Source organism: Elephas maximus, chromosome 12 (genome assembly GCF_024166365.1).
Source record: "Elephas maximus indicus isolate mEleMax1 chromosome 12, mEleMax1 primary haplotype, whole genome shotgun sequence".
Classification (NCBI taxonomy): Eukaryota; Metazoa; Chordata; class Mammalia; order Proboscidea; family Elephantidae; genus Elephas; species Elephas maximus.
The window spans coordinates 41,646,686-41,699,664 of record NC_064830.1 but is presented as its reverse complement, the minus strand read 5'-3'; the positions used below and the strand labels follow the sequence as shown (position 1 = coordinate 41,699,664).

The 52,979-nt window shown below is 38.8% G+C and overlaps 2 protein-coding genes across 11 annotated transcripts; one reads left to right on the top strand and one right to left on the bottom strand.

The window, feature by feature from the left end:
* Window positions 1-8,740: 8,740 nt before the first annotated feature.
* Window positions 8,741-41,849, bottom strand: FAM228B (family with sequence similarity 228 member B). Of its 4 annotated transcripts, none has more exons than XM_049902752.1 (9): window positions 41,371-41,849; window positions 33,381-33,449; window positions 31,644-31,835; window positions 30,360-30,440; window positions 23,693-23,780; window positions 23,442-23,598; window positions 16,988-17,095; window positions 14,241-14,384; window positions 8,741-8,927 (listed from the first exon to the last, which is right to left on the bottom strand). In XM_049902752.1, the coding sequence occupies exons 1-8, from the start codon at window positions 41,464-41,466 to the stop codon at window positions 14,282-14,284; spliced, it is 894 nt and encodes a 297-aa protein (XP_049758709.1). In that variant the 5' UTR covers window positions 41,467-41,849; the 3' UTR covers window positions 8,741-8,927; window positions 14,241-14,281. The 4 variants fall into 4 exon arrangements, with proteins under 4 accessions (XP_049758709.1, XP_049758710.1, XP_049758712.1 ...); XM_049902753.1 differs by having other exon boundaries at window positions 23,702-23,780; XM_049902755.1 differs by lacking the exon at window positions 30,360-30,440.
* A 767-nt stretch (window positions 41,850-42,616) lies between these two features.
* PFN4 (profilin family member 4) lies at window positions 42,617-50,843 on the top strand. Of its 7 annotated transcripts, XM_049902768.1 has the most exons (5): window positions 43,195-43,241; window positions 44,036-44,164; window positions 44,512-44,649; window positions 45,446-45,551; window positions 48,477-50,843. In XM_049902768.1, exons 2-5 carry the CDS (start codon window positions 44,048-44,050, stop codon window positions 48,503-48,505), a joined length of 390 nt encoding a protein of 129 aa, XP_049758725.1. In that variant the 5' UTR covers window positions 43,195-43,241; window positions 44,036-44,047; the 3' UTR covers window positions 48,506-50,843. The 7 variants fall into 7 exon arrangements, with proteins under 7 accessions (XP_049758720.1, XP_049758721.1, XP_049758719.1 ...); XM_049902763.1 differs by lacking the exons at window positions 43,195-43,241; window positions 48,477-50,843 and adding an exon at window positions 42,617-42,704 and having other exon boundaries at window positions 45,446-46,760; XM_049902764.1 differs by lacking the exons at window positions 43,195-43,241; window positions 48,477-50,843 and adding an exon at window positions 42,784-42,880 and having other exon boundaries at window positions 45,446-46,760.
* The last annotated feature ends 2,136 nt before the right edge of the window (window positions 50,844-52,979 follow it).

The window sequence follows — 52,979 nt, the reverse complement described above, 5'->3', positions numbered from 1 at the left end:
GAAGTTGGGGACTACCTGTAATTCTTTTAGTTCTGAATTTTTAAAAATTCTATCTTAATATATGTGTTCTCTTTCCTTATTGTAATTTTCCTCCTAGGAACTCCAGTTATACTTAAATTGGATCACCTTTGCCTGTCTTTTAATTCTTTTTATTTCATTTTGCTCACTTTTCTTATTCCAATCCTCTGTATTGCTGTTTTTTCCAGCAGCATCTATTCTATCACTTCACTTTCGTGGTTTTAATTTTTCCTTTAACCTCATTACTGAGGTCTTCCAGCTCATTCTTCGTGTCCTTTTTTCTTCATTTATTCCTTAAGTTATTTTTCTCTGGTTTATATGGTATTTTATTTTTTAGTAGCTTCTTTTTTAAAAAATAGCTTTATTGATACATAATCCACATACTACACAATTCACCATCTAAAGTGTATGATTCAATGGTTTTTAGTGTATTCACAGAGTTGTGCAACCCTCACCACAATCAGTTTTGCAGCATTTTCATCACCCCAAAAATAAACCGTGTACCCATTAGCAGTCACTTCCCTCTCCCCACTTCCCCAGTCCTAGGCAACAACTAATCTGCTTTCTGTTTCTATGAATTTGCCTGTTCTGGACATTTCATATAAATGGGTTCACACAACATGTAATATTTTGTGACTGGTTTCTTTCATTTAACATAATGTTTTCAGGGTTTATATATGTTGTAGTATATATCAGGTCTTTATTCTTTTTATTGCCAAATAATATTCCATTATATGGATATATTACATTGTATTTATCCATCCATCAGTTAATGGACATTTGGGTTGTTTCCACTTTTTGGCAATTATGAATAATACTGCTATGGCTCTCTCTTATTTTAAAGAAGGCCACTGGGTTTTTTTCTTTTTTTTTTAAAAAATAGTCGATCACAAATTTTATCTATGGCAGCATTTTTTTGGTGGATGGTCATATTTGCTTCCCCCTCCCCCCCATTTATGTCCTCATTTTTTCCTTATATTTTTTTGTATAATAAAGGAATCTGTGCTAGTTTCTTTTCTGACTACTCAACTTTGAATAAGGTGAGTTTTCCCTAAACCAGCTATTTGTACGAAGTTTCTATTAGGAAGATGATTAGGGCAAATTGGTGGGAATTTCCCCTCTAGCCTAGGATTTTGTGAGTTTCTTTAGCCTTTACTCCTCTCTAGTCGTCAGGCAGCTAATGATCTGTTCACAGTGTAGCCTTTTTTCTACAATCATCATATGAACAGACTGCTTTTAGTAAATATGACTGTCTATATGTTCCTTGTTCAATCCCACAAATACATCCAGTGATATAGCTGTGAGCTCCGCACCTTGTTTCTGCTTTTGCAAAGAGGGATTTGGGTTTTACTGCAGAGGGTTCCTCACCTTGGGGATTGCATTTTGCCAGTTCATTCCAATATCTACAGTCATCGGCATTATCTGTCTTTCCCTCCCACGTTCTGCTTTTTCTCCTCCTATTTTGTGACTTGGACTTCAATTGTCATCTAGTTTTCTCATAGAAGAGTTTTCTATTGCTACTTCTTTTTCTGTTCTCTTTACTGCCTTTGGATATTTACAGGAAAAACAGTAATTGCTGATTTGACAGTACCATCTTCAAGTTAGTGTAATTTATCTTTAAAAAATGAAATTCTAGCAGTTTCAGGTAAAACCAGCAAATAGTATGCTGTAACATCCAAATCAGAGAATTTTAAAGTCCGTCATTTTTTCCAAATCAGGGCCCTTTGGCAACATCACACAGCTCCTGTGGAGTCTAGTATACTGCCTTCTGTTGCCCTGGTATGCTCACCCTTCTTCACCCCTTAGGACTCCCTGGATGGTGCAAACAGTGAAGCATTCGGCTACTAACCAAAAGCTTGGCAGTTCATTTTCCTTACTACTTACTAGCAATGTGACCTTAGACAAGTTGCTTAATTTTTCCATGCCTCAATTTACTCATCAGTAAAATAGGCATAATAATAGTACTGCCTTGAAGAGTTGCTGAGAGGATTAAATTGGCTAATACATGTATATTGCCTGGAATACTCTTACACCTAAGTGATACACATATAAGTTAATTATGCTGAAATGGTCTCCCTTGAGCACTCATTGCTGAGGGGGTTGTTTTTTTCTTCTCCTAGTTATTCAGGGCATCCACCTTTCTCTGGTTACTAAAGAGAGGAGTTATTATCTCCCACCCTCACACCCAGCCTCTGTTCAGGGATTTTACGTCTTCCAGCAAAGTGCTGTTGTACTACTAATACAACCCACACTGGGCTTATCCCTCACAAGGCTGGTTCTGTCTGCTTACAGTTCCGCTCGCTAACCCAGCTTTATTTCTAATTAGAGCCTAGAGCAATGTTTTGGTTTTTTCCGTTGCATCCTTATATTTATTTTTCCCTTAAAAATAAGAAATTCTACTGTTCACATATTACAGGGATTGCAACTAATGTCATAAAACAATTTTTGTATAAAATTTTTGAATGAAAAACTAATTTGTGCTGTAAACTTTCACCTAAATCACAATAAAATTTTTTAAAATGAGAAATTCTACTAATATATGACATATGGAATTATAGAACAAGTATATAAATTTTTTATATAATTTATAAATAAATACATATTGGAGGGATACATTCAAATTTTTTTTACATAAGGATATACAATCAAAAAAACTTGAAAACCACTGGTCCAGATAAAGGACATTCTGCAAACAGAGTGATGGAACACTTTTCAAAACTGTACCCTCCTACCATTCCCCAAAGAAGTGCTATTATTTCACTTGATTTTCAAAACCTTGTAAGACTGGTCATGGTGGGATTTAGGTTTTGTTGGTCCTGAAGCTTTTATAATTTTGGTAGCCCTGTGTATGAAAAAGAATACAAAACTATAAATAAATATTTAAAATGAAAACAGGAATCACAACGAATTGCAAATTTTAAAAAGCTGAAAATATGAAAAATATTACAAAATCCAGAAAAATAACCTGATACATTTTGTTACTTATCTATTGCTGCTATAACAGAAATACTACAAGTGGATGGCTTCAACCAGCAGAAATTTATTTTCTCATGGTTTAGGAGGCTAAAAAAAAAAACAAAATCAGAGCTCCAGCTCTAGGGGAAGGCTTTCGCTCTCTGTGGGCTTTGGAGGAGTTTCTGCTTCCTGGCTCCTTGGAGGTCTCCATGTGTCACTGCATCTATCTTACCCCATCTCTCTTCTGCTTGCTTGTTTAATCTCTTTTATACACTACTCCTTTCTCGTTAATATAACAAAGACAACCACAAGCATACAGGTTAGGATTTACAACACATTTTGAGGGGACATAATCCAATACATAACACACTTGTATAAAATTTTTTCATACACATTTTAATACATACTCTTTTTATCATCTCTGTGTGGCAATAACTATATCACTGTCAGTTGTTTTTCTAGCATAGTGGATCAAAATCTTTTTTTTATTATTTATACTTTCGAAAAGTTCTTTTCAGTTTTATAATGTGCTATTGATAATGTCATGTAAATTTTTAGGATTGTTGCCAAATTTGGGAAAACTTATTTTAAATTTCACTTGTATATGAACTGTAAGATCCCAGGGCATTTCAAGTGTTCTTATGCAATGTCTACTCTTAAATATTCTTTGAATTGATGACATCATTAACCAGTTTGTAATTGGCATCCTCACTACACTATAGTAGCTTACTAAAAAAAACCGTTGCCATCTGGTTGATTTCAACTCATAGCAACTGTCTTAGTCTTCTAGTGCTGCTACAACAGAAATACCACAAGTAGATGGCTTTACCAAAGAGAAATTTATTTTCTCACACTCTAGTAGGCTAGAAGTCCAAATCCAAAGCATCAGCTCCAGGGGAAGGCTTTCTCTCTCTGTCAGCCTTCTCATCAATCTTCCCCCAGACCAGGAGCTTCTCCACACAGGAATCCTGGCTCCAAAGGACAAGCTCTGCTCCCGGCACTGCTTTCTTAGTGGTAAGAGGTCCCTGACTCTCTGCTTGCTTTCTTTTCCTTTTATCTCTTGTAAGATAAAAGGTGGTACAGGCCACACCCCAGGAAAACTCCCTGTACATTGAATCAGGGATGTGACCTCAGTAGGGGTGTTATAACCCCACCCTAATCCTCTTTAACATAAAATTACAATCACAAAATGGAGGACAACCACACAATACTGGGAATCATGGCCTAACCAAGTTGACACATATTTTGGGGGACACAATTCAATCCCTGACAGCGATCCTATAGGACAGAGAAGAACTGCCCTATAGGGTTTCCAAGGAGCAGCTGATGGATTCGAATTGCCGACCTTTTGGTTAGCAACCAAGCTCTTAACCACTACTCCACCAGGGCTCCGTAGTAGCTTACTATGAGTTTTATATTATGAAAAAGCTAATTTTATTAAATTATTGCTCATTGTAATGGGCCATAAAGGAATATGTTACTAATAATAAATTTATCACAATGAAGCTGCTGCACTCTCTATTGACCATACAAACAGTGTTTCATTATTATTTTTATTTTCCTTCTACATTTTGGGGTCCTATTTGAAAATGTCTGATTGTCATGATTTTCTTCATCTCTTGTCTTCATTAGCCATATTTTCTTGGCTACTTGCCATTCTTTCCTTAGCATCATGATTTTAACTATTAATTTTTTTATTTTCTGTTATGACATAATAGGCCAGTTTTTGACATTTTGACACTTCTGTCAGTTTTTTTTAGTTTATAGTTTTGGCTTCTGCTAGGACTTCCTGTCATATTTGAATTTTGATATAATAATTCTCTTAAAATATAAAAATTTAATCATAAATTTAAGTACACACAAGAGCAAATGCGTTTTTAAACTTTTTATTTTGAGAGAATTGCAGAGTCACATGTAGTTGTAAGGAATAATACAGAGAGGCTCTGTGTACCCTTTACTCAACTTCTCTAATGGTAACATCTTGTGAAACTATAGTACAATATCACAATGAGGATATTAACATTAATACAGTCAAGATACAGAATATTTCCATCGCCACAAGCATCCCTCATGTTGCCCTTTTCTGGCCCACTTCCTTCCCACCTCCAACACCACCTTAAACCCTGGCAACCATTAATTTGTTCTCCATTTCTATAATTTTGTCATTTCAAGAATGTGATTTAAATAAAATTATACAGTATATAACCTCTCGGGATTGGTTTTTTTCACTCAGCGTAATTCTCTGGAGGTTCATCCAGGTTATTGTGTGTATCAATAGTTTCTTCATTTTTACTGCTGAGTAGTATTGTATATCATGGATGTACCACAGTTTAACCATTCATCTGTTGAAGGACATCTGGGTTGTTTCTAGAGTTTGGCTATTACATATAAAGCTGCTATAAACATTCATGTACAGGTCTTTGTGTGAACATAAGTCATCGTTTCTCTGGGAATAACTGCTGGGTCATATAGTAGTTGTCTAGGATTTCATTTTACCTGGATCCACAATCAACACCCGTGGAAACGGCAGTCAAGAAATAATAATAATAAAAAAAAAAGATGCATCACATTGAGCAAATCTGAGGCAAAAGACCTCTTTCAAGTGTTAAAGAGCAAACATGTCACTTTAAGGACTAAGGTGCACCTGACCCAAGCCATGGTGTTGTCAATTGCCTTATTTCCATATAAAAGCTGGACAATGAATAAGGAAGACCAAAGAATTGATGTCTTTGAATTGTGGCATTGCCAAAGAATATTGACTATACCATGGACTACCAAAAGAACAAACATATCTGTATTGGGAATAGGTATATGCACACCCATGTTCATTCCAGCACTGTTTACAATAGCAAAAAGATGGAAACAACCTAGATGCCCATCAACGGATGAACAGATAAACAAATTATGGTATATTCACACAATGGGATACTATGCAACAATAAAGAAGAACGTGAATCTGTGAAACACCTCATAACATGGATGAATCTAGAAGGTATTACGCTGAGTGAAATTAGTCAGTTGCAAAAGGACAAATATTGTTTGAGACCACTATTACAAGAACTCAAGAAAAGGTTTAAACGCCGAAGAAAACATTCTTTGATGGTTATGAGGGTGGGAAGGGAGGGAGAGGGGTATTCACTAACTAGATAGTAGACAAGAATTATTTTAGGTGAGGGGAAGGGCAACACACAATACAGGGGAAGTTACCACCACTGGACTAAACCAAAAGCTAAGAAGTTTCCTGAATACAGCCAAACACTTCAAGGGACAGAGTAGCAGGGGCGGGGGTTTGGGGACCATGGTTTCACGGGACATCTAGGTCAATTGGCATAATAAGGTTTATTAAGAAAACGTTCTGCATCCCACTTTGGTGAGTGGCGTCTGGGGTATTAAAAGCAAACAAGAGGCCATCTAAGATGCATCAATTAGTCCCAACCCACCTGGAGCAAAGGGGAATGAAGAACATCAAAGACACAAGGAAAATATGAGTCCAAGAGACAGAAAGAACCACATAAACAAGAGACTACATCAGCCTGAGACCAGAAGAAGTAGATGGTGCTCAGCTACCACCAAGGAGTACCCTGACAGGGAATACAACAGAGAGTCCTGATGGAGCAGGAGACAAGTGGGGTGCAGAACTCAAATTCTAGTAAAAAGCCGAGACTTAATGGTCTGAGACTGGAGGGACCCCAGAAGACATGACCCTGGACTCTCTGTTAGCCCAAAACTAAAACCATTTCTGAAGCCAACTCTTCAGACAAAAGATTAGACTGGACTATAAGACATAAAATGATACTGGTGAGGAGTATGCATCTTAGCTCAAGTAAATACATGAGACTAAAGAGGGCAGCTCCTGTATGGCGGCAAGGTGAGAAGGCAGAGGGGGACAGGAGCTGGTTGAAGGGACATTGGAAATCAGGGTGGAGAGGAGTGTGTTGTCACATTATAGGGAGAGCAACTAGGGTCACATAACGTGTGTATAAATTTTTGTTTGAGAAACTGACTTGAATTGTAAACTTTCATTTAACGCACAATTTTTAAAAAATTTGTCTTGGAAGAAGTACAGTCAGAATGCTCCTTAGAAGGGAAGATGGCAAGACTTTGTGTCACATACTTTGGACATATTATCAGGAGGCACCAGTCCCTGAAGAAGGACATCATGCTTGGTAGAGGGTCAGTGAAGAAGAAGACCACCCTCAATGAGATGGATTGACACAGTGGCTGCAAAAATGGGCTAAAGCTTAACGATTACGAGGATGGCGCAGGGCCAGGCAGTGTTTCATTCTGTTGTCCATAGGGTTGCTGTGAGTTGGAACCAACTTGACAGTGCTAGTAGTTGCATGTTTAATTTTTTAAGAAGCTGTTGAATAGTTTTCCAGAGTAGCTGCACCGTTTTACCTTCCCACCAGAAATGTATCTTCATTACCATTTGGTGTTGTCACTATTATTTAGTTCGGTCATTCTGATAGATGTGTAGTGATATCTCATTGTGGTCTTAAGTTTCATTCCTCTAATAGCTAACCATGTTGAAAATGTTTTCATGTGCTTATTTGCAATCTGTATATCCTCTTCAGTTAAATCTCTCTTCATTTCTTTTGCCCAAGTTCTAACTGGATTGCTTTCTTTTTCACTGTTGAATTTTGAGAATATTTTTATATATTATATATACCAGTCTTCTGTTGGATATGTGGTTTGCAAGTATTTTCTTCCATTCTGTAGCTTGTCTTTTCATCCTCTTAACACAGTCTTTTGCAGGGCAAAGTTTTAAATTTTAACAAATGTTTATTAATGTTTCCTTCATGGATCAGGCTGTTGGTGTCAAGTCTAAGAATAACAAGCTCAGATGCCAGAAAGCTGGAGTCAAGGCATAAAAATAAACATAGGGCCACCATTCTGAATAAATTCCATGCTGTTAAAGCTAGGCCCCTGACTGGGAAAGATAGGGCTCTTGGCAATTACATATACGTGGGGAACAGATGAAAACTGGGCAACTCAGACTCCCACGTCCTTTGAAACGGTTCCTACAGTGTCCTCTTTAACTAAGGAAAATAAAATTGTGCCCTCCTATGCTCTGTGCTCTACAATGTCATCCTGTGACTAGGATTCAAATGCAATAGGAGCCAGAGGCAGGTACGCAGTGTTAGATTCAGCAAGAGTGTAATCCAAAATGAATTTTAAATTTTTTTCTAAAGAGTATTAGAAAAACCTGTGGAGAATACGTGTGTATGGATTTTAAGGGTGCCTAGCCAAAGAAAGAAACCCTGGTTCCATAGTGTTTAAGTGCTACAGCTGCTAACCAAAAGGCTGGCAGTTCAAATCTACCTGATACTACTTGGAAACCCTATGGGGCAGTTCTACTCTGTCCTTTAGAGTCGCTATGAGTCGGAATCGACTCTAATGGCAATGGGTTAACCAAAGAGACTAACCTTGGTGGAGCAGTGGTGAAGCGTTCAGCTGCTAACCAGAAGGTCAGCAGCTCAATTCCACCAGCAGCTCCTTGTAAACCCTATGGGGCAGTTCTACTCTGCCCTCTTGGGTCTCTATGCGTCGGAATCAACTCAGTGGCAACGGGTACCACTACCAGTAACCAAAGAAAGCAGATCTGAATGTGAGGACAGATCAAATTAATTGAGACAGACACTCAGTTTGGTAACTATTATTATTATTATTTGGATCTTTCAGGCAAATTTCTTAACTACCAGGGAAAAAACATTTGCAGTAACTGTCAATACGTGCTACTGTCATTTCTTAATTATCACACAGACACTGAACCACAAGAATTAAATGAAGTTTATTGCAGATGATTTTCTTAGAGGTTGAACAAATCCTGAGTGCCTTCCTTGGCCTCACTCTGAATGATTCCTGTTAGCAGCTGGCTTCCTCGGAAGCAACCTTCTTTTATGTCCTCCTTCATCAGTCAAGGATCAGGGTGTGTGCTCCTTAGTTGCTAAAACCTTTTGAAGATGACGGAAGAGAAGAGTTGAGTGTGATATAGAGATGAGGGGCTTGTGAGAACAAAAAGAATCCTCAGCTAAACTGAGCTGATCCGCCCCTGAAGCCCGGTCCTCCTGCCAAAGCTGAGTGGTTCATCTCACCAGCAGGGTCCCCACCTAAACTTTCTGCCTCAGCCTCTCCTCACTGTCTGGATTCAGAAACATGCAGAGATTCAGGTACAGGGCCAGCCTTATTCTAGGCGGGGTAGATCACTGATATGTGATATGGTTTGAGGCACTCCCTATGGTCCTACTTTCAGATGTTAATATATCCAGAGTGTTAATTTACACATGGTGTCCCTGGGTGGTGCAAATGGTTAACACGCTTGGCTGCTAACTGAAAGGTTGGAGGTTTGAATATACCCAGAGGCTCCTCGGAAGAAAGGCCTGGCAATCTACTTCCCAAAAATCAGCCACTGAAAACCCTATGGAGCACAGTTCTCCTCTGACACACATGAGGTCACCATGAGTTGGAACTGATTCCATAGCACCTGGTTTCTGTTAATAATTTACACTAGGATTTTTGTGATCTAGAAAATATCAGATTCCTTTCTTCCTTTCTCTCCTAACACCTCCAAATCTCTATCTTCCACCTTCATTATCAGCTGATGACACTCTCATTTCATTGAAAAAACAGATGTAAAAAGAAGTGAACAATCTTCCCTTCATAAAATTCACCAAGCTAGCTTCATCTATATCCATGTACTCTGCCTCTCTCCTCTTACAATGGCTGAATTGCCCATGCTCCTCTCTGAGGCCAGCTCCTCTATTTGCACCCCAGATCCCACCTCCTTGCCTACTGAAGGGCTCTGCTCTTGCAATTATGCACCCCTCCCCGCATCATCAGTTTTTTCCTCTTTTGTGGAGCATTTACATTAGCAAACATACATGGTATAGTACCTAGCATCTTATAAAAACTTCCCCTTGTGCCCATCTTCTCCAGCCGCCATCCCATCTCTCTGCTCCCTTTACAGCAAAATTCTTCAAAAGAGTGGCTTACTCTGTTTCCACCTCCTCACCACTCCCTCTTGAACACACTATAATCAAGTTTCATTCTAACTGCTCCCCAGTAACCTCTCAATGAAAATCACCAATCATCTCGAAATCTCTTTAAATCCAAGTGATAATTCCCAGTCCTTGTTTTACTTGACCTCTCAACAGCATGTGAAATGCCTGATCATGCCGTTTTCTATGACAAAAAAAAAAAAACCTCAGTTACTGTTGAGTCAATTCCGACACAGGGCAACCCCGTGGGTGTCAGTAGAACTGTGTTCATAGGGTTTTCAATGGTTGATTTTTTTAACATTTATTTTGTTGTTGTTGAGAATACACACAGCAGGAAATAGACCAATTCAATAGTTTCTACGTGTACAGTTTGTGCAACCATTCCCACCCGCCTTTCCTGAGCTGTTCCTCCCCCATTAACATAAACTCACTGGCCCCTAAGGTTCCTATCTAATCTTTGGAGTTGCAGTTGTCAATTGATCCCATATAGATAGTTCTTAAAAACTATCCCATATAGATAGTTCTTAAAAACTATCTTTTAGACAGTTATTAAAGACATGCCCTCTTTTTTGAAACACTTCATGGGGCTTCTGCAATACCACTATCTGGTTTTCTTCCAAACCTAGTAGTCACTCACTCCTTTCACTTCTCTTGGCAGGCTCTGCCTCCTTGTCCCAGCCTCTAAATACTGGAGTTCCCCAGGACTAGTCCTCAGCCCTCTTCTCCTTGTACTTTCACTTCCAAGTGATCTCATTCAGGCTCATGGCATCTATATTAAGATGACTCTCAAATGTATGATCTCCAATCCCAATCTCTCCCCTGAATTACAAACTGGCACATCCACCTGCCAAAGAGGCATATAACAAGATATGAAAATGGATCTGATTCTAGTTGCAAAGTCAGCTCAAGATGATAGATGCTATGTTCCAAAATGAGGCACAAGACCACTATTCAAGACTTGCAAAGAAGAGGCCAGAGCTGTTTTTTGTGACTCTTATTCACTCATACACATTAGGAATATAAAAGGTCAGGCACTGAAGCGGAAGAAGAGGGTTTTTTGCAAAAAGTTATTGGTGTTTTGTAAGCCCCTTCCTCCACAACCACCAAGTAGAGAGAAGTTGGGAAGGGGGATAGGAATCTAAAACTCCCTCTCCTTGGGGTTGAAGTGGATTCAACAGGATCACTGAGTTACACAGTGGTGTGATATCAGACTCATGCCTTTGAAAACTAAGGGTGAGAGGCTGCCACAAGTGACTTGTACAACACACCAGAGGTTGCTGTTGAAGAAGTCACTGCACTCCTGACAAGAGGTCAAAGGTGTCACAGGTGCATGCTTGCAGTGGACCAGAGATGGGCAGACCCCACATGAGAAAATGAATTGGGTACTGTTGCCTTGAATCCTGCCTGACAGAGCCACCCAGAGGGGCAAGGGTATCTCAGCAGAATGAAGTAGTAGGAGTTACAGCAGGTGCTTAAAAGCCAAAGACAGTCATAAGCAACCCGCTAGAAAATAATCATTGGGTGAGAAATCCCCAGCAATACGTTTCTGTGAAGATCACCTGCAAGCATTAGCTTTAAACATCTGCCAAGACTAGAGAATGGTCTACACTAAAACAGCAACAACAAGATGATCATAAAATTAACAATTAGGAATTCTCCTCCATTCCCTCTCCTTACTCCTTCCCACTCTGGCTCTGAAGATGGCAGAAATCGCAGTGGCAAGATGTGGGGATGAGGAATAAAAGAGTAAAATGGGAAAGAGAAAAGACGTTATCCCTATCCTCCATTCTCACTGTAGGAGTCAGCCTGCAGCAGTGGAGAGGAGACCATAAACGAAGAGTAAAGTTTTGATCATTATACCAGATTGGACATAGTAATTACTGAGCTGAGACTGTCCTCATAACCAGGAGACTTTTAATTAATTTATTTATTTTGTTTGTTTTCATTTGATTTCTTTTTCTTTTTTTTGCTTTAGATGAAGGTTTACAGAGCAAATTAGTTTTTTATTAAACAATTAATACACATATTGTTTTGTGACATTGGTTGCCAGTCTTGCGACACATCAACACTCTCCCCTTCTCGACCTTGGGTTTCCCATTTCCATTCGTCCAGCTTTCCTGTCTCCTCATGCCTTCTTGTCCTTGCCCCTGGGCTGGTGTGTCCATTTAATCCCATCATCTCATATACATGGTTGAACTACATGTATTATTGCTTGTTTTATAGGGCTGTCTAATCTGGCTGAAGGGTGGAGATTTTTTGTTATCTGAGAATGTCCAGGGCAAAGGAAAAACTACACCCACAGAACAGGTTTAAATGGACAGTGAGGGGAAAAAAATTAAGTGGCTTTATAATCTACCCTACAAATCCTCCTTATGTAATGTAATGGCTACAGGTATCTGAATTTAACCTCCCCAAACAGAATTATTACTTACTTTTATAATTCTGCCCCTTCTCCCTGCCATGCCGCTTTGCCCCTCAAGCTTCTCCTATTTCAGTGAATTGGACCATATCTGCATAATTGAGGACCTATCTTTGATTCTTGCTTTCACTCACTTCACCTGTCTAATACATACCAAGCTTGGTCAGCTTGTTCACTTCTCAGCAGCTCACTGCTACCACTCAGGCTTAAGCCACTGTGACCTTACCTGGCCTACAGCGCTAGCCTCCTAACGGGTCTCCCTACTCCCACATTCATCACTATATAATCAGTTCTCCACGCAGCAGACATATTCTTCTTTTTAAAATATTAACAAGATCATACTTCACCCCTACTCAAAACTCTTGAATGGCTTTCCTTCACACTTTGGGTTTTATTCTACCTCCTTATCATGGCCTCAAACCCCTGTACAACTGGACACCTCCTCCTCATCACCTGCCTTTCTCTCCTCACACTCTGTGCTCCAGCCTCACCGGCTTTTTCTTGCTGTTTTCTGAAGACACCAACCTCACTCCTGTCTCAGGGTTTTGGTTGTGGTAATCCATCTGCCTGGAACATTCTTCCCCCAGATCTCTCCATGTCTCACCCCTCATTTAATTCAGATATCTCTTCAGAAAACCCCTTCCTGACTTCTCTACTTAAAACAGTTCCCCTCTATCCACTCCTCCATCTTCCCTACCCCCTTTTCCTGCTTTCTTTTCCTTGTTGCACTTATTACTAATTCACATGATATTGCATATTTATCTGTTTATTTACTCTCTTTCCCCCATCAAAATGTAATTTCCGTGAGATCAGGGATTCATCTGTTTTGTCTCCAAACACTGCTGGCTCAGAGTAGGCACTTGTTAAAATTTTGTGGAAGAAAGAAAAAAAGCACCCAGGATGACACTAAAACATGACAGCAGAAGCAATTAAAACACAATTAAATTTTTTAAAAAAAGGAGTTAAAACACAAAGTAAAGTTTTAATAAACTTTCCATGAGTGAAGGAAAAAAATAATAATTCCATTATCCTTTAGGCGTGGGGAAATGGAGAAATAGTCAGAAAAGAACAAAAATGAGAAGATTAACTGTATACTCAGAAAACATGCCATCTATGTATTGATTTCTAGCTAGAAGGTAAGAAGAGTGAGGGAGGGCTGGGATTTCTCCTCTAACTCCACTCCTAAAAGAGGCTAAACTCCAGAGTGTTGCGACACAGCATGTTGAAAGATACCTAAAAGGGACAAACGACCTAGACCTGTCTGCAGTATGCTGAACCAGTCAAATGGCCACCAAGTTTGATTGTAGTTACCTTGGGATTAGAAACTCGTGCTCTATAAACACCTCTATTTCTATACATTTTATATTTTTAATTTGGGGGCTTTTATTTCACTTCTTAAATTTTCCTACTTTAATTTAGAATATGGTCCTTCTGAAAAATTTCTACCTGTCTTGATTGAATCAAAGAGAACAAAATGTGGGCCTCACCTGAATGTGATAAGTGATAATTGGTAAAGACAGAAGAAGGGCAAAAGCTCAGGAGAGAGCAAGCTAATGAAATCCTAAAGGGTACAGTCCATCCACCAAAGGGCACCTCCATCTGCGTAGCCCCAACAAGCTCAGGGACACCTCTTTCCCTTCCCTCTGAATAAAGGGAACCTGCCTCTCAGCTCCTTTCTCTCTCTCTCATTCCCTCTCTCCCTGTCTTCATCTCTCTCTCTTTTTTCCCTCCCACAGGCTCCTCTCTTCTCAAAGCCTGTCATACAGAGAATTTCCCAGTTGCTCAGATTTTGGTATCAGCAACTGCTGTCTTGTGTATTATAAAATGGGGTAACCCCAATCCTTACTCACCATATCCTGGTCCTCATCCCCTTCTACCTTCTGGCTGGGGTTCAAGGAAGAAAAGGGACTTCAGAATCACCCTCTTTGGGGCTTGAATTCTTTTCCTCCTTATAACATAGAGGTTTCTTTCCCAGAAAGAATTCCTCTTTGTTTCTGTAGAAAAGAACCAGAAAAGAAAGAGTTATCTTAACTATTTATTAACTCAACTATAAAATCTGGCAATTTTATTTAAATTTGAAGTTGATGAATTCTATATGAATTTATACATTTTTTATGAAAAGAAAACCCAAATAAATAGCATCACCTTGCTCAAGTAATATTTTTATCTGAAGTCTCTTTCCTGCTTAATTTAATCAAGCTGTTGAGTGAGGGTCCCTCCAAGTACATGACCCCCTCACAGAGTTGTCCATTATGCCTTCCACAGGAAGGTCTCACTCTGCCAAAGACATGCATGCCTTCCCCATCCCCGCTGCCGTAACTGGCATGCTTCTCTAGTTCACAGAAGAGCATCTAGTCTTCCTCCTCTTTCCAGAGGGAGCTCACAGTCTAAACTATAAGCCTCCACGTACTTCAACAGTGTAATACTCTTTCATAACTGGGTCTCACTTTGCTAGAAGAAGTATTTGAGGCCAAAATCCCTCCTTCTACAGCCACTTGTAGAAATTAAATGGGGTTAAAGTGTTGATTATCCTAAAACCTTCTCCCAAATAGGCCTGTCAGGGATTGCAGAGAAACTTAATCCTTTGAGACGGAATATACAAGAGTAATTCTGAATCATTCCCTCTCTTAACGTCTTCAGCTACCAAGTGAACGGGGCTGTGTTTCAATACCTTCTACATCTCCCTCAATTTCAGCTCTGTTCAAGAGACAAAGCAGCAAATTGTTAAACCACACCTCAAAGACACTGAGAACTCTAGGCTGGCCAGCTCCATCTCTAACAGTCATCTGTTTCTACTTTAAAACACTAAGATCCTCACCAGGCAATTGGTTGTTTTCTCCGCTGGTCATGCCAGCATCAAGCATCTCTAAAAGCCCTCCAGCTTCTGCCACACTATATTTATCATCAAATTCTGAGCCTATGCAGGAAAAGGAAAGGAAAACTACTGCAGCTTATTTTGTTTGTTTGTTTGTTTTTTCAGGAGCAGAGAATTATAGGCTAACCACCCAAACAAAAATGGACAATCTTGTTTTGTTTTTTTTTTTCTATTTGCTAGGCTCTTTTTTTTTACCATTATTATTACTGTCAACAGTTTTACTGAGGTCTAATTTATATAAAACTCACCCATTTTAAGCATCCAAGTCAAAGGTTTTTAGTATATGTACAGAGTTGTGCAGCCATCACCACAACCTAATTTTAGAACATTTCTATCACCCCAAAAACCTCACACCCACTCACAGTCACGCTCTATTCCACCACCAGCTGTAAGCAGTTGCTAATCTACTTTCTGTCTCCATGCATTTGCCTTTTCTGGATATTTCATACAAATAAAACTCCAAACCAAACTCGTCACCATCGAGTCGATTCTGACTCATAGCGACCCTACAGAACAGAGTAGAGCTGCCTCATAGGGTTTCCAAGGAGCACCTGGTAGATTTGAACTGCCGGCCTTTTGGTTAGCAGCCATAGCATTTAACCACTATACCACTTAGGTTTCCTTCATATAAATAGAATCATACAGTGTGTGGTCTTTCATGGTTGGCTTCTTTCATGAGTATAATGATTTTGGAGTTCATCCATTTTGTAGCATTCATCTGTTTTTTGTTCCCTTTTATCGCTGTATAATTTTCCATATGAATATATCACATTTTGTTTATCTATTCACTAGTTCAGCAATTATACTAAGCATGTATTTGGGTTGTTTTTACTTCTATTATAAATAATGCTGCTATGAACATTCATGTACAAGTTTATGTGTAGATGTGTACTTTCGTTTCTGTCGGGAGAAACCTAGGAGTGGAATTGTTGGGTTATATGGCAACTCTAGAAACCCTGCTGGCAAAATGGCTAAGAGCTATATCTGTGAACCTAAAGGTCGGCAGTTCGAATCCACCAGGTGCTCCTTGGAAACCCTGTGTGGCAGTTTCTACTCCGTCCTATAGGGTCTCTGTGAGTCGGAATCGACTTGACGGCAACGGGCTTTTTATGGCAACTCTATATTTAACAATTTGAGAAACTGCCAAACTGTTTTGCAAAGTGGCTACACCGTTTTACATTCCCACCAACAGTGTGTAAGGGACTTCATTATTTTTTATCCAATAGTTAACAAGATACTTAACTATATAAAGGAATCTCTTACTTTTAACTTCTCGACTGGTTACTTGAGATGATTTCCTACGTTATAGGCATAGTAGTATGTACCACTCCTGTGCTTATAACATCTCTTCACTCTGGATACAATACTGTAATAGCTACTACCCACCAGAACTTGCCAAAAACTCCATTTTTACTCCTCCAATTCAATGTAAAATTTCCTATCTTTTAACTTTAATACAAGTTGCTAATAGTTTTTTTCCATTTCTGCATTTGTTATTTCTAAATGTGTAGCTGCTTGTTCTGTCAAACCAGAAAAAGCTGAGGAAAGTTGCCACATCACCCAGACACAGTAGTGGGGGCTGCCTGATGTCACGTCACAATAGAGCCTGTGGTACATATGCCTGGGCACTGACTCCTGCCACTTGGAAAGATGGCAGGGGGTGGCAACACAACCAAATGTAGTAAATGAAAGGAGAGCAAAGGTATGAAATAACAGACTTACTTGTAAGTAATTGTTTTTCCTTCTTCCTGGGGTTCCTGAAGATGAGGTGCTCTTCCTGAGGGTTTCAAATCAAAACTGCTACTGTTAGCATTCACTTTCACTTTTAACCTTTAACAAGACAACATGTGTGAGGATGTTTGGAAAATAATACTAGTTTACATTTCTACAAAAATTGCTATTATACATTGACAGCTATGCACATTAACCAAAATACAATTACTTCAAACTGGTGTGCCTTCTTGGGTGAGATTCATTGTTTAAGAATTGCTGAAATCATGATGGAGATTGATTTGCTATGTACTGAGAACTAAGAAACTTAAAACTGGCTAGAAAAAGTTTTAAGCACTCTCTATCCACTAGGACCTTCCACGCTAATCTAAAAATAAACTATAGAGCTTTTGTGATTTACAATCAACGGTAGCGGATGTTTGTCCCTTGTGGCTGTCCAAACTTGTGTGAACACCCTTTGCCATTCTGGTACTTCCTCAAACTATGCTTTCCCCAGAAAGAATCGAAACACTCTATTTTCCTGCCTCCCTTGCCATAAGGTGCCTTAGAGTCTACAAATCTTGCATCCATACAAGACTTGACTGAAGGGGCAATACTGGCCCTGTCTAGAACATCCATTTTGCTCTGTGGTTCTGAGGCCAGCGGCTAAAGCAGCAACTTCCTGATTCTGTATCACAAAAGGAACAACACTTCCCTCAGGTGGCCAACTGGACACTGATTTTGCAAGCCTTTCCTGCAAGCTCAGCCTTTTCTTAAAACCTCGCAATGATGCTGTAAGCAATCTAAATCCTTAATAAATGAATCCTTTTCTATGGTGAATTAAATTAGTTGAAACTAAGAACCATGAACATTATCCTAACATATTCAGTATACCCAGCATGCAAATGGCCAAAGAACTGATGTGGAAAAAAAAAAAAAAAAAAAGTCTGATCCTGGTTAAATTCCTGGAAAATGTGGATTTTGAAATATGTTTTGAGTAAGATAAATGAAATGAGTATGTTAGACAACTAGGTTAGTATGTAAAGCATTATTGGTATAATTAATGATAGGACAAGAGGGTTTCCTGTGTTAATATATCTGAAAAGGGCTAATCTAGTGGCTCATTGGTCTGTAGGAATTTACTTTAGGCAGGGCTCCCCTGGGGCAGAATCTTGAGAAAGAGGGTAAATAGTAAGGCTATCCCAAGGATAATGAAAAGTCTGGGGAGAAGGGTATTATCTAATAAAAATCTAATAAGACCTTCTCAAATACCTCAGGTCCTTTTGCTCATAGTAAACAAAAGTATGGACAGTAATGACCTTAGTCAACAAATCTAATGGTTCCTTCTCAGTTCTCTGTATTCCAAAGCATTAGGCATAGCACCAAATTCTTCTTGTTACTCTTTCCTCCCCTAACGTCTGTGGCAAACCTATTTTTCTTCCTACTTCACTGATGGCTTCTTCTGTCTCTTTTTCACCCTCTCACTTCCTAAATTTTATAGTACAACCTTTGGTTTCATTCTCTATTTTTCTTTTTGCCAGTATTCTCTCCTCACTCTATCTAATTAATTCTTATACTTCCAAAGTGAGTAACTCTTAAATTTATTTCTCCAGCCCCGAATCTTCTTTTCCTGTGAGCTGTAGTCTCAGTTTCCCAACTTCCTATGACATAGCCTTACCTGAAAGGATTGCCAATTCATTATGAACAAAACTGTACTCGTCAACTGCCTTTCTGAACTTGCTTCTCCTGTGTTCCTCTTCTGCTAATTTAGACATCAGGGTCTCCTTTGACTCCCTCTCTCTCTGTTTACTATATCCAATCATTACTTCAATAGTTCATGAAACAAACACTGGCTTTGTGTCACCAAACCACTAGCCTCAAGGAGTTTATAGTACATATAAAGAGATATATATCAACAAAAAATATAATAAATGTCATTGTCATGTGCTGTCAAGTCGATTCTGACTCATAATGACCCTATAGGACAGAGCAGAACTGCCCCATAGTGTTTCCTAGTCTGTAATATTTATGAGAGCAGATTGCCAGGTCTTTTCTCCCATGGAGCGCTGGTGGGTTTAAACTGCTGATCTTTCAGTTACTTAACCACTGCACCACAAGGGCTCCTTATAGTAAATACAGTAATAGCCAACTAGAAGCTCTGAGGCAGTAATCTTCAAATAGATTTGCTTATACACTCCTTAAAAGAATTTTGAAAATCCACACACCTTCTTGTACATTTTAAAGTTGACACCTAAAATTTTTCATCATAATTTTAAATAAACTTGTTTCTTGTTAACGGGAGATTTCAAAAAATGTCAAATATTCATCCGGATTTAAAAAATGAATATTGGCTTTACTAGGAATGAAAATTTTATGGTACTATTTGATAAAATAGACTCTAGCTACCATATTGAATAAAGCACATCAAATCTAAAAGCAATAACATAAAATTTTTATCTGACGGTTATAGCCAATGTATTTTGAAAATTTTGGCTATTCCGCAAAACATCCCAGTTATATTTAAAAGAAGCATCACTAAACTATACGGATTCAACTATTCCAAATTCAAAGCAACTCAACACAGGACAAGTACCCTGATTCTAAATCTAAGCCCTTAAAAAAATGATAATAAAATTAAAATATATATAAACAACAACAATATATATATATATATTATATAAAAGGAGTGATGGCATAGTGTTTAAGAGTGTGGTTGCTAACCTAAAGGCCAGCAGTTCAAATCCACCAGCTGCTCCTTAGAAACCCTATGGGGTAGTTCTACTCTGTCCTATAATGAATCAGAATTGACTCAGTGGCAATGGGTTTTTTTTATTATTATACAAAAATATATATAAAAATGTGTATATATGACAGGGAAATACAGGAAGACTTGTGGGTTAAGTTTCCTTGCTTAATCACTAAAGAAATCCTCTCTGAGGTCAGTATTTTTATTTATCCCATCGTATGACATCCTAGAGTTTTTATATACGCAGGTAAAGATGTATGCCTTCCTTTTAAAAAGTGGACTAAGAAATAATGTGAATGTAGGCTTATTTTCAAGCAGATAAATTTTTGGAAAGAGTGCATATGGACTTCAGAATATGGAAATTGAGTCCCTTAAAACTATCCATGCCTGTGTATGCCTAGACCCTGGATAGAACATACTCTTTGAGGCATCACTAGTCTCACAAGAGTTAGGGGAAGTTTCCAAGAAACTCACCAGAAAAAAAAAAAAAAAGTAGCTCAGTAAGAGGTGAGAGAGTCATAGTGGTGGGCAGCAAGGACAGGTGGAATAGCCCTAAGGGCAAATGCCAATAGCAGAGTTAAGAGCAGAGATGTAGCTGCTCCAAGGACTACAGAAATTGGAATGATTAGATACAGAATGTAGAATAGCAATGTATAAAAAGATAAAAAAATATATATATATATTTAAATGTTTAAATAAAGAAAGAATCCAGTCACTAAGATGATAAAACAGTAAGAGCTTAAAGAAATGAAAAAGCAGATTGGAAAGAATTTTTTTAAGAAATTAAAATCTTAATACCCAACACAGTGAAGAAATAATTGTTAAACTGGAAAACATATCCAAATAGATTGCCTAAGAAGATGGAAAATATGATAGACACTGTTATGGATTAAATTGTATCCCCCGCCAAAATGTGTGTCAACTTAGCTAAGCCATGATTCCCAGTATTGTGTGACTGTCCACCATTTTGTCATCTGATGTGATTTTCCTACGTGTTATAAATCCTACCTCTATGATGTTAATGAGGCACGATTAGAGACAGTTATGTTAATGAGGCAGGACTCAATCTATAAGATTAGACTGTGTCTTTAGTCAATCTCTTTTGAGATACAAAAGGGAGAAGTGGGCAGAGAGATGGGGGACTTCATAGCACCAAGGAAGTAGTTCCAGGAGCAAAGCATGTCCTTTGGACCCTGGGTGTCTGCGCTGAGAAGCTCCTTGATTAGGGGAAGACTGATGACAAGGACCTTCCTCCAGAGGTGACAGAGAAAGAAAGACTTCCCCTGGAGCTGGTGCCCTGAATTTGGACTTCTAGCCTACTAGTCTGTGAGAGAATAAACTCCTGTATGTTAATGCCATCTACTGGTGGTATTTTTGTTATAGCAGCACTAGATAGCTAAGACAGACATATTAAGAGATATTAAGAGATAAGAAAGTCTAATATATATATCTAATCTGAGCCCAGAAGCAGAGAATAGAAAGAACAGGGAAAAAAAAGCATTATTTAAAGAGATCATTGCTATGAATTCTCCTGAAATGATGTCAAACATGAATACAGATATCTGGAAAGCACAACATATACCAGTAGGTTAAATGATAAGAAATTCATACCTAGACACACGTAATGAAACTGCAGAACACTAAAGACAAAGAGAAAATCTTAAAAGCCACAGAGAAAGAACAAAAAAATCAGAATGGAAAAAGGCAAAACTATAGAGACGGTAAAAATATCACAGGTTGCTAGAGGTTTAAAACTGGAGGAAGGGTTCAATAGGAGGAGCACTGGGAATTTTTAGTGCAGTGAAACTATTCTACATGATACTACAATGGTGGATACATGATATTACACATTTGACAAAACTCATAGAATTGTACAACACAATAAGCAAACCTTAATATTAACTATGCACTTTAGTTGATAATAATATATCAGTAACAGTTCAGTTATAACAAATGTACCACATTAACACAAGATGTTAATGATAGGGGAAACTGCGTGTGTGGGTGGACAGTATATGAGGACTCTCTGCAGTTTATGCTCAGTTTTTCTGTAAACCTAAAACTGCTCTAAAAAATAAAGCCTATTAATTTAAAAAGAAATCAGTTAAAAGTTTAATGAGTTTTAAATACTAACTGTGGGCTAGCATGTCAGTTTGGAATAGCTGGGGGCCCCACCTACAAGAAGTGTTTGTACTCACTTGCAAGCTCTTCTCCATGGACCTGCACTAGGTGCTAATGAGAAATATTGGGCACTGAGCAGAAGAACAAAGACAGCCCCCATCAGTGGCAAAATTGCCACCACGATAGGCCTAGTAACAATCAACAGCAGTCTACTTCTATAGGAAAGACAAGACTGTGGAGAACACTCCATCCACCTCTGTGATGCCAGCATGCGGAAACAGCTGAAAACAGGAGAAGCAGGAACAGTTGGTATTCCAGTCCTCACTCTAAGCATAAGGTAACAGTGGTCTACCACTAGGCAAATTTGAAGACCATGGTGTCCACCACTACCCATTGCCATCGAGTCGATTCCAACTCATAGTGACCCTATAGGACAGAGTAGAACTGCCCCATAGAGTTTCCAAGGACCACCTGGTGGATTTGAACTGCCAACGTTTTGGTTAGCAGCCATAGCTCTTAACTACCATACCACCGGGGTTTCCAAAATCAGCAACTGTTTTAGCCAGAAATCAAACCCGGGCCTCCTGAGAGGCAGATGAGTAATGGTAACAATAATGATACCCAAACTCAGCTTAACTCTTGACTATATCAGCTCAATCCTCCACACTAGTGTTTGATAGAAGAAGTGGTATGTCCATTTCTAGATATAAACACTATTTAGTTCAATACTGTTCTTCTACACTTAATATCTGGCATCCAATCAAAAATTACAAGACACACAAAAAGGTAAGACAAAATAACCCACTGTCAAGAGATAAAGTAATCAACAGAAACAGATGGAGCAATAACCTTGATGTTGGAACTATGAGATAGAAAATTTAAAATAACTGTAACTAATAAGTTAAAGAATCTAATGGAAAAAGTAGACTACATGCATGAACAGTTGGAAATTTTCAGGAAAAATGAAAACTCTAAGAAAAAATCAAATGGAAATGCTAGAAATAAAAATCATGATATCAGAGATTAAGAATTCCCTTGATGGGCTGATCAGTATATGGACACAGCTGAAGAAAGACTCTATGATCTTAAAGATAGGTCAGTAGAAAGTATCCAATGAGATACAAATAGAAAAAAAAAAAAAAGAGTATGAAAAAAAGCAGAACAGAGTATTCAAGAGCTGAGGGACAATATCAAACAGTCTAACTTACATGTAATTGAAGTCTGGAAAAAAAGAGAAAATGGAGCTTAAGAAATACTTGAAGTGTTAATGGTATAGAATTTCCCAAAAATAATTAAAGACATCATCACAGATACAAGAATCTCAAAGAACCCTAAGTAGAAAAAATGGGAGAAGAAGGGGGAAAAAAAAAAATTCTACACACATCATAGTTTAACTAATGAAAACCATAGAGAAAAGCTTGAAAGTACCCAAGAAAAAAAAATCACATACAGAGGAACAAAGATATAAATTACGGTAGATTTCTCACTGAAAAGTGATTTTAAAAAAATCACAACTATTACACAGAATTTATATCACCACCTCAAGAAGAAATTTTAAAACTCTGAGGGTTCTATAATTTCTATTATATTTACCATTACCTGCTCCTTTTACAAAATTCACTTTCTATGTATCTTGTAGGCAGTTTAAGCCACTCAACTGGAGTCATAAAGTGCCTTGAGTTAGAAATTCTGGGGAATCTGGAATGCAGTTTGGCCTCCTCAGCCTCTTTAAATTCTTTCATTGTGTACATTTTGCCTGCAAGAAGATGAGTAATCTAAATTAGCACCCTTAAATGCAAACACAGTTGTTCGGGGGCTATGAAATCACACAATTATCAGGAACTAAGTACCAGTCTCACATTGAAGAAGAGTTCTTTTTTCTTCATCCTTGTCATATTGTGCCTTTTTCAAAGGGTCACGTAATGGTGGGATGATAACCTACAAGAGAAGCACCTCTTTGAGGGCTGGGCTGCAGGTCTGAGCATTAAACTTTTTCAGTCTGCCCTAAGCATCCACATGTGGCTCTTATGCCAGAAGTGTCAAAAATACAGTATCTACAAACTGATAGCAAACTAAACATTGTATCTATTTAACAGACCACAGAGAGAGGGGCGTTCTTCAATGCCGCTCTTAAGAAGGTCCTCCAGCCAAAGAGGCAAGGTTAGCTCTTGTTTCAAAGTGTGTATTCAGTCTATAATAAATAATTTTCTTGTCACCATAAATTTAAAAATTCCTTCAGCATGCACAAAAGAAAAAGATAACCATATATTCATGTTAATCCCTAATGTCCGTAATCAACATTATTAACAACTATGCAAAACTGAACCAAAATCCGTTCAAAACGCTGACCATCTGTACATTTTTACATGTACAATTCAGTGACATTAATTGCATTCATCACATTATTCAGCTATCACCACTATTTCCAAATTTTTGCCTCATCCATAATAGAAGCTCAGTGTCCCCTACACAATGAGTCCCTGTCCTGACATCTGTTTTAATCACCAATGATATCAACATCAAAATAACATTTCTACATAAGAGTATTCAGCAACAGCCCCCTTTCATGGTCTAGCCTAGTCAATGAAATTTCACAAGTTAAATAGGTCACCCACATATATTTCTAATAATAATCAGGCTTGGTTTTCTGGGATAAATATAATACAAAACATGACGATTTATAGGCAAAATAAACAGGGACCAGACTGCCATCTAGAATTTTGATTTTATAGAAGTCATAAATAATGATAATTATAAGATATTAAAAAAATATTAACTCACTATAAAAAGAAAAAAACAGTACTATCACTTTCAGGTATTTGTATGTGATCTATTTATATACAAATAACAAATCAAATTTTAAATTGAAGAGAGAAGCAAAGAACATTTCAAAGACTTATCAACAATTATAAGTCCTTCTGAGACTTCTATCTCTACAGACAAGGACTTGAGACCATAAAGATTTGAACGAAGGTATTATAACCTTGCTGTTTTTAGGTGCTGTCAAGTCAGTTCCGACTCACAGTGACCGTATGTACAACAGAATGAAACACTACCTGGTTCTGGGCCATCCTCACAATCATTGTTAAGCTTGAGCCCATTGTTGCAGCCACTGTGTCGATCCCTCTTGTTGAAGGTCTTCCTCTTTTTCACCGATCCTCTCTTTTACCAAGCATGATTGTCCTCCAGGGACTGGTCCTTCCTGATAACATGTCCAAACTATGTGAGACATAGTCTTGCCATCTTTGCTTCTAAGGAGCATTCTGGCTGTATTTCTTCCAAGACAGATTTGTTCATTCTTTTGGCAGTCCATGGAGTATTCAAATATTCTTCCCCAACACCGAAATTCAAAGGCATTAATTCTTCTGCAGTCTTCCCTAATTCTTGCCCAGCTTTCACATGCATATGAGATGACTGAAAACACCATGGCTTGAGTCAGGCGCACCTTAGTCTTCGAGGTAACATCTTTGCTTTTCAACTCTTGAAAGAGGTCGTTTGCAGCAGATTTTCCCAATGCAGTGTGTTGTTTGATTCCTTGACTGCTGCTTCCATGGGCATTGACTGTGGATTCAAGTAAAATGAAATCCTTGACAACTTCAATCTTTTCTCCTTTTATCATGATGTTGCTTATTGGTTTAGTTGTGAGAATTTTTGTTTTCTTTATGTTAAGGCGTAATCCATACTTAAGACTGTAGTCTTCAATTTTCATCAGTGTTTCAAGTCCTCTTCACTTTCAGCAAGCAAGGTTGTGTCATCTGCATGACACAGGTTGCTGATAAATCTTCCTCCAATCCTGATGTCCCATTCTTCTTCACGTAGTCTGGCTTCTCAGATTATTTGCTAGGCATACAAATTGAATAAGTATGGTGAAAAGATACAACCCTGATGCACACCTTTCCTGACTTTAAACCATGAAGTATCCCCTTGTTCTGTTCAAATGAATACCTCTTGATCTATGTGCAGGCTCCTCATGAGCACAATTAAGTGTTCTGGAATTCCCATTCTTTGCAATGTTACCCATAATTTGTTATTATCCACAGAGTCAAATGCGTTTGCACAGTCAATAAAACACAGGTAAACATCTTTCTGGTATTCTCTGCTTTCAGCCAGGATCCGACGTCAGCAATAATATCCCTTGTTCCACGTCCTCTTCTGAATCCAGCCTGAATTTCTGGCAGTTCCCTGTCGAAGTACTGCTGCCGCAGCTTCTGAATGATCTTCAGCAAAATTTTCCTCGCGTGTGATATTAATGATATAGTTCAATAATTTCTGCATTCAGTTGGATCACCTTTCTTTGGAATATGCATAAATATGAATCTCTTCCAGTCAGCCAGGTAGCTGTCTTCCAAATTTCTTGGCATAAAAGAGTGAGCATGTCCAGCACTGCATCCCTTTGTCGAAACATTTCAGTTGGTATTATGTCAATTCCTGGAGCCTTGTTTTTCGCCAGTGCCTTCAGTGCAGCTTGGACCTCTTCCTTCAGTACCATCAGTTCCTGATCATATGCTACCTCCTAAAAAGGCTGAACGTCAACCAATTCTTTTTGGTATAAGCCAAAAACCAAATCAAACCCATTGCTGTCGAGTCAATTCCGACTCATAGCAACCCTATAGGACAGAGTAGAACTGCCCTATAGAGTTTCCAAGGAGCACCTGGTGGATCTAAACTGCTGACCTTTTGGTTAGCAGACATAGCTCTTAACCACTATGCCACCAGGGTTGCCAGTATAGTGACTCCGTATATTCCTTCCATCTTATTTTGATGCTTCCTGTGTTGTTTAACCTTTTCCCATAGAATCCTTCAATATTGCAACTCGAGGCTTGCAGTTTTTCTTCAGTTCTTTCAGTTTGAGAAATGCTGAGCATGTTCTTCCCTTTTGGTATTCTATCTCCAGGTCTTTGCACATGTCTTTATAATACTTAACTTTGTCTTCTTGAGCCACCCTTTGAAATCCTCTGTTCAGCTCATTTCATAATTTCTTCCACTTGCTTTAGCTACTTGACGTTCAAGAGCAAGTTTCAGAGTCTCTTCTGACATCCACTTTGTTCTTTTTCTTTCCTGTCTTTTTAATGACCTCTTGCTTTCTTCACATCTGATATCCTTGATGCCATTCCACAACTTGTCTGGTCTTTGATCATTAGCATTCAATGCACCAAATCTATTCTTGAGATGGTCTCTAAATTCAGGTGGAATATACTCAAGGTCTTTGGCTCTTATGGACATGTTCTCATTTTCTTCAGCTTCAACTTGAACTTGCATGTGAGCAATTGATGGTCTGTTCCACAGTCAGCCCTTGGCCTTGTTCTGACCGATGATGACGAGCTTTTCTGTCGTCTCTTTCCACAAACTTAGTGGATTTGATTTCTGTGTATTCCACCTGGTGAAGTCCACATGTATAGTCGCCGTTTATGTTGTTGAAAAATGGTATTTGCAATAAAGAAGTCATTGGTCTTAACAAAATTCTATCGTGCAATATCCAGCATCATTTCCATCACCAAGGCTATATTTTCCAATTAGTGATGCTTCTTCGTTTCCAACTTTTGCATTCCAATCACCAGTAATTATCAGTGCATCCTGATTGCATGTTTGATCAATTTCAGACTGCAGAAATTGGTAAAAATCTTCAGTTTCTTCATCTTTGGCCTTAGTGGTTGGTTCTCAAATTTTTTTTATTTCCGGGCCACTATGATGACAATTGTTGTTGTTACTGAGTATAAAAAGCTTTTGTATATGTGAGTTAGATCAATCACTATTTACTTAATTGGAACTTGAAACTAAGAATGTATCAAATTTTATTTATTAATTCATTAAAAATAACAACACTAAACCTATTACATTCAACATAACTTTTTATAAAAAATAACTATATTTTCCAAAACAAAAAAATTAGTGAGGAGAGTGACATTGGTTTACATTTTTGTAAATCTCTTTAATGTCTTGCTTAACAAAAGACAGATGGATTCTCATATCTGCTTCTTTTGCAATTTGTTGACATATGTTGTTTTAGTTGAAGTATATGAAGAAAATCTTCAAAGAGTCATGTAGTTGGAAAAGGAAGGAGTATTCTTATAGCCTTTTCAGATAATTGTGGATATTCTACTTTGATACTATATCCAAACTCCACAAGCGGTAGTTTCTTAAAGGTTAGTTATGATGTGGAATCTGAAGCCATATTGATGAATTTTTCATACTTGGCTACCTTGAAATACACTAGTCTATCTTGCACTTTGCATGGATCTTTTACCCATTCATGATATTATAGCATCATGAATTGGTCATTTGGAAAAAGATGGATCACTGCGTTATGGGAGATCTTCCTAATGCTGACACATTTCATTACACAATATAAAAGAATCACATTCATTAATATCATTATGGGTCTCATCAGTAAAGTCTGCATATTGGGATGCTGTCACATTCATGATGGTGAATATGAGTTTTTAAAAATTCTAATTTTTTTGGCTTAAAAGCTCACATTTTATCATTGGCAACAAATATTGTCAGTTGTTTTCCCTGAAGTGATAAGCTCGCTTCACTCATTTTCAAGAAAATGTCTGCCAAATACTCAAAACTTAATAACCACAATTTGTAAGTCATTCTTTCAAGTAAAAATTGTGTTTCTTGGAAGAGAAAAAAGAAAAACAATCAGCCAGTTCAGCTCACAATTCAAGGAATCAGACTGTATTTCAGTATGCAGCGGAAGGGCTTTTTACATACTTCCCATTTCTTCACACAGAATACTAAAAAGACATGGACTCAAGGGCCAAGATTTAATAAAAGTAATCATTTTTACTGCTTCATCAAGGACATTCTTAAGTTGCATTTTTTTTTTTAACTGCAAGTGCATGGCAGTGAAAAATATAATGACTAACAGTACAGTTTGGTGACACTGACTTAAGGTGTTCCAAAGCAGCAGAACTTTGAGCCATCATTGCTTTTGTACCATCAATGTAAATGTCAACACAATGAAAAAAGGCAACTAATATTTAATATTATTATGAAGAGCCCTGGTGGCACAGTGGTTAAGAGCTCAGCTGCTAACCAAAAGGTCAGCAGTTTGAATCCGCTAGCTGCTCCTTGGAAATCCTATGGGGCAGTTTTACTTCGTCCTATACAGTTCCTATGAGTCAGAATCGACTCGATGGCAACAGATTATTATTATGAAAACAGTTTTGGCTTAATGTATACCCTTAAAGGGTCTTGGGGATACAAGAATCTGTGTATCTTACTTTGGGAACTGCTGCTATAACCTAAAGGTGCTCAGGTCCTCTATAAATTCATTTAGAAAGGCAGCATAGTAAAAGAATAGAATTGAATTTTGGTATCAAAAAGATCTGGCTTCAAATCCCAGCTCTGCCCCTTACTAGCTACAGTACTAGTTAGTGTCTCTAAGTCTCAGTTTAACTCTCACCTATAAAAATAGGGACAATAGTGCATATACACACACACATACCCTTAATTAAAAAAAAAAAAAAAAAAAAGACCTAGAATTCCTGCGAAAATGCCAGCAGTTCAAAATGTCTACGACACAGATAGGTTTTTTTGGTTTTATTCTGTTTAATAATGGACTCTCTGGTGGGAGTATAAATTTATACATCCTATCTGGAGAACAATTTGGCAATATTAATCGAAATCATGCATACCCTTTAGCCCAGCAATTCTACTTTTAGCAAATTACCCTAGGTGAAAAATTAAGAAATATACAGCTATAGAGATGTCCATTATAATGTCACTTACCACAGTAATAGATCAAAAACAATACAGATGCCTAAAATAGGGAATCTGTCAAATACATGATGGTATAGCAAGATATCGTAAGTGGTTGTAAACACATCTATGTTCTGCTATTTAAAGCACAAGTAACCTAACCTAAAAAGCCTCAATTGCCTCATCTATAAATAACCTCATATGGTAGTAGTGAAAATAAAATAAAATGGGGGAGGAAGGGGAAAGCCCGAACAGCCCTCTATGCAAGGTAGCTGCTATTTAATAACAAAATTTTATGCAATGATTAAAATTAAATATTCATATTTATTAACATAGAAAGAAACAAACCACAAATTGTTGAGGGGAAAAAAAAGATTTTAAAATCAAATGTATAATACCTAATTCCTGTCAAATAAAAATGTGCATAGATGCATGCATATAGAAAGAAGTCTGGAAGGATATACAGGAAAATCTTGTCAGTGAGTTAATTCTGGATAATGGAATAATGAGGTTTTTTTTTTCCTTTATTCAAAATCAATTTTCTCATTTAGTGATCATGAAAATGTATTACTTTTGTAACAAATTTGAAAGTCCATGAAACTTTTAAACAGTTATTATATAATTCTGACATGCTATTTTCTAATTTTAGAGAGGCTTCATTTACTTTGGTTTTTGGCTTTCTTGTTGCTTTCTAAGGTGTAGGGATGGGAAATTATTCTTAAGATGTTACTGCATTCTCAGGAAAACACTAAAGGACTACTCAAAACAACTAAACACATAATATCAAAGGTAAAATAAGATCTATCCTACCTTCCTAAAATTGGGGTCCTCTTTGGTCATATAAAATGGGTCATACTCTTTTGGATCATAATGTTCTATAAATGCATTTCCCTACAAAAAGGACATAAAACCACACATAAGAACAAGAGGTGCACAGCTAGTTCTGAGCATTAAAAAACTCGAGAGGCAAACACCCAATTCCATTCTTATACTTCAAAATGGCATCAGTAACAAATGCAAAAGGGAAAAGGCGGCCAAATTTGAAATTAACTTTATTCAGGTAATATATATTATAGTGATGGAAGGACTTGCCTTAAAATCTGCAAGACTTGGAAATTTGTTTTTAAATACTTACTAGCTAAACATCGCAAATGTCTTAAAAATATCAGGAAAACAAAAATATTTTATACCTTTGCAGATAACTGAGTACCAGGACAACATAAAAATGTCTTGAACCTAGAGTACAAATTTTTTAAATTGGTAAATACAATTAGTAATTAAATGGGATGTGTGTTGGAGCAGAACCGTATGTTACTGCATTTTCAGTGGCTGATTTTTTGGAAGTAGATTGCCAGGCCTTTCTTCCAAGGTGCCTCAGGGTGGATTCGAACCTCCAGTCTCCTGATTAGCAGCTGAGCACATTAACTGTTTGCACTACCCAGAGATTCCACATGAAGTATAAGAATTGGCAAACTAATAAATGGCTGCAGAATTCTGAATGGTGCTTAGCTCTGGGTGGATGAGGGTGTGGCTCTGGGAATATTCTACATTTTGATCTAGGTGCTGAATACACTGCTGTGCACATATGTAAAAATTCATTAAGCTCTATTTACTGAATGTACGTTATATCCTAACACCCAAACCAAACCCACTGCCGTCGACTCGATTCCGACTCATAGCGACCCTACAGGGCAGATTAGAACTGCCCCATAGAGTTTCAGAGGAGCGCCTGGTAGATGTGAACTGCCGACCTTTTGGTTAGCAGCTGTAGCACTTAACCACTATGCCACCAGGGTTTCCATATCCTAACAAGTATAAATAAAATGTAATAAAAATGTAAACTTTAAAAAAATTACATAGGAAAAACAAAGAAGAAATGGTTCTAATGTTCATATTTAAATTCAGACTTAACACTCTTCCTTTATCCCTTCCACACGCTCTCAATTTAAGAATAGTATATGCTACAACAGAGTATAGATTATACATACGGTTATGTGGAGGGGTAGGGGCAGACTGTTTGGATGATTATAAATGAACAAAGATAACCATAGCCTTTAAACCAACAGAAGAAAATGTCAAATGATCTCTTAGTACCTTTTTATTTACATGTTTTAAAAAACCCTCTAATTCCTCTTGTCTCCTTTTTTTAATCTTCTTATATGAACAGACTTTTTCTATAATTTTCTTCTGGAGAGGATCTGCCACGTGGTCAGCCCATCTTTTATATAATATCTCTTTTCTTCTTGCATTTAAGAAGTCATGATGTTGTACATACTTATCTAGTTCCTAGTAAACAGTGATAGAAAAGAAAAATATATTATCCTAAAACTTTCTTCTAAAATGTTTTGAAAATTTAAATTTCATTTATATTTATAATAATAACCCACAACTCATTAAATTCGTTGTTGCCAAGTCGATTCTGTCTCATAGAGACCCTATAGAACAGAATAGAACTACCCCATTAGGGTTTCCAAGGAGTGCATGGTGGATTCCAACTGCTGACGTTTTGGTTAGCAGCTTTAGCTCTTAACCACTACACGCCAGTGGTTCATTAATTCAGTGATTTATTTGGCTTCTACTATGTGACACTCACTGTGCTGGAAACAGGAATATATGGATAAATGAGACAACATGCCTGCTCTCTCTGGGAGATAGGCAACAAAACAATTATCTACAAAACACTGGGAGGAGGGACAATACAGCAAGATAGATACATACCTAGTAACTGAAGACATAGAGGAGAAACAAACTTACTATTTTTTAGAGTCTAGATTCACAAAGTGGGAGACATTTGGGCTAGCCTTAAAGAATGAGGACTTATCCAGGCAGAGAAGGAGTGGTAGAGAATGAGGAAAAAGAGCATTCTATGAAGAAGAACAAAAAGACATGGGTAAAGAAGCAGAAGTATAGCACCACCTAGTCCAAATGGCAAGTAACCTGCAAATAAGACATCTGATTAGGCTGCAAACTAACTCATTCTCATCAAACCTTCTCATCCTTTCACATAGCAAATGAAATCATGTGATTACTAGGATCAACAAAATGAAATTCAAAGTGAAAAAAAGAATCTTGAGAGGTTCTTTAGGGTATGACCCTCCTAACTCCAGGTTATAGCACACTCTAACCATTCCCAATGAATAGTTTCTTTCCTTTTAAAAGCACTTTAGAAAAAAATCTTTAAAACTTAAAAAACGGGTTACCTGTCCCAGCATTTAGTACACCTCACCTGCTCATTCTTCTTGTCTAATTAAGCCCATTCTGCTACAGTTGCAGCTTTCTCCTTACCTATATATAAACCAAAAACCCATTGCCGTCCAGTTGATTCCGACTTGTGGCGACCTTATAGGACAGAGCAGAACTGCCCCATAGAGTTCCTAAGGCTGTAATCTGTATGGAAGGATACTGCCACATCTTCCTCTCAAGGAGTGGCTGGTGGGTTTGAACCACCAACCTTTCGGTTAGCAGCATGGTGCTTAACCACTGTGCCACAAGGGCTCTTTACCTATATATACCTGAGTAATAATTTGTCAGGGTGTTCCAATAATAGCTCTTAAAAATAAGCTCATTCATAGTGACTGCAGAAAACTCACTAAGATGAAGAAACAAGTAGGGAGTAAGTCTTATATCTGTGAATGAATTCCCACAAAGTATAAGTAGAAAGGAAGTCAATTAAAGCAATCTCAGAGATCCTGTAAAGTTAATCCTGGGTGGTAATGTGTAGTTTTTCATCTATTTTCCAAATTTATTTATGATGAGGATGCACTACATCTAAAATGGAAAAATAATAAAATTTAATTTTTAATTAAGACATATACTATAACCAATTCTTACCTTAATTACATAATTTTCTCTATATAATATTGAGTGAATAGCTGCATCAATATCTTCTTTAGCTAATGCCTACAATGAAAGAATTAAACATTGAGAATCAAATCTTGAAAAAATTATTAGAACTATCTGGAGTCATTACATTCTATGTAATAGATATATCCCTGAAAAGTGTAAATCCAATTTTTCTACCTCAAATCATATCATAAAGTACTTTTCAAAGAGCTTTGAATCTTTCTGCTCTCTGCTAAAGCTCATTCTAGAGCAAAAATAACTCAGATCATGGACATTTTGTGGCCTCAGAATGGTCAAATGACTTGTCCACAGTCACAAGGTAGTTAAAACCCATTTTTCTCAACATCCTATAAAATGCTTAGCATTAGAACTTCATTTTTCTTTATGGCTAAAAAATATTCCATTGTATGGATACACCACATTTTGCTTATCCATTTTTCTGTTGATGGACATTCAAGTTATTTCCACCTTTCGACTATTGTGAATAGTGCTGGAGTGAACACTGGTACACAAGTGTCTGAGTCCTTGCTTTCAATTCCTTTGAGTATATACCTAAAATGGAATTGCTGGGGCACATGGTAATTCTATGTCTAACTTTTTGAGGAATTGCCAAACTGTTTTCCACAGCAGCTGCACCATTTTGTAATTTCTCCACATCCTCGCCAACACTTACAGTTTTCTGTCTTTCTGATCATGGCTATCCTAGTGGGGGTGAAGTGGTATCTCATTATGGTTTTGATTTGCATTTCCCTAATAATTAATGATGAAGTAAAAGAACTGAACAGAAGATTTCAAAGGACAGCTCAAGAAGACAAAGTATTATAATTACATGTGCAAAGAGCTGCAGATGGAAAACCAAAAGGGAAGAACACGCTCAGTGTTTCTCAAGCTGGAAGAACTGAAGAAAAAATTCAAGCCTCGAGCTGCCATAGTGAAGGACTCAATGGGGAAAATATTAAATGACACAGGAAGCATAAAAAGAAGATGGAAAGAATACAGAGTCATTATACCAAAAAGAATTAGTCAACATTCAACCATTTCAAGAGGTAGCATATGACCAGAAACCGATGGTACTTAAAGAAGAAGTACAAACTGCACTGAAGGCATTGGCGAAAATCAAGGCTCCAGGAACTGACAGAATATCAATTGAGATGTTTCAACAAATGGATGCAGTGCTGAAAGTGCTCACCCATCTATGCCAAGAAATTTGGAAGACAGCTACCTGGCCAACCAACCAGAAGAGATCCATATTTATGCCTATTCCCAAGAAAGGTGATCCAACCAAACACAGAAATTATCAAACAATACCATTAACGCCACACGCAACCAAAATTTGGCTTGAAGATCATTCAAAAGCAGCTGCAGCAGTGTATTCACAGGGAACTGTCAGGATTTCAGGCTGGATTCAGAAGAGGACGTGGAACATTGTTGATGTCAGATGGATCCTAGCTGAAAGCAGAGAATACCAGTAGGATGTTTACCTGTGTTTTTTTGACTATGCAAAGGCATTTGACTGTGTGGATCATGGCAAATTATGGATAACATTGCAAAAAATGGGAATTCTAGAACACTTAATTGTGCTCATGAGGAACATGTGCACAGATCAAGAGGCAGTTGTTCAGACAGAACAAGGGGATACTGAGTGGTTTAAAGTCAGGAAAGGTGTACATCAGGGTTGTATCCTTTCACCATATCTATTCAATCTGTATGCTGAGCAAATAATCTGAGAAGCTGGACTATATGAAGAACAGGGCATCAGGATTGAAGGAAGACTCGTTAACAACCTGCGTTATGCAGATGACACAACCTTGCTTGCTGAAAGTGAAGAGGACTTGAAGCACTTAACTGATGAAGATCAAGGACCACAGCCTTCAGTACGGATTACACCTCAACATAAAGAAAAATCCTCACAACTGGACCAATAAGGGGTATCATGATAAATGGAGAAAAGACTGAAGTTGTCAAAGATTTCATTTTACTTGGATCCACAATCAACACCCATGGTAGCAGCAGTCAAGAAATCAAGACGCATTGCATTGCGCATATCTGTGGCAAAGGGCCTCTAAAGTGTTGAAAAGCAAAGATGTCACCTTGAAGACTAAGGTGTAACTTACCCAAGCCATTGTATTTTCAGTTGCATCACATGCTTGCAAAAGCTGGACAAATCAAGAAGACCGAAGAATTGAAGCCTTTGAATTGTGGTGTTGGCGAAGAACACTGAATATACGATGGACTGCCAAAAGAATGAACAAATCTGTCTTGGAAGATGTACAACCAGAATGCTCCTTAGAAGCAAGGATGGTGAGACTGTGTCTCACATACACAGTCATGTTGTCATGTTGTCAGGAGGGATCAGTCCCTGGAGAAGGACATCATTCTTGGTAAAGTACAGGGTCAGTGGAAAAGATGAAGACCCTCAATGAGATGGGACTGACACAGTGACTGCAACAGTGGGCTCAAGCATAACAATGATTGTAAGGATGGCACAGGACTGGGCAGTGTTTCATTCTGTGGTGCATAGGGTCGCTGTGAGTTAGAACCGACTTGACAGCAGCTAACAACAACAACAACTAATGGCACAGTGGTTAAGGTTGGCAGTTTGAATCCACCAGGCACTCCTTGGAAACCCCATGGGGCAGTTCTACTTTGTCTCATAGGGTCACTGTGAGTCAGGATGTACTCGACAGCAATGAGTTTGGTTTGGTTTTTTAATGACTAATGATGCTGAGATCTTTCATGTGCTTGTTAGCCATTTGGGTATCTTCTTTGGTAAAATGTTTATTCTTTTGCCCATTTCTGGATTGCATTGTTTTTGTCTCTTTTTTTTGTTGAATCGTAGGGAGTTCTTTATATACTCTGGATGTTAAACCCTTATCTGATATATGAATACCAAGAAATATTTTCTCAATCTATAAAAATTCAATCTATAGGCTGGATAAGGTCCTTTGATGCACGAAAGGTTTTAGTATTTATGAAGTCTAATTTATCTATTTCGTCTTTCGTTGCCTGTACTTTTGGTGTCATATCTAAGAATCCTTTGTCAAAAACAATATCCCAAGCATCATGCCTATGTTTTCTTCTAAGAGTTTTATGGTTTTAATTCTTACATTAAGGCTGTTGATCAATTTTGAGTTAATTTTCATATATGGGGTGACGATGGTTCCAGCTCCATTCACTGAATGCGAATATCCAGTTGTCCCAGTACCACTTATTAAAGAGACTATTCTTCCTGCAGAGGGTCTCTCTTGAGTCTTCAGCTGAATGCTAAATGGTGCATGCTAAATAGGAAATTACAAGTAACACTGGGCAAAGAAACGCCTGAAAAAAGATTAGAGGGAACAATCTCCAGAGCTCACATAGGCTGAAAAGCTGTTACTTTTAGCATTAGCCAAAGTGAAAACTCCATGGTTCCCAAGATATCCAATCAAAAATCATCAGGCATGTAAAGAAGCAGGAAAATTTTACCAATAATAAAGAGAAAAATCCGTCAAAACTGCCCCAGAAATGACACAGATGATATAATTAGTACATAAGAACTTTAGTTATTATACCTGTAGTTTATAAATTCAGGAAGCTAGAGGAAAAAGTAGATATTGAAACGTGGGGGGGAAGGAGATAAGACAAATATGACCACTGTCAGGAACGTGAGAGGTGGTATCACTACAGATTTTATAGATATTAAAAAGAATAAGAAAATATTGTTAACAACTTTATGCCAATAAACTTGAAGACCTGGATGAAATGAACAAATTCCCTGTGAACCTCAAACAACAAAGCTCATTAAACAAAAAAACAGATAATCTGAATAGTCCTATCTCTCATTAACAAATTGACTTTTTAGTTAAAAATATTCCCTCAAAGGAAATTCCAGGACAGATGGTTTTACTGGTGAGTTCTACCAAACACTTAGAAAGAAATAATTCAAATTTTACACACACTCTTTCAGAAATGTGGTGAGGCAGGAATACTTCCCAACTCATTCTATAAGGCCAGCATTACCTGAATACTAAAATCAGAAAAAAAGATATTATAATACAAGAAAACTTCATATCAACATCCGTTATGATCATATTGCAAAAACTCTAGACAAAATTTTAGCCAACTGAACAAAAAGGATTATATGACAAAATGGAGTTTGTCCCAGGAACGCAAGGTAGGTTTAACATTAGAAAGTCCACCAATGTAATTCACCATATTGCCAGCATAAAAAAGAAAATCCATATGACCTTCTCAATAGCTGCTGAAAAAGCATTTAAGAAAATTCAACATCTATCCTTAATAAAAACTATTAGCAAACTAGAAATTGAAGGACCTTCCCCAACCTGATAAACACCATCTAAAAAAAAACCCTACACTTAACATCGTTACCATTTGTTATTAGCTGCTGTTGAGTCGGCTCTAACTCGTGGTGATCTTACATATAACAGAATAAAATGTTGCAGTCCTGTGCCATCTTCATAATCACTAATATGTTTGAGTCCATTGTTGTGGCTACTGTGTCAAGGCATTTCATCGACAGTGTCCCTCATTTTCATTGATGCCCCAGTTGACCAAACATGGCGTCCTTCTTTGCATCTGGCCTTTCCTGATGATGTGTCCAAGGTAAGCAAGTCATAGTCTCTCCATCCTTGCTTCTAAGAAACATTCTGGTTGTATTTCTTCTAAAACTCATTTGTCCGTTCTTTGGCAGTACATGGTATATTCAATATTCTTCACCAACACCACAGAATGAACTCATCAATTCTTCTTTCTTTTTCATTGTCCAACTTTTGCATGTATATGAGGCAACTGAAAATACCATAGCTTGGGTCGGGCACATGTTAGTCATCAAAATGACATCTTTGCTTTTTAAAAATTTAAAGAAGTCTTTTGCAGCAGATTTGCCCAGTGCAATACGTCATTTGATTTCTTGAGAGCTGCTTCCCTTGACATTGTTTGTCCAAGTAGAATGAAAGCACTGACGACTTCAATTTTTTTCTCCATTTATCATGATGTTGTTTACTGGTCCAGTTGTGAGGATTTTTGTCATACTTAATGGTAAAAGACTAACTGCTTTCCCCCCTAAGACCAGAAGCAAGTCACGGATGTCTGCTCTCACCACTTCAATTCAACATTGTAGTGAAGATTCTACTGAGTGCAATAATATAAGAAAAAACATCCAAATTGCAAAGGAAAAAGTAAAACTGTCTTTATTTGCAACAACATGAACATCTATATAGAAATTGCTATGAAATCTTCAAAAATACTACTAGCATTTATAAGGAAATTTAGTAAGGCTGCAAAAAACAAGATCAAGAAAAAAAATCTATTGTATTTCTATTTACTAAACCAAACCAAACCCACTGCCATCGAGTCAATTCTGACTTATAGTGACCCTATAGGACAGAGTAGAATTCCCCCACAGAGTTTTCAAGGAGCACCTGCTAGATTTGAACTGCCAGTCTCTTGGTTAGCAGCCATGGCACTTAACCACTACACCATCAGGGTTTTTTTTTTTTTTTCTATTTACTAGCAAGAAAAAAATCAGAAATTGAAATTTAAGAACAGTACCATTTAAAAGAGCATTAAAAAATATTAACTACTTAGTGTTAAGTCTGACAAAAAGATCTCCTACTCCTGTACACTGATAACTACAAAACGTTCTGGGAAATTTAAAAAGATCTATATAAGCTGAGAGATATACCATGTTCAGGGATTAGAAGACTCAATATTTAAGATGTCAATTCTCCCCAAATTGATCTATAGCTCAAAACAATCCCAATCAAAATGCCAACAGGATTTTTTGTAGAATAATGACAAGCTATTTAAAAAGTTCATATGGAAATGCAAAGGACCTTGACTAGCCAAAAAACCTTGCAAAAGAAGAATAATGTTGGAGGACTTACATTACCTGATTTGAAGTCTTATTATAAGGGTACCGTAATCAAGAGAGTGTGGTATTCATATAAACACATACAGATTAATGGAACAAAGTCCAGAAATACACTTACACATATCTGGTCAACTGATTCTCAACAAAGTACAAAAGCATTCAGTGAGAAAAAAAAAGTTTTTCAGCAAATGGTGCTGGAAGAGCTGGATGTCTATGTGCAAATAAATAAGCAGACAAATAGTAAACTTTGATTCATTCCTCATACTGTATTTTTTTTTAATCATCTACAACTGGATCATAGACCTAAAGGTAAAACCTAAAACTATAAAACTTATGCAAGAAAACATAGGAGAATATATTTGTGACCTCAGGTTACGCAAAGATTTTATAGCTACAACACCAAAAGCACAATCCATGAAAGAAAAAACTGATAAACTGGACATCAAAATTAAGAACTTCTGCTCTTCAGAAGACTGTTAAGAGAATGAAACAAGCCACAGAGTAGGAGAAAATATTTTCAAATCATGTATTTGATTTAAAAAAAAAAAAAAAAGGCCTCCAGAATATATGAAGAATCCTTAACATTCAACAATGAAAAGACAAATACTCTAGCCGAAAAATGAGCAGAGGATTTGAGTACATTTTTCTCCAAAGAAGATCTACAGATGGCCAGTAAGCACATGAAAAGATGTTCAACACCATTAATCACTAGTGGTGACGGCTGCACAACCTTGTGAATATATTAAAAACCACTGAATTGTACACTTTAAAATGGTGACTTTTATAGTATATGAATTATATCTCAATAATAAAAGCTCAACAATAAGAAAACAACCCAATTAAAAAATGAGCAAAAGATTTTAAGAGACACTTCCCCCAAAAAGATATATAAATGGCAAATAGGCATACAAAAAGATGCTCAACATCATTAGTCATTAGGGAAATACAAATTAAAACCACAATGAGATGCCACTACATATGTGTTAGAATGTCTCAAATTTAAAAGACTATTCTAAACAGGAAAAAAATAAATTAAAAGGCTATACAAATGTCAGCTAGGATGTGAAAACAACTGGAATACTCACACACTGCTAGTGGGAAAATATAATGATACAATCACTTTGGAGAACAATTTGGCAGTTTCATAAAAATTTAAATATTCATTTACCATACAAAGCAGTCATTTCACAACTAGACACTTCCCCAAGAGAAAGGAAAGCATATGCCCATAAAGGCATGTATATGAATGTTCATAATAGCTTTATTTGCAATAGCCCAAAACTGAAAACAACCTAAACGTCCATGAATAGGTGAGTGACTGCGAGGCTATACAAACTGGGCTATATCCATATGATGGAATGGCATTCAGCAATATAAAGGAATGAAGTATTGATACGCACAACAACACACAACACCAACAACACTGATGAACCACAAAATAATAATGTTGAATGAAGGAAACCAGACAAAAAAAATCTGCACCATAAGGTTTCTTTTGTATAAAAGTTTGGAAAATGCAAACTAAACTAAATTGATGGAAAGCAAATCAGTGGATGCTTTGAGGGTGAAGAAAGGGAGAGATTACATGAAGAAATTTTGGGGAGTGATGACTATGTTCATTATCGTTATTGTGGTGATGGCTTCATTCATGTATACATCTGGTAAAACTTATCAAATTCTACACTTTCAGTCTGTTGTTGCTGTTGTTTGCCATCAGTGGATTCTGATTCATGGTGACCCCCATATATGCAGAGTATAACTGCTCCACTAGGTTTTCAAGGCTGTGACCTTTACGAAGCAGATCACCAGGCCTGTCTTATACGCAGTTTATTACACATCAATATATCTTAATAAAGCTGCTTAGAAAAAAAGAAATACTTTTTTTCACAGTGCTTCTAGAAAAATTTATAGCTTAAAATGCTCTATTTTTCTAATAAAGGTATACAATCAATGACCAAAGAAAGTAAAGAAAGTTGTTAGAACTAAGGAAATAATAAAGAGAAGTCAATGAAATAGAAAACAAACAATACAAAAAAAAATTAATTTAGCACAAGCCACTTCTCACTGCTACTCAAACAAAAACTTCAAAATGCCATGCTATTGTACCTCTATAAAAGAAAGTGCCTTTGGTTCCAACCATTCTTTTGAGTTGAGTTTGGGAAGTGTGCCAGGTATCAGCTCATCACTGTTTAAATTTTGCATTGTGATCAAAAATAACAGAGCCCCTAGAAAAACTAAAAGTTAGCTTATTTAGTAATATAAACTCACAAACATCTCATTTTCTCTTTAAATATTACTAGATAGCATGACCAATGAATGGACGTGTAAGAGATTACCAACATGAGCCACCCACGCTTTCCCTAACAGGAGGCCTTCATTTGGCTTCTGATGAAGTCTTCAGAGCCAGCCTCCTTTAAGCAGGGAGGTTCTCTTTGGATTGAATCCTTCCTCCCACCTCCCCTGGTCTCTGGAGTGGCTTCCCACATCCTCCAACAGTGTATCCCATTCAAGCTGGTGTGGCAATTTCAGCCTGGCCTCTAGGGGCGCACTTGAGCAGTTCTCTGACTTTGGTGGCCCTCAAACACAGCGTCGCTATGAGGCGAAAACGACTCGACCGCAACGGGTTTGGTTTCGGTAAAGGCAAGAGTTGCAAGTTTCCGGTTATTGAAACACACAGGCCTGGCTATTTAGAGAAGAGGGAGGAGTTTCCGGGCAACGTTTGCGAGTCTTCAAGCTAAGAGCACCCCAAAACCTTCCCCCAAGGAGTCTATCTGAAGAAGACGCTGTTATTGCACTTTGCGCCAGCTGTACACCTACAGCTGCCACTCTCTTCCCACAACTGTCAGCAAGATGCCTGCTGCCTCGACCCCCAACCCTGGGCCGACAACCTCTCGCGCGGAAGCCTCTGGAAGGGAGCTTTGCAGGCCGGGACGGGCACCTACGCTCCCCTCCCGACACCAGCAGGGCCTTCGGCTATGTCGACCACGCTGGCGCCCAGCCCGAGGGCCGGAGGCCCCCGTTCCCCGTCCGGCTGCGGCGGGAAAGGGAGCCGGCCCGGCCTGCAGCCTAGTCGGCTAGAGCCCTGCTCTCCGGACTGTGAGAAGGTTCGGTCCAATGTCTCCGGGACGCAGCCCCGCGTGGCCCTTCCGCTGCGGCGGACGACAACGAGTCCCCGTGGCGCCGAAGCGGGCGGAGGACTCCGAACTCGGCCGGGGCCCGCGTCAGGCGACTCTCGCCCGCGCCGACTCTGTGCCCCGCGCTCTCCAGGCCCAGCCTGACGAAGAAGGAATTTGGAAGCCGGCTGGGGCCACTTCACCCTGGCAGTTCGTGATTCGCCTGACGACGGGCCAGTCCCTGCATCTCCGTGACGGGCAGCTGTCACAGCCAATGGCAGTGCACGTCGCCTTTCCACCCCGACGTTCCTCCGCGTCCGTTAAGGGGTGGGTCGGGGAGCGGTGGTTTCTTGGTCCGGGAGGATTTTTGGTTCTGCTGTTGTGTGGCCCATTTTCCTCCCTCAAGTTTTCGGTTTCTTAAACGCGGCTTAGCAGCCAACCGAACTGGGAATGAACTGTCCCCCCAGCCCTACTCCGGGAACCCCCTTGAGACAAATCGTCAGGTTGGCTGTGGCAGAAAAAGAGGTGTCTGCCTTTCAGTATCCCTTTGAAGGGCAAGTGTTTGTAGAGGTTGTTCCGGTGACCATGGTCCAAGAAGACCTGGGGACTTTTGTGAAAATGTTGGTTTAAGTGCCCTAAAGATGTTTTTGGTCCACTGGGGTGTTGATCAGTGTCTACTCTGGCGCTGATGCTGGTCAGTGGGGGGGAATGTGAAGATTCATGACCAGCACGTTTCACTAGCGGTGTTTACTTACCTCAGTGGTTCTCCATCCTGGCTGCCCATTTCACGAGGGGGGGAGGGGAAGGTTAAATATACTGATGACTGAGACCCACCCTAGACCAACTGAAAATGGATCCCTAAGGGTGAGGCCTCTGTCTTTTTTGAGCGGGGAGAGGGGAGGGTGTTCATCCCCAGGTGACTCTGATGCAAACCATTGACCTAGCTAGAAAATTATGAGGCTGTGGTTTTCCAGGAGCCCTGGTGGCATAGTGGTTAAGTGCTTGGCTCTTAACCAAAAGGTTGGCATTTCGAATCCACCCTCTGGTCCTTGGAAACCCTGTGGGGCAGTTCTACTCTGTTCTATAGGGTCGCTATGAGTCAGACTCAACTGCAAGGGTTTGGAACCCACTCTCTATGAACTGTGACTTTTTAGGATTTTTGTATTTCTCTTTAAATATTGGTGGACACTAGGTGATAGACCAACTCTTCATTTTTCCAAAGTACACATGACCTGTTGTCGTCCAGTCGATCACGACTCACAACGACCCTATAGGACAGAGTAGAACTGTCCCACAGAGTTTCCAAGGAGCACCTGGTGGATTCGAACTGCTGACCCTTTGGCTAGCAGCCGTAGCACTTAACCACTATGCCACCAGGGTTTCCAGAGCTCCAAAGTACCCATTAAAAAAAGAAAAAAAAAACCTGTTTCGGTCCAGTGGATTCGGACTCATAGCAACTCGATAGGACAGAGTAGATTTGCCCCATAGAGTTTCCAAGGCTCAACTGGTCCCGACCTTTTTGGTTAGCAGCCAAACGCTTAACCACTTGTGCCACCAGGGCTCCAAAGTACACCTAGTGATATTAAAAGTCTGAAGGGACTTTTGTATTCCCATGCCTTTTAAAATCCAGCCAGAGTGTTATCGCTTCCCTTTTTCAGAGCTGAGACAGCATGAGCCATTTGCAGACATTACTGTTAGATACCCTTCTGGGAACGAAGCATGTGGACAGTGCAGCCCTCATCAAACTTCAGGAGCGGAGCCTCTGTGTAGCATCACCAGGATTTAATGTAAGAAAAAGCAAGCCTGGGCATAAGTATTTGAAGCAAATTTTTCCTGTAAAGAGCCAGATAGTAAATATTTCTAGGCTGCAACCAATACGGTCTCTGTCGCAATTACTCTTCAGATGTAAGGCACGATACAAAAAAGAGTGGGTGTGGCTTTATTTATGGACATTGAAATTTGAATTTCACATAATTTTTATGTGTCAAAAATATTCTTCTTTTGATTTTTTTTAACCGCTTAAAAATGTAAAAACCATTATTAGCTTGCAGGCTAAACAAAAATAGGCAGTGAGGCCAAATTTGGCCTGCAAGCCATAGCTATTGACTCTGGTTTAACTCTTTTACCTCTGCAGGTAATGCCCAGTGATGTCCGAACACTTGTGAATGGATTCGCCAAGAACCCTTTACAAACTCGAAGAGAGGGATTGTATTTCAGGGAAAAGGATTACAAATGTGTCCGGGCAGACGACTATTCCCTTTATGCTAAGAATGTGAGTGGGCCAAGATTTAAAGACAGCTGGATAAAAATCTTAAGAATTTGACTCTAATTTTTTTGTCCTCCTCATCCTATCCATAAAACAAACTAAGGCCATTACTGCCTCGAGGCAATGTCTGAGATAGCAGTCTAATGCCAAGATGGCCTATATGAAAGATAACACTATCAGAGAACCTGGTTTAGAGAAGCTTTCATTGGAGAAACTGTCCACTGAGTCTTGTCTGAACTGTCTCACTCCACTCCAGTCCAGCCTTCATATTCTACATCTCTACATCTTCCCCCTTTAAAAAAAAAAAAATATATATATATATGTCATACCTTAAAATCTCTCTTAGCTCCCTGTTGCATCAAACGAATTAAAGGGATGAAATTCATATTTATTGGATACCCTATATGGATTAGGCACACTTCATCCATATTATAAATAGCCTCATTTTACAGATTAGGAAACTAAGGCTTAACAAGGTTAAATAACTCTTCCATAGTCATGGCAGTAGAAAATGGAGGTGCCAGGATTAATAAATTTCAAAATTTTCCATTACATCAGTTCTTCTCATTCAGAGAGGGATATATTACAATCAATTGGGAACTTTTCCAAAATCGACATGCTATTATTACAACAGTCTGTAACTTTTTGTGTAAAGACAACTTAATTAGTGGAAAAGAGTGGAGAGTCCAAAAACAAATATGTGAACATATGGAAGTCAAGAAGTGAAAAATGTGACTGAAGCGTAACTGCTGGTCCTTGATGAGGACCAAGAGAAGGGCATTGTGTTTTATTCGTTGTCCAGGAAAACACTGGTGTGGTGGTTGTGAAGACCCATCTGTATCTTCTGGTGGCAACTTACACGGAGGGCATGTATCCTAGTGTCTGTGTGGAAGCCACAGAGAAGCTGGGTAAGTTGCCTCCTGTCTCAGCTTCCCGGGCTGCCATAACAAAATACCACAAGCTGGGTGGCTTATAAGAGGCTTTTTCCCCCCAAGTTATAGTCCAAAATCGGGGTGTCGGCAGGGCCATGCTTTCTCTGTCATGATGTTGAATAGGTAATTAATATATGTTTGATGAACAAATAAATTGGCACAAGGGTTAAGAGCTTGGCTGCTAACCAAAAGGTTGGCAGTTCAAATCTACTAGCCACTCCTTGGAAACCCTATGGGGCAGGTCTCTGCCTTCTGAATTGCTATGAGTCAGAATTGACTCAACAGCAATGGGCTTGGTTTTTTGGTTTGAAGCAGAGTCAGGAAGGAGCGTTGGTGGCACAGTGGTTAAGTGCTCAGCTGCTAACCAAAAGGTAGGTGGTTCAAACCCACCAGCCGCTCTGCAAGAGAAAGATAATGGCAGTCTGCTTCCGTAAAGATTTACAGCCTTAGAAACTCTATGGGACAGTTCTCCTCTGTCCTATAAGGTCACTGTGAGTCAGAATCCACTCCACGACAGTGGGTGGTAGGTGGAACAGAGTTAGGGAAAGCTCCAGAGAGCTGAATCTTAAAGGATTAATTGAGAAATTCAGTACCATCATAGAAGCAAAATACATACATACAGGTGTGTACATTTACAGACTTTCCCAGTTTTCATAAATAGCTCCCTAGAAGGAACTGTCATAAACCATGCTACACAGCTGCCAATGAGGTATGCTGGAAGCAAACAGGACTGAGCTGGAAAAGGCACCATTTAGGAAACACCTAACAGAATAGGTGAACTCCAGCCCCAAAAGGACAGGACATTACAACTACCAAGGACCCTTTCTGAGCAGGTGTCAGGATTTGAGAGAGGTTCAGTTTCAGCGGGGCTGAGCAGGAGCAGGAAGGCAGAACACAGACATGTAGATTCAGAGAATGAGGCTAGGAAGATGGTCAATTAGATGGAGTCATCAGATAGGACCCAGGACAGATTCCCCAAGTCTCCTGTGGAGACACGGCTTCAGGGGACCAAAGACCTGTGCAAAAGTGGACCAGAGAGGATGCCTGACACCTGTAATGAAGACAGATTCTCTGGCTGGCAGGAAGGTTGGGATTCTTGCTTAGGGCCACAAAAGAATGTTTGCTGGTTAGAAGGACACAGCTGACATCATGCCACTAAGATCCCACTACTCTGAGACAGGCTGTCTTGGAAGTGGTTGGATGCTCATGAGGGATGAACAAGGCTGGTACCCAACCAGGAGCCAGTTACTTGTCCCATTACTTGTATTTCCTTCATGTATCTTCTTTTAAATGTATTTTTCTGTTAAAAAATTATACATAATTATTATAGAAAAATTGGAAAGTATTATAACCATTAAGATAACTTTATCATGAAGATTCTAGGAACATAATAATTTCTTAATTAAAGAAAATGTTTCAACAGTAATTAGGTGAAGGATGCTATGCTACTTCTCTAACACAAATTAATCAGGTTTGTTTTAAAACAAACATATTAGTGAATCACACACATTTGTAAAATGTTAATAGCTTTAATTCTAAGTCCTCAATTTAAAAAAAAATTTAAGTACACGGACAACAGTTTTTATCTTACAAGCTTTTTTGTGACTTATTTTTAGTATTATTGAATTATGAGAGAACCATGACTTTTTTTCTTAAATTTCTTGTGATCTCTCTATAAAGTAAAGCTGGAGGATAAAAGCAGACTGAGTTTCCTAGTGTATTTATATAAGAGTTGCCTCGTTTCTAACTGAATCTGTATACAACAGAGCTAGGCTCTGTATTTTAGTAGATAGATGTAGATATGGATAGAAATAGATATGTTGGTGGTCTTGGTCTTTTGTTTATTCTAGTGAGAATTTCATCCGGGACTGCATCTCCAAATCTGTAACACAAGATCACTGGGCAAGTCTGATTTATTTTGCACGATTTGTCTTGCAGCTAACTTGTCAGGAGCCCACTTCTTTTGTCACTTTGTTGGTAGCTGCCATCAAGTTAGCCCCGATTCATGGCAACCCCATGCATAATGGAATGAAGCACTGCCTGGTCCTGTCCCATCCCCATTATTGTTGTAGATTGGACAGTGTTCTGTTGTGATCCATAGGGTTTCCATTGGCTGATTTCTGGAAGTAGATTTCCAGGCCTTTCTTCCTAGTCTGTCCTAATCGAAAGCTCTGCTGAAACTTGTTCAGCATCATAGCAACACTCAAGCCACCACTGACAGACAAGTGGTAGCTGTGCATGAGGTACATTTGCTAGAAACCAAACCCTTGTCTCCCCCTTGGGAGGCGAGAATTCTACCACTGAACCACTAATGCCTCTCTTTTGTCACTTAATACATCCTATTCTCCCAGAGTTTCTCTCTGTCATGATTGCGATAAAGGAAGGCAAGCTAAGTACTACCAAGCACTCAAATTAAGGAAAAGATTAGTGCTGTTGATGAGTTAAGCCTTAGCTTTCAAATTTACTTTTATTAATAGTTTGTTAAAAATAAAGTACTGTAATCAGTTTTAAATCATAGACTGCACAAGGAAAGGAAAGCAGCAGATTTTTCTGTTTCCCTGAACCCTCTTCTGTTCTGTTCCCTTTTCCCAGCCATATGTATCCTTCTTCCTTTTCTTTGCCTGGAAAACCAATTCATGCTACAAGATTCAGCTCCAAATACCTCTATCTGGTGTTTATTACTGTGGAGTGTAAATTGGTGTTTGTGTATGTCTGTCTTCCCTACTAGACAATGAGCTCCTTGAGGGCAGGGGCTGTGTCTTGACTACCTAGTCATTCTTGTGTCTCCAGTACATAGCCCAGGGCCTAGCACATGGTGGTTACTCAACAATGTTTGTAGAATAAATAAATTAATGAATGAATAATATCGTGGTGATAAGTTACTGCTTTGTTTTTTTCCAGGAGAATATCTACGAAAAAAAGGAAGCTAAGTCATCAGACAGCTATGAAAGACAGCCTTTATTATTTTAGAAGAAAACCATAGAGCCTAAATAAATAAATAATGCCTTATTTTATGGATGGAAAAACACCAGGCAGAAGATGCTGATAATGAACAATGAATTAAGGAAGCAATTTTTCTTATTTCAAGAGATCGTCACCTCCCCCCTCCCAGTATTGGCCATTTGCATGGAATGTGAGATCACTGATGGTTTCACAGGGCGTATCTGTTGGAAGACTATCATTCATGAGGCTCTTGTGCTCCTACCCATCTTGCTGGTTATGCCCAGAATGTTTAAGGCCCTGACCACCCTTTATCTAGGCTATTTCTCAGAGTTAAGTTGTAACAAGCAACCTTGAAGGATGAAGTGATGTCTTCAGGACAGAGAGTAGGCTTTCTTACTACTTGCTATATCCACTGCCAGCGAGTCAATTTCTACTCACGGTGACCCTATAGGACAGAATAGAACTGCCCCATAGTGTTTCCAAGTCTTTACAGAAGCAGACTGCCACATCTTTCTCCTTTACTACTTGCTGTAAAAGAGGTAGAGTCCCTGCATTCAGTGTCCCTCTCCTGGAATGCAACTTAGTGTGCACCATCCATCTAGGCCCCTCCACATCACCCCTGTAGGAGTTGGGGGCAAGAGGAATCAAGACAAGAGACACCCAAAAATGGGCCAGTTGTCAAGGTATTCAATGGACATTCCACACTCACCATCTGCAGGCACCTTGTATTGTTGAGCATTGGAATGGCTTTCTAAAAAATCAACTCAAAAAGACTTCAGATTATCTCCCTCACCTCCTTCTAGCCCATAAAATTTAGTAAGGCAGTATGGTCATTGAATACAATCATCCCCAGAAACAGTTCATCTTCTCTTGCTCACCTTCTGGGTGACGATCAGGATGATAGGGGTGGGGAGTTACTTAACCTACTTCAAAAACTCAGGATTCAACCCTGACCATTTCTGGGCATGATGCATCTTTCTTTGACCTAACGACAACCCCAGAGCAGCCTGATTGGTACACATGCCCCTTGAGGAGGGAACACTTTAGATCTCTGGCCAAAAGTGGGCCTAGCAGATTCAAACTTAATTCTGGTCCAGGCAGATTGAATTGACATGGTCCTAGGCCACAGGCTGAGTACATTGCTCTGCAAGTCACTCTGCAGTGTACTACACAGGCCAAAATTGGGGATAAAATGGAACTCTGTAAATTTTGTAAAAATATCCTTGTCCCTCTCACAGCTGATCCTTCTAGACAAAAGATCTGGGTACAAGTAAGGGATGATTGGGAAAAAAAACTGTAGTTACAGCTACTGGGGTGGAACACACCAGTTTCATGAGGGGGAGAAAAAATCCTGGCACCTGAGGAGGGAACACCTTAGACCCTGGAAGGTAAGGGAAGAGAGGGAGCAATTAATGCTCTTTTTTTTTTTTTTCCTCTGTAGACTCAGCACCATGGCCTAGGAAAATAATCATATGGTCTAACATTGGATTTTGTAAGAAGAATAAGATTAAACCTTAGACCCTTCTCAGTTCTTGAAAATATCAGGTAGCAAGTGTTCTGAATTCCAAAGACCTGACATCTGGAATGAGGTGTCTTTTGTTAGTGTTTGTAAAATTCTCCCATTTTCAGGATTTGTATGCACCCTTTCAAAGAGCTTACTTCCAATATCATACATTTTCATTTTATCGATTCAGTTATTTGGATTCTTTTTTGCAAAAAGGGTAAAATAAATTTCACTTATTCAGCATTCACTGAGTAGCTTACTGGTGATAGAAAAGTAAATAATACATGTACTCCACCCCAGATAGGTCTGCAAACTAATGGGGAAGACAAACTCACTCATAAATGAGCCACATTATAATGTAATAAATGCTGTAACAGATATAAACCAAATATAGAGCAAAGGGCCTGGAGTAGTTAACTGTGCCTTCGGGAACCTGAAATGATTTTTGAAGTGAATCTGGAAGCATGACTAAGCATTTTCTAAGTATGGAAGAGAGAAAAGAGTATTCCAGGTTGAAGGAACAGCATATGCAATGGCACAGAGTCATGAAATTTCCCATTGTGTGGAGAGAAAGGTGAGAAGTTCAATGTGGTCAAAAAGTAGAATGTGTAGGGAAGTGATAAATGAAATTGGGGAGATGGATGGAGCCAAAAGAGAAAAAGCCTACTTTTCTTCAGTGTCACTCAAAGAACATGAAGCAGTGCTGTGGTAAGGACAGTAATTTTATAAAACTTTTAAATTGTATTTACAAAAGTAATGCATACTCGTGGAAAAAAGAAAAACCCTTGGGAAAATAAAAGTTACTCAATTTCATATTAAATGAAAACAACTGTTGATGGTTTTATTATTTTCTTCCTGTATTTTTTCAATGCACATAATATATACATTTTAACCTAACCTGGATCATCAATACATATGGTTTGCTATCCCACTTTGTCCATTTAGCATAAGGTTATGAGCCTTTTTAATGTAATTAAAATTGCTTCAGAAAACATTTTTAACCACTGCATAATATCTCATAAATACAGTATCATTTTTCTTAGATATTTAGATTTTTTTCATCTCGTAAATATGTTACCGCTTATAATTTTTACATAATTCTTTTCAGCTCTAGTTACTTCGTTGGATCTGGAAGTAGAATTATAGGGTCAAAGAGTCTGAAAACTTTAAGGTTCTCTGGAGTTTTTTAAACACGGAAGGAGTTTTATACCCTGGTTTATAAATGGCTGTGATGGCTAAGGTTGAGTGTCAACTTGGATGACCCATGATCCTCAGTGATTTGGCAGTTATGCAATGATGTAGTTATCCTCTGTGTTGTGATATAATGTAGTCACTTCTGTCTTAGTCATCTAGTGCTGCTATAACAGAAATACCACAAATGGATGGCTTTAACAAACAAATTTATTTCTTCACAGTAAAGTAGACTAAAGTCCAAATTTAGGCTGTCAGGTCCAGCGGAAGGCATTCTCTCTCTGTCGGCCTTCTCATCAGTCTTCCCCCAGACTAGGAGCTTCTCCACGCAGGGATCCCAGGTCCAAAGGACACACTCTGCTCCTTGTACTGCTTTCTTGGTGGTATAAGGTCCCCAACTCTCTGCTTGCTTCCAGGCCACACCCCAGGCAAACTCCCTTTAATTTGGATCAGGGATATGACCTGGTAAGTGTTACAATCCCACCCTAATCCTCTTTAACATAAAATTACAATCACAAAATGGAGGACAGCCACAGGATGCTGGAAATCATGGCCTAATAAAGTTGATACATAGATTTTGGGGGGGGACATAATCCAATCCATGACATTCCACCATTTGGCCCCCCAAAAATCACATCCTTGCAACATGCAAAACATATTCATCCTGTCATATCATAGCAAAAGTCTTAACTCCAAGTCCAAAATCCAAAAATTCCTCTTCATCTGTGAAATCTAGAATACAAGTTATCTGCTTCCAAAATGCAATGGTGCAACAGCCACAAGGTCAATATTTCCATTACAAACAGGAGAAATTGGAGGGAAAGAAGGCATAATAGGCACCAAGCAAGTCAGCAGAACACATTACATTAGCCCTCAAGGCTCGAAAATACTCCTCTGTTCTCTGAGACCCTGTACACAATAGCCCTGCCCTCCAGGCTCTAGGTATTGGCCACACTCTCCAGATTCTGAGAGAAAGCTCCTGGACCCTGGGCTTCAGCTCCACCTTCCAGGCCCACTGGGAAAACAACTTTGCTCCCTCGGCTTTAGGTACACCATTCTACTAGTTCATCTGAGTGGTGACTCCACCCTCAGAAACATCAGAGGCCATGGCTCCACCCTTTGAAACTCCTGAGGGCACAGCCATACCTTTTGAGACTGAGGCAGCTCGGCTTTTTGTGTTCCATGTCTTTTCAACTTCTGCTTCCTGGTTTCTTGGCCTCTAGGCTCTTCAGGCCTCACACCAGCATCTGCCCTGCTGGGGCGAGTGTTTCAAAGCTCTGTAGCTCCACTGATAAGTATCTGGAGGTACCCCACTCAGCCAGGAAGCCTTCTGTGCACAGGCACTCATCTCTTGCTCCATAAGTCTGCTCCTGTGCTGTCTGGCGCTATCTCCTGGTTCTGCTGCTGCTGGTTCTCTGTTGCTGCAGGTTTTCTGCTGCTGCCAGTTCTCTGCTGCTGGTGGCCCTCTGTCACTGCTACTGTATCAGTTCCCAGTTTTAAAACTGCTTCCACATTTTAGGTATCTGTTAGAGCAGCACCCCACTCTCTCAGCACCAAATTCTGTCTTAGTCACTTAGTGCTGCTCCAACAGAAATACCTCAAGTGGGTGGCTTTAACAAAGAGAAATTTATTTCTTCACAGTGAAGTAGGCTAAAGTCCAAATTCAGAGTTTCAGCTCCAGGGGAAGAATTTCTCTCTCTGTCAGCCTTCTCATCAGCCTTCCCCCAGACCAGGAGCTTCTCTGCACAGGGTCCCCAGGTCCAAAG

Excerpts from the sequence above, each read along its gene's own strand:
- PFN4 (XM_049902763.1), top strand. The coding sequence starts at position 44,048 with ATGAGCCATTTGCAGACATTACTGTTAGATACCCTTCTGGGAACGAAG. Across the intron at positions 44,165-44,511 it reads TAGCATCACCAGGATTTAAT|GTAATGCCCAGTGATGTCCG; the intron begins GTAAGAAAAAGC and ends TTACCTCTGCAG. Across the intron at positions 44,650-45,445 it reads ATTCCCTTTATGCTAAGAAT|GAAAACACTGGTGTGGTGGT; the intron begins GTGAGTGGGCCA and ends TTCGTTGTCCAG.
- FAM228B (XM_049902752.1), bottom strand. The coding sequence starts at position 41,466 with ATGCAAAATTTAAACAGTGATGAGCTGATACCTGGCACACTTCCCAAA. Across the intron at positions 33,450-41,370 it reads AGGCACTTTCTTTTATAGAG|GCATTAGCTAAAGAAGATAT; the intron begins GTACAATAGCAT and ends CTTTCATTGTAG. Across the intron at positions 23,599-23,692 it reads TCTTCTTCAATGTGAGACTG|GCAAAATGTACACAATGAAA; the intron begins GTACTTAGTTCC and ends ATCTTCTTGCAG.